Here is a 72089-nt window from a genome sequence, read left to right on the forward strand (position 1 = left end):
ATCCTGCAAATGATGAAGGATGATATATGGTTCTAATATCTATTTATTTCCTTATTTTGCTTTTTATTTCATAACATTCTTGACATTTGAATTCTACAGTTACTGTTTATGTATATTTTTCACTTTGAAATTCAAAGCTTTTTTGATTTATATGTATGAATATCTAGTATTAATAATGTTGTAAGTCTCGTGTTCAGTGTTGGACACGAGTCTAAGATATAGTATAAACATATAAAATAGAATACTTATGAATTTAAAACATTACAAAATATTTATCTTTTGAAAATTTCATCCAACATGTTTAAATGTAATTTGAATATTAGACATTTAAGATATTTAAGTATTTCAAATAACAAGTTGATAGGTGGATCAACTTGGCCATGAGAACCGTCACTAAAGAATCTAGGATAGATTTATTTAATTAGCCCTGAATGTCATTTTCTTATACTAGAATACTAGTTAATGAAACTCGGTTTCAACCTGGGTTTTTAAAGTTAAATTAGTTTTAATCCGAACATTTTCCGTTAATGTCGGGAAAAAAAATTCGGATCAATATTAGAAAAAAATACTTAAAAATTCAAATTTTTAATTAAAAAAAAGGTTTAATGTTAATGTTGATGACTATTCATTTATTATTATTATTATTATTATTATTATTATTATTATATATATATTTTTTAAAAATTATTTGTATGGAGATAGAAAAAAAGGATGAAAGTTTGAAATATTTAAGGAAAGTAAATATTGAGTTTATGGTAAGAAATAAGAAAATAAAAATACAAAAAATTATGATGTCATATTTTTAAAAAATTGTGCTGGCAAAGGATGAGGGTTTGTCATTTCATTCTTTTTTTAAAAATAACTTTAAAAACAATTTTGTTTATTAATATACTGGCTAAATAACCCGAGTTTAACCCGGGATTTTAATACAAATTTTGCTAATCAATAATGTTTATTAAAACAATAATTGCAGGTTTGTTTCATTATTATATATAAGTTGATATGTTAAATACTGAATCAAATAATGCAATAGTAATTGAATATGATATAATAGAATATTTTAGCATTAACTATATGTCACATAAATGAGTACACGTGATAAAATAATACACGAAAATGAGAAAAAAAAAGTTATAAGCATAATAATGTATTAAAACCTTTAAATGGATATCGGACAATTAACTTTTCATTTGCTCTACACCTTCAAGTGAAAGAGAATGAAGTTTTTTATGAAAATTATTACTTACTCATACTGTTTAAGAAGAAAAATCATTATAAAAGCTAAAAATTTCATAAAATAAACAGAATTTTATAATTATATTCCTTCGGTTAAGTTACAATTTAAAAGAAACTAATAATTAAGCTACAAATTAAAATATACTATAACTCTATATTATTAATAATAACATTAGCATAATTATTTAATAATTGTGAATAACTACTCGTATAAAGGAAAATTTGACATAAAATTTGTGGGGTCTTGATTTGTTATTTGTAAGAGATATATTAATTTAAAAAGTAATTTGGTTTCCATATTAGATTAGATTAAATTATATAAAGATCAAAATAAAAAAATCAAAAAGATTTATGATATCATGAATTTTTAAAACACTCGTAGGAAAGAATAAGAAATTGTCACATAAGATTTTAGCCTAAAAAAGATTTTAGAAACAATTGTTTTTTATTATATAAGAAAAGAGAATGACGAGTAGTAATTATTTAGTTAATGATACACAAAGTCACAAACAATTAGATACAACATTTAATTATGTTTGTTTCATATATATATATATATTCTCAATTATTTCGCACCTCGGAATTGAAAGATATATGCTTCAATTCATACTTGATTTTTAATATCACCATAGCTTTATTACATTATTTGTTAAGCATGAAACTGCACTGAATCGTATCTAGAATTTCCTAAACATTAAACTTATTAAAATGATAGATGTTACTAGTTTGGTAGGCTTGATTATAAATCTGATAATGACAGTGGTTGTATTGTAGAGAGATAAAGTCAATTATTTTATATATTTGTTTCTCTAGATTTTAGTTATGTCTTAAATATCATGTTGCATTAGATTTTTAGACAATTAAACGTATTATTAAACCTTGTATTAGTTATATGTAGAAAAAAGTGAGTATGAGGCTGTTATATATTTAACTTGGGTGAAAAAAACCTTTCACATACCAATATTTTAATATTTTGAACAAATATTTGGCCCTTATGATTTTTATGATTTAAAAAAATGTATGTGGGGGTTTTTCACCTAACTTAAGTGTCTAACAATCTCATATTCCTTTCTCCTTTACTCGAACATTGGCTCGGGGCATTTTCTCTACCCTTCTTACCCTGAAAAAGCAGGTATGTATTATTACTTTTACTTTATAGTCATATGATGCATGTCATCATTGGTTAATGATATAAAAAAGAAGGTAAATGAAATTTTAAAAACTCACCCCGTAAACAACCGTTGGACTGCTTTGACAAAAAAGTATATGTGGGCTCGGCCCAATGATTGGGTCAGAATATCCAACAAAGGGAAGTGAAAAAAATATATTGCAAAACCTATAAAAGATTAAAAAAAAATGATGAGGATGTCAAACCAAACAAATATATCTATAGTAAAAACTCAAAGAAAAAAACCTTAAAAAATTAAAATTAAACATTTAATATAAGACATAGGTCTTTAATTTTAAAAATAAACATTTAAATATAATATATTATATTATAATATTATACATAATAGTTATTTTTATTTTAAATATATGACGATAATCTTTACCTAATATAGTTGAACTATAATATATTAATATTTAAAGATATTTAATCAAACTATGTTTATATATTATTAGTTAAATCATTTTATTACTTATATGGAAATTAAATATGTAAACAAAATAGGTGTGTATCTATATCATGAAAAGAAAAGAAAAAATTGTATAGTTTTTTTTTCCTTTATATGTAGAATATATTTTTTAAGGTGTATATTGGCATTGCATTCGGTGTTAAGGGTTTGATAATTAACTAAAGTTAACCCTTTGATTAATCATCTAAAGAATGGAGACAGTGTTGAATCCAGCAGACACACCAACTGATATTTGTTCTCGTTTGCCAGATGATATCTTACTCGAAATAATGCGCAAAGTAATAGATTTGAAAAGCCTATGCTTTTGCAAACTGGTGTCGAGACGTTTCAATAGGATTGTAAAAAATGTCAACACTGTTTGTTTCTTGTGTCGGAAACCATTATATAAGAAACCGTACGTTGTTGAGGTTATTGCGATTGATCGAAACCCTTAAAGTTCCTCTTGGGTGGAGATGATCTGTTCATTGATCCTTTTGAAATCAAGTCTTTTCGCTCTGCATATATGTCTATGTGTACTAGTTTTCGTGAACTCCGAAATCTACGCATCCAGCTTCCTACTTGTGTTAAGGCTATTGTTGATGATAGTTTTTTGTTCAAGTGGGAGGTCAAGTACAGAAAAAACAAAGTCGATTCATTTGTATTCCCGTCTCCAAGATCAATTTACGATAATAATGGACTTTTGTTATATAGAGGAAGAGGAGTGAATACTGGTCGGTCAGGAAGAAAGAAATAATGATCGGTTACTTTTGAAGATATCTGAACTTGCATGTCATTGTCTTATTGATGTGCTTGCTAGGATTTGGGTGTTGATAAATTGCGCGGTTGATTTTCCATTGTTGGAAAAGGTTTCTGTTACGCATTCTGATAAAAAGGGGACGGTTTGTCTTGGTGGTGAAAAACTGGCCGAGCTAAGGAGGAATGGGGCATGCTATCCCATAGAGTATCTGATTGAGATGCAGAGGACCAGCGAACCTCTTATGAGGACGAATTGGTGTTCTGTTCCTTTGTTAGAATTGCCCCTTTCAGGTTATGTGATGAAGGAGGCAATTTTCTTTTTAGTTACGATGGTGGATGATCACCATGATGTCGTAATTGATAGGTTTATTAACGACAATGATGATGAGAATGATTTTGAAGATAAACTGGAGGCTGCATAGCAGATTTTAAAGCAGCATAAGAATTTATTGCTAGACTGAGGTGTAATCTTTGGTTTCTTTTTCTTGTGTGATTTTGCTGGGTTGCCTCCACCTTGGCCAGAGGAGCACCTAAATGAAGACTTTTATACACAATGTCTATCTTATTTTCATTAATTGGTTCTCTTTTAAAGTACACATATGTATGTCTTTTGTCACAGGGACTTCCTTCACTGTGCAATGATGGTGACCTCAAATTAGATAAACAAAGCTTAGACACGTATTAACAAACGTTTTGTTTCCATCTTCTTTAGACTAGACCACGTATAATTCAAGAATCTCAAGTCAAAAACTCAAAATACATAACAAGTCTACGTATTCACAGATATTTCAGGAATAGTATTTTTCGATTTCTTTTATCACTTTCCCACACTTATGTGGCTTTCTTTACAATAATACTCACTCCTCAACTACAGAAAAATCAGGTTCAGCCGGCTTTTGCAATGATCCACCACCACCACCTGACTTCGAGCCACCGGGCCTTCTATTTGAGCCCATTCTTGTAGCATAGACACCGTAACCAGGGTCTGGAGAAGCCATGCTATTCCCACCATGACCATACAATGGTGAGCTAAACTCTGACTCATGATCAACACTGGTGAAGCTCTCACGAGCCTTGAGTTCCTGAGCACTCTTTCGCCTTTTGTACCTACGCCAAGCCGCCTGAACAAAACAAGCAGCCCATGTCCGCCACTGGTGGCTATAAAACCGAAACTTGTGTTGTAACTGCTTACTATGTAATCTTCTAAACTGTGATGCAACAAATTTTAAGTCTTCGGCAATAAGTGCAAAGGCTTCAACTTCTGAGATGGCCTTCACTGTACGCGTGGAGGATGGGAGGATGACACTTGGACGTGGGTCTAAAGCCCATGTCAGTAGCTCTTCACCACAAAAGTCACCTGGCCCAATTCGGCAAGAATTGAAAAAACCAGTTCGACCACCATTGGTAGTGTAAGAATCCAGGTTTCCTCTAATGATAAACAACATTTCGTTAACAGGGTCTCCCTCACGGACTAAACAAGTCCCTTGAGTACATAAAGCCGGTTTTAGTCTCTCGCAGATAGCATCTAACATCCGCTCGTCCATTTGATCAAATAGCGGGACCTATCAATGAAAATAAAATTTGTCATTTTATATTTTCTAGGACAAACGGGTCGAGACAAGTTGGGTAATGGGTCAAAGACTCATTTTTAGCGCGGGTTTATATAGGCTGGCCTATAATTATGATCATAAAGCGTGTAACTAAACTTACCCGTCGAACTAGATCATAACATAGGTGACGCTTTATATCTCGACGAAGATCTAATGGAAGTCCTTTGAGAAGGGATTCTTCGTCCACCCCTCGAGTGGCCACCCATTTATACTGATCATATCTCCGAACGGACTGGCGGAGTTCTGGTGGCAGTTGGCGGTGTCGCATCCACTGTTCTGTATCTGTTCTCCTGATTCTCCATTCTTCTAGTCGAACTGTAGTTGATTGAAGATATGTCTGTCAACAAACTTACAGCATGTCACCATATACTGATATCCGAAAACAAATTATCTCAAATAGACAAGAAATACTTATGAGTTACCTGCATATTTCCAATTAACAATGCAAAAAGAACTAGTCCCACAACAGCAACGACAATCGCAAACATGATTTCACCAACGTAAGTGCTCGTTGAAAGATTTTGCCCCAAAGAACTGCGTAGTCCAAGCAACAAACCACACCATTGCATTTAGGTTCAATGAATGATGATAAAAAAGAATATTTACCAGAATGTGTTGAGTGTTCTACCTGAGATTCTTCAAACCGAACCAAAGACAATAGAAGTACTTGTTAAAGAACAAGGCTGAAGTAACTTCCGATTCCAATGCTTCCCCATAGATACCGAATGGATAAAAGCCACTGGTTGGGACACATTGATGTGTCACATTGCTCGTGCGGTACCAGGATTGTCTAGCTGATTCATTCTTTCTTTCACAGTCGAAAAAATTGTCCTCACAAGTTGGATCCTCATGGAGACATATGCTTCTCCAGCAGGCTTCTTGTCTTTCTATCGATAAAAGATACCAACAAGCTCCTACAAACTGTAAAAGTAAGATTAGAAGACAATTAGTACTATTTTTGTTTCCTCCATCATTAGAAGACAAAGAGGTTTACTTAAATGGGCCGTTCAGGCTGTTTGGGTAATGGGTGAAAATGGGTCAGGTTGACATGCCAACTCTTTTATCTCTTTCATTTTTGGGCAAAATTTTAAACTTTGACCATTTGCCCATCAATGATAAAACCTTATCCAAAATCGACCTCATCTAAAAAAAATGGATTGCAACTAATTGCCACTTCCAATGGAAACTTTGTAGCTTACATGGCTTGCCAACATGTATAACATCAAGTTATATGCCGCTCCAGCCCATGCTGTTTCTGTGACGACCCCGGTAGCTCCGACTATTTGTGAAGTGAGGGGGAAGATAAGATAAAGTCTGGGGACATATTGAAGAATGATGATGAAACGCAGAACGTCTTTTGTATTTGTCATGGCTGAACCATTCAAACTTGGTATAATTATCCAAATTAGCATCTAAAATCATCAAGAAAACAATAAAATGAAAAGGTAGTGTTCCATTGAACAAAAGCTTAATTATGACAATCTTTATCAAATATAAACCTGAGGAAGAGGCAAGGCAGCAATGAAATCGATCCAAAGATCGCCTGTTATATATCTTTTTGCTATCTTTGAGGTATCTATAACAAGCTCACCTCTCCCAAAAACACGGGAAGAAGGCGCCACGTAAGCAGTCATGAACTTTACATATATCTGAATGATGTAGAACAGGTCTGCTACTGATCTCACAATGGTGAGACTAACCTTAAGGCTGAACCCTATGTCGATACAAGCATTTTCCTTGATTGATGGCAAGTAAAAGAACAAAGGGTCTACAAATAAAGAAACCAAACATGCTACCAAGAAAACCTTGTTCCATTTCCGTATGGTTAAACCTCGTGGATCCAAGATTTTCTTCTTCACTCTTTCGTAATCCTCGGAGAAAACTCTTGATAACACTTTGGATTTTAAGGATGATCTTGTTGGGTGTTTTTCGGGCTTTCTTGTCTCTGGTCTTTGTTTTCCATCAATGTTGTATTTCACTTTAAACAAATTATCTCCATTCACTATTTGGAACTTTGGTGGCTCAGTATCATCTTGAAATCTGTATACATTCACTTTAGAATACATCAGAAAAATTCAAACACCCATATCCCCTGCTTTCATGATTTTAGTAGGCCACGGTTATGGTATATACTAACAAATTTGAAAACTAAAAAGTCAAAGTTTATTTGAGAGGGAAATTTTAGTTACCTTACAGATCTTGTATTGGCAAATGACATAATGGGTCGATAAAAAGATTGAATCTTGAAATGAATTCTTGAAACTAAAACCCTTTATATTATTCTAATATATAAAAAAGTAAAGATTAAGGTTTAGTGTCACCGGAAACCTGACCGGCGGCAAGTTATTAACCGGGAAAAGAGAACCCCTTCAAAGGTTTGCTTCAAAGGGCGTTCAGAAATCATGTGAAGTGAATGTATAAAAATTATATCTGTATACAGTACTTATCTACTTTCAAAACCAAAAATTAAGGTCAAAACATGTGACAAATTCTTTGAAAAATAAAACTAAGTGTTGGTTGGTTGATTTAAAATAGATAAGTAATTGAAGTTTTGATCTGTCAGTCAGGTATTCAAAAAGAAATCATATTTAAATGAAACAAGTTGAGATCTGACAGAGATAGTGAGATACCCTGAAAACAATAAAAAGGCAGAAAATGGAGCTTTGTTAAAAGACAAATTTGTTTTATTGACAGGAACATGCAACTTACAAAACGTGGTTGTGTGTGTGTGTATGTAATTTTGGACACTTTATAGATGCCATATGTTTAATGGAGGTTTGAACTTTGAAGAGCAATCTTTGCGTCACTTTATTATATGCGGAAAGATTCTTCTTCCTTCCTTCATCATGTCTCTTTACGTTTTATGGAAGTGTATTTTATTTGTACTTTGAATACACTTCTATATGACTTTTTTTCTTATGATAATACTTTACAATGAACTACAATTGCAAGAACGTTTATGATTTCAAAAGTTAGGAATACAACCCCTCTCTCATATCTCTAAAAAACGTAAATGAAAATTTAATCTCACGTTACGTACTTCCAGAAATTAAACATATATAACATTAACTGATATGAAAATTGGTATTTTTATTATGTTTTTAATTACTCATTGACTCATTCATTGATATTTTGATGATTAACCTAAGTAGTCAGATCTTCGGACCCAAACAAATCCAAAGAACACAGGCACCTAACAAGTTATGATACTCTTACAATTTATGTAGTGTAATAAGATATTCGTATAGTTAGGAGAGTTGTTACCGCACGCCCCACCATGAAATAAGATATTGGTATAGTTAATGAATGAAAGTGATACCATTAGGTTAGATCTCATTTTTTATTCTTTTAGTAACATTAAAATTTGATGCTTTAATTATTCAGGGCCTCAAGCATCTGTCCATGGACGGAACTACTTTAGGGGCAGTGGGGTCAGCTGCTCCCACTCTAATTTTAGTACAATGTAATTTTTCAAAATTTAAATGAGATGTTTATAATTTTTTTTCTAAAAATAAAAAATTAAATAGTAGAATATACATACAAATGTTACATCCGTTGTTATAAACTTATTTTTTGAAAGTCATAGGTCATCGAAGCATTAATGTTAATATAAAACTCTCCATAGACAGAATAAAAAACTTGAATTGTTTTGATTTTTAATTGAAAGAATGGAGAAAGGTTAAAGAAAAAGTTTTCTTTGTTTGATTACGTAAATGTGTAGTACGTCGTTTGTGCAAAAAAATATTTTCTTTCCAATTATTATATATATATTTATTACGAACAACTAATTATAACAATGATAATATATAGTCATGTAGGAAAGATGTATACACAAGCCAATTATTAAATATTAGATATATTTTCGACTTTTTGCATTATGATAGAATATGTTTAATTTCATTCAACAAGACCTCGTGCAACGCGTGCGGCCTTTTTTTTCAAAATAAACTTGCATTTTAAAATATGAGTGTTACACCCGGTGCAAGAACGAAATTCTTTTGAGGGTTAAGGTTTTTTACATTCTCAAATACGACTTTTGTAAGTATGACAAAAAACTTTTAACATTGTCTGCTCACGAAAAATTTTCTGGCTCCGTCTCTGCATCTGTCTAGCCTCACTTAAAACCTACATCGATAAATTATACTCTTTTTGTCTCATAATCATTAGAACTTAGAAGTTTTTTATTTTGATATTTTAAAATCTTTGTTTTTCAAACTTTGACCTTGAATAAAAAAAAAATTATTTTGAGAACCCTTTTTTTTGCGAGAACCTTTGAGAACTTTTCAAATCAAGCCCAACCGATGATTGTTCTTTACATGAAAATTATTTTTTTTTTATTGTTTTCTGAATAACTTATGTGTAATTTTAAAGTTTATAATTGTGTGGAGCATGAATTATCATCCTTTATACAATTATGTAGAGATTTGAATTCTTGATCACATGTGCACGAATATTATTATGATCACATGTATGCAGGTCAATCACATGTAATCATAGCAATTTCGAAACCTCAATATATTGATGTGAAATTAATTTTAAAAATTTCAAAAGGTTAACTATAAACACAAAAAGTAAACTTTCAAAATGAATTATCATCCTTTAAAAATTTTATGTTTTTTTTTTCTATATAAAGACATACATTAACAACAAAATACTAATTAATTTACAACTTTGGAACCATGATACTAATTAATCTATTTTCAACATCTTTTATATATGGTTGTCAATGTATGATATTGTGAAACGATAATTTGTCACTAATTAAATATGTTATCTCGCATATTACGCGGGACAATAATCTAGTTTTATTAAAAAACAACCTTAAAAAACAAAAAAAAAAAGTGATTTATGAAAATGACGCATCTATTGGTTGCAAATCAACCGATTCGGCAGATATCGAAGTCAACTAATATCATAGTACCCTTAAAAAAAAATTTAGATATTTTAAAGTTATACCTTTAAATTAAAATCAAAAATCAAAATTCAAATATAATATTTGAATCTTGACTTTTGATGACTAAACTGATACTTTGGAATAGAAGACATCATAATTTATTCATGGAGAAAGGGACTAAACTGATTTTAAATGAAAAACGTGTTTATTAATCAGATAACATTACTAAATATCGATTGTTATGTTGTTTGTTGAAAAGAAAAAACAAAAAAGGTGTTTAATCATAAAAAAATTGAAGTAATATTCTAAAGAACTAATATTTTTAAATGTGATTTTTTTGAAACATTTTTTGATGAAAAGAATAAATTATTTTCTTATTTTTAAAAGATAATGTAGCTTTTAAAAGGTGTGCTTCAAAAAACTTATTCTTATCGTTTTTCAAACATTTTTCACTTTAGAAATGAAAAACTCTGTGGTTTTTTAAAAATAATTAAACTATTGATTTAATTACGGCTAATACTTAGAAGCTTCAACTTATGAGTACCCCATCAAAATGGGCATTTTTTACATGAACATATTAACAGGATTTTAGTTAGTTTTGTGTTTGACCTTAACCTATCACATCTACTTTTAACAGATTTATATTTTAATAAGTTTCGTATAACCTGTTACGCAAGTCACAAGGAACAACTAATACTAGTGGAAGTGAAACAAGCTAAATACAACCTTAAAGGTTGTACTTAAGATGCATAAAATAGTTATACACTTATCATAAAACTTAAAAGTGAATTTTTATTTTTTATATAGAATAAACATATTAATTATAACTCTTCGACTTATATTTAATATATAGATAGATATAGATATAGATAGATATAGAATATGATTAATCTTTCTAAAAACCTTTAATATATTCTAGGGATTAGTGCGCCAGAATGCAACAAACTATGCCCAAAAAGTTATAGTGTGCACAAACTAATGTTTTTTTTTATTGTATGCATAAACTTAGTAAAAATGTTCAAATCATGCAATGTGTATACGTAGCAGCCCGTATGAGCTGCCACGTGTAAAAAAATTTTTTTTGAACCGGTCACGTGTAAGGTTTTTATTAGCCGGTCACAAAAAGTTGCATAATATAAACTTTTTTATTAAGTTTATGCATACAATTAAAAAAAACGTTAGTTTATGCACACTATAACTTTTTGGGCATAGTTTGTTGCATTCCAGCACACTAAACCCTATATTCTATACTGTTGTATAAAAGGAAACTGTCAATAAAATAATTAAAGGTAACTACTCCGTAATTATGATGGAAAGGGAAATAGATAAAAGGGGACTCCCATGCAGGATGCAGGTAGGTAGATGTTAGGGTTTCGGGGCCCAACCCAGCCCATGGATAACGGGTTTGGACATGGAAGCCAACAAAGCCAGACTAGCATTCTAATTTTTCAATTCGTTTCAAAAAAAAAAAAAAGTGTCGGTCATCTTACTTTTTAAGGAATGATTAATACTCCTAACCAATCCTTTTAAAATTCCTCCTAACTATATCATCATGACATTTGGTGAAACCAAAGAATGAGATTAGAAGAGAGAATGAATAGATTACACCTGTGATTTAAAGTTTTTATTAGGAGGATTTATCATTTACCTCAAAATATTTTCCTGACTTCTGAGTATGCTTCTCATTTCATTACATTTATTACGGAGTACTTCATATCTTTATCTTTTTAATAAGAACAAACCAAACTTCGTACCAAAATCATTAGTTTAATAAATGGAAGACGATGAATTTAGTAATATAATAGTTAGTGTAATGCATAGTTAAACTGAAAAATCACATTTGAATTATTAGTACCTTCTCTGGAGAGATTGTCATTGGGATAAGTATCTTGAAATGAAACAAACTTTGAACGAATGTCTATAATAGAGAAATAACTAAAGTTGTGTGTATTGTATGTTTAACAACTCGAAAATAATATTTATTGTATGTAAGAAAATGTATTCAATCAACTAAAATCAGACAAGTGGCACCTCTATATGGTTGCCACATATGTTTTCTTACATACAATAAACATTTTTTAAAGTTGTTTACATACAAGACACAAAACTTTAGTTATTTCCTACTTTAGACATTCGTCCAAAGTTTGTTACAATCCAGGATACTTATCCCATTGTCATTCCCACCACATTGCAAGCTCGACTCTGAAAAGAAAAAAAAAAAGAAACCTTCTCAGCAAGTAATCTTGATATGTACTAGATGATGAAAAGCTAATGAACATTTCATAAATCACCCATTTTCAAGAATAATTTGATCCCTAATTAAACCATCGGAAATGACGAACACAGATAGCAGAAGGAAAAGAACTTGCTTGACAAATAAAAAGGATAAGAAAGAAAACCTGCTATGTGGTGTTGTAAAGTTCATTGACCAGTTATCAGACTTGATCAAAATCTTCAACTTAGATACAATACAACCCACACAAGGATGGTATAAAAAGTAACGCCCCCAATGCAGTCTTCCACAGGTTTTGGGTCCCAATACCTCGACGGTATATGGGGGAGGTTAAGATGTAGACAGCCTTACCCCTACAACAACAGTGTAGAGAGGCTGCTTCCAAGTTCTATCTAAAGATAGAAAAGGACCTCCAACCTTGCAAGGGATGAGGATAGAACCCATGACCTCTGTTTCCAGAGGCAAGGGTGTTAACCACTTGATCCAACCTTGCTGCTTCCACACAAGGATGGTATGTTTTTCCATAAAGGTATGATATAAGCTATCTGACTAGACTCAGTACTTTGAACCATCATCTCCAAAGCACCAAATGTTTACATACGCTACCCAAAAATCAAGCCTTTAAATCAGCTATCAGTCATGCATCAGGCCTTCAAAACATGTATTCGGGACTAATAATGAGGTACCATTTGGGTCCATTGTTTTTAAACAAGCAATCACCAAGCTTTTTCAAGAAACCTTAAAGGATTAACAAAACTGTATGATTGTAATCAATGTGTAAAGAAGCATCACCAAATACTAGAGGTGGCATGCCACTTTAAGATTTCATGGGCCTAAATTCGGTACTCAGTGAGCCTTATTAGGCAACCTGTTTCTCACACACTTTACCTCGAGTTGACATTATCACTGTAAGATAAGTATGAGCAAACATTGAGGTCCATATCACTTTAATTTGGGTGTCATTGAGCATAAATACTATTCTGGTGACTAGCTTAAAATTTTCATCAAGCACTTGGAGAGTTTTAGCTAACCATCTCCACGGTAACCTAGTGGTAAGGGATCATAAAGATCTCAAATTCATAAGCATAAGATAGTTTACGTTAGTGTGCACTTACAAACAAGAATCCAGTTCCTCCAGTTAAGCATATTTCAACATTCTGGCTGGTAGAGAAGGGCTTTAAAGGCAACCATGACGAAGGTCATAATGTAGGACTATAAGAGCCACAAAGGTTGCCATGCATATGTAAAAGCCCTGGAGTCCTGGATCCATTGTTAGCTTCAAGCAGAAAATTAAAATCGAATTTATAATCATCTTATAGACAAATAACAATCAGCAGCTAAACAAATGGGTAAAAAGTGGTAAAAATACCTTTGATGCTTCCAATAATGGCACCCACCACAATCAATATTATAAGCCACACCCAGATGCTCCACTTCTGCCAGGTTCCCACTTCCAACCGCTAAATCCTTTGATCCAGCCATTCGTTCTTTATGGTCCGGTCTTCATGATGATTCTATCGGCAGCACTGCTAACTACAGTCACAATTGCAGTGCACCGCCCGAAATGGTTTCCTGAGTCACAACAGATTCTCCAATCATAGTCTATTAAGTTATTCATCAAGTTATCTATTGATTCAACACTATTTCCCAGCTTGTCCTCATGGCCACCTAACTTTATAGTAGGGCTGCACCCAAGTCGGCTTTTATCAAGTAACTCGAGCCCAAACCTTAAATTCAAGCTCGAAATACTTAACGGGCTAAGTTTGAGCCTTTAATGGCTTAGCTCGAATGGTTATCGAGCTTATGTATACTATCAAGCTTTTTGAGGTTTTGAAGCTCATGATGTATAGTAGAATGCATTTTGCTAAAGTATTTGCAATATATGAACCTTAGTTACTGTTTACTAATGTCTAATACTCTACTCTTTATGATTATTGTTATTCTTAGACTTGGGTTTAAAAGAATTGTGTTTTATATTTAAAAAGAGTTTACTTTTTAAATTATAAGATTGTCTTTTAACTTATTGAATGTTTCTTATTTTACTTAAGCATTGCGATCTTTAAAGCCGTATTCCAAAAATAATCGAGCCGAGCTCGAGCCTACATACATAAAGTTCACACAAAAGAAGCTTTGGCTGTAATGCACAAAAAGATTATCAGACAATCGATTTTAATAAAACAAAAAAGGAAAGAAGATTACCCATAAATTTGTAAGTGATAATGAAAGCATGCAAAATGTCTTCCAAATTTTTTTTACCTTGGACACGCCCTTCCCATTGAAGAAACATATCTAGAATTACTTTACTATAATAAGCACATCCATCATATTCAGTTCACTAGAAATAGTCACACACAAAGATAGGTTTCTATCAATAAGCATGTGATGAAACTATTATACATACTTAGAGAAAACATGATCACTGAAGATGGCAAAGTGGCCAGAATAAAAGAGGTTCGGATAAAAACTAGTCCTTTTTAGCGTTGGCCAAATTTCAAAACATGCTTGTGGACACTTTAAATCTGTTAAATTTACAAATAATCAGAGATATACTTTGACTTGAAAAGGAATATTTGATTCGGACAACAAAAATATGGACAATTTTAAACCCATCCGATATGTTCCCCTCTACCTAATTAATTTGATTTGATCAATCTGAGGTAAGCCAGACTAAAAGCCAAATCGACCCATGCAAAAGTAAATGGGTCAATATGGCGATGGCCACGTCAAATTATAAGATATGTAGATGCAAAAAAAACTAGCAGCTTACACCGGAGCCAAGTGACTTGAAGATATCGGTATATGTAGATTTACTTCCGTTCCCCAATTCAACTCCAATAGCATGCTCAGACGAATCCATCATTTGCACTACTACCTGCATATGTAATAAAATGTCCAGTAATTAAGTTCTGTTTCAAGTCAGTGACTCCTTCATGTTCTAACACAAGTATTCAATATAGCTACTCACTCATTAGCCATCATATACGAATAAGAATGCCTATTAATGTGGCTACAAGAAACAGCATTGGAAACCTATATAAGGCTCATAAAATCAAAGTAACCAATGTTATCACTTTATCTCTAAAATCAATACACATATATAGTACACACCAAAACATACAAATGGTGAAAGGTGATATACGTTACAATGTTAACCAAACTTGCAGTCAAAATTATGACTCGTGATGACAGCAAAGATCATGTTGTACAGCCAATCACCAAGACAAACTTTATCTATTCGTGTCTCTACCATTAAGCATAGCTAACTGTAATATAACCTAAAGTGAATAACCCTATTACTATTTTATAATAGAACCACTATACATAATTAAGACCTACAAAAACTGAAAAATAAGAAACCTAACGAAACCAGCTATACGTTGATGTAAAATTAATCCTCCAAATAGTGCATCCAATTGTTCTGTTTAGAAAAAGTGAAAGATATACCACCAGATATGTGCATGCCACAAAAGAGAAAGTAGTCATAAAATTATATTCTTACTGCCCAAATTTTACCTAGAACTGACAGAAGGTCATGGTTTACATACTAACCATACTAGGGGAGCCTGCAATCAATAAAACTGATGTATGCAAACGACGTTGTTCAGCTTCTTAAACTCATAAGCCATTTAGAATCTATTCAAAGCACAAAAACCATAACCCTGTATAAAAGAACCACAGAATTGTATATTTGGAACATGAAAAAGCGATTAGAAAAGCATACCGTAATAATGTGACAGAGCAGAGGATCGCACTAAAAATCTCCTATTTTGAAAAGCACTCCATAATAATGTGACACACAGCAAGCTGTGCAAAAACTAGAGTGACGTTTCTGCTTTAATCTACCAGGCTCCCATAAGCAAGTCCTTCTGGTCATAAAGAATTCAAAAAGACAAAATTAAGAAAGATCAGTAGCACACAACAATTTCATGATAAGAAGACATCAAGCCAATACAACCAAAAACAACGGACATGAACTTGAAAGACACAATAACAAATAATCATCATTTTAACTGGCCCAAACAATTATTGGCACCCAACATACCTACAAACGAAGAAAACATCTTAACACATAGGAAAAATGTATAAATCAGGAGATAAGCAGAGCCCCGGAGAAGAAATATAACTATTGCAGATGGGCCAGCCATTAAGAACACGGAGCCACCCATTTTCAAGTTCTGCTGCTTCTGCATGATATAGGTTGACAAAATGTATCCTCCGGGCCTTAAGTATGCAGAGAAAAAAAAGAAGCACAGAGCAATGTAAATCATCAAAATAGAATAACAAAGATGGGGGTAAAATAAAATCATACGAGGGAAATTGAGATGGCAGTATGGCACAAACACAAAGAATAAGACACATTGTTCTCCTAACACACATGTAATTCATAAGCAATCATGTTTTCAGAAACCCCTTAACCACGAAGAATACGAGCTAAAAGGTGGAAAAGAAATAGCGACGATCAATCCGCCAGTCACCTAGAGCAAACTTAGACCCGCAAACATACAAGTAACTTCATAAAAATCACTTAATCACAAGGAAAACTGGACCAAACTATATAAAAGTAATTGTACAACTGGGATACCAAAAGAACCTCCTGACCAACAGAACCAAACGAACGCACAAGATAATCAGTAGACTCGTAACCCAACCTGGCACCCTATGAAAAGAAGAACACCAACAACAATCTTACCCCAACTTGGCAGTCAATGAAACAAAGAACATAGACCAACCTGCCATTATAAAAGCCTTTATAAGATCATCCCATCATACAACCTTTCAAAAACATTCTGAATTATGATGACAAGGCACAGATTCACCGGTAAAGGATAGCTTTCCAGCTAGACAACACAATTATCCAAATCTAAAATTAACAACATTTAAAAGAGAACTGACCAGAGGTGAGGGATTAGATCCTTATCATTCTAATGCAGGGAATTCTATGATGAGAGAAAATGGAGGGCCTACTCAAGGTGATGCTCTAACCAAAAAATACTATGTTCAAGCTCAAGCTTGTAAGCCACTTGGAATCAATCAGCAAAAAAAAAAAACACGCCACTGCAACAGCAAAAAGTGAACAGACAGAATATATCATTTAAATCGACATACAAATTACAAGACCTTAAACAACAAAACGTGCAAGAAATCAACGTAAATAGAAATGACACACCAGAAGATCAAGAAACATAGAAAAATAGAGAGTGAAGCAACGTATCAACCATCCCCTACTTTAATAGTTCTGAACAGGCATTACCTACGCCTCCTGGTTTGAAGAGGCATTCAGTGAAAATGTGATTCACGTAAATTACAAAAAAAAAAAAAAGAAGAAAAAAAAAAGATGCCAAATATATAAAATCAATAGGAAATGCAAACCAGAATTTAACTTCTACAAGTCAACAAAAAACTATAAAAGCAAGAAATACAAGATATGGAACCTGACATCATACATTCCCTTGGTTGATGATAAGAGGTTATCATATATAATCTTGTTGCTATTTTATCTATGACCCATCCATCGGTCTCATAACAATCAAGGGAACCTAAATGCACATATGAAATTATGCAGCCAATATGTATGATAATCCAAGAAAATTAATGGAATGAGAAAAATAAATAACTGAGAAGACGGTAATATAGAATAAGAACCTGAGAAACGACATTTACAACCTGAAGAATCCAGAGTAGTGTAGCTTAATATTGGAATGACTGGAACAAAACTCATACATGGAAAACAAGCACTTTCTCATTACATATTTATATAGCAAACAAGCACTTACATAATATCAAATAGTCCATTTCAAGTATATTTACTAAAACCAATTTCATGTTCATATTTATATAGCAAAACAAGCAATTCCTCTATTTAAGTTTTTGATTTGATCTAGTTTTAAAGATAAATTCATATATCAAACAGTCCATTTCTAGTCTATGTCATTGAAATTGAACACATGTTCAAGTGTGTACCCAAAAAAAAAAAGCCTCATCACATAATTAATCAGTCTTGTTTAAAAGATAGTTCTATATGATATCGAGTTGTACATCTCTAGCCAATTTGTTGCAAGAGAATTAACTGAATACATGGATACTTTAAGCAGGGGATTTGAAAAGCAAATAATAAAAGTTTTCAAACTGACTCAAAATAAGAGAAGTCAAATGCAAATACTATCCCACTACAAGAACACCCTACATACAAACGATCAACCCCCGAGTACAAGCCTCAGTACAAGAAAAGTTGACACAAATGTTTAGGTGCTCTAGTATATAAGCATACAGAAGCATAGGTACAACTGAAAAACATATGTAGCATATGCAACCCCAATAATAAAAATTTCAAAATCACAACAAAATAGAAGAAGTCAAATGCAAATGCAATCTCACAACAAGAACAACCTACATACAAACGATCAACCATCGAGTACAAGCCTCAAAGTACAAGAAAAGTTGAAACAGATGTTTAGGTGCTCTAGTATATGAGAATACAAAAGCATATGTACAACTCAAAAACATATGTAGCATATGCAACCCCAATAATAAATTTTTCAAATCACACAAAATCGGAGAAGTCAAATGCAAATGCAATCCCACAACAAGAACAACCTACATATAAACGATCAACCCTCGAGTACAAGCCTCAAAGTACAAGAAAAGTTGAAACGGGTGTTTAGGTGCTCTAGTATATAAGAATACAAAAGCATAAGTACAACTTAAAAAAACATACGGAGCATATGCAACCCCAATAATAAAAATTTCAAAATCACACAAAATAGGAGAAGTCATAGCAAATGCAATCCCACTACAAGAACAACCTACACACAAACGATCAACCCTCAAATACAAGCCTCAAAGTACAAGAAAGGTTGAAACAGATGTTTAGGTTCTCTAGTATATAAGAATACAGAAGCATGTGTACAACTCAAAAACATATGTAAACCCATTACTAACAATGCCAAAACCACATAAAGTAGGACGAGTTGAAAGCTATAGAGAACTCCACTACAAGAACCTTCGAACACACGATCAACATCAAGCACAAGCCTCAATGTACAAGAGAAGTTTAAACGAGTGTTTAAGGTGTTCTAGTAGTTGAGAATTGCAAAAACGATTAAAAACATTGAAACTAAATGTAATCCCAGATGTCAAAAGAGACGAAATATGGCAAGCGGAAAACAAAATATCATTGGTGAATATCAAAACCGAATCAACAAAAAATAAAAAGAAAAACCCCTTAAATAAAACGCATTCCGCGCTACAACCTAGATACACAATCAACCTCTAATAAAGCGCTTAAGAGGAGGTGAGACGGGTATTTAAGCGTTCTCAAGTCAAGGATTATGAGTTCTTGAATGTGAGGTAACGTGTTTTTAACAAAATAGGACTTGCCAGTGATTATAAATTCCTAAATGAATAGCTTTGAAATATATAATCTTTGATAATAACATATAGCTTTTTTCAGACAAAAATGATCAGAATTGTTTCTTTTTGGTATGGCCATTGGCCATTGTTATTAATATTAAAAAAGTAACAAACTAAATTATTCACTAAATTAAAAACAGATAATGAAAAGAAGGAAAAAAAAAAAAGGAGAAAAGATACAACCCTGATTACTACTTGGAATCGACGAAAGAAGATACAAGACTCCGAATCCTTTGATCGCCTTTTAAAACCCTAACTGCACGGAGGAGTATATATGCTGCAGGATAACATTGAAATTAAAGACGAATTAATTATTAATCATTGAATAGACAAGGATATTGAATACATACATGCGTACAGTGTTTGTATCTAATTATTAGGGTTTATATGAGCGAATTTAGGGCTTCTAAATGCAATGCGTGTGAGAGTTTGGTTTATGATTTAGATTTTTATAACATACAGTTGTCGGGTGGAAATACGGTGTCGGTTTCTGGATTTGGCGTTGTTCCAACGCGGGAATCTGTCACGATTTTTATATTTTATTTTCAAACTAAATTTCAAGATGGACGCTTTAGAATTGTATGTAAAAAGTGTGTTTGAAAAAAGATGTACATAAGTAAAGTTGACTCTTGGTATAAATGTTGGGTGAAGAAATGTAGTATTAGATGGGAAGATTGGAATATCTTCAATATAAATTAACTCTTTGTATTGTTTACACTACTCTGTAATTGCGGAGTAGGATGATAGTGTGAATGAAATATACTTTTCAAAAAAAAAAATTGTATATAAGTAGTTGACGTTTCAAGTGACACAAAGAGTGGTTACCCGTTTGTTGTGACAGTGAGATGGTGAGGATGATAGGTCATTGTGATATCCAAATGCCTTAACCATATCATAATTAATTAAATAATTTATATATTTTACTTAGAAATTTCATAGTCCAAAAATCTAATTCTAACAAAAATGTAATTGTGAGGAACTAGATTGTTAATAGTCATTGTATTTAACATTTATTTTAGTAAAGGTTAGGGTTTACATATCAAACAACTGGGATGTTGTTGTCTGAAATCTCATCATGCTTGACTCTTTAACAGAAGAAGCGAAGTGGGTGACCAGAGATGTTTTTATTACCAACTTTCAAACTCCTCTTCAATACATGCTCCCTGGATCTAATGATAAAGTATGGGTATTCTAAAGTCAGATTCAACAATTACAACAATGAGTACTTCAAATTAATGATTCAGGTGATCCATCATATCATATCACTCCCATCTTATGTTTATATTCTATTAGGAGTAGCCTTTTTAATGCTAGCTTAACATAAAGTAATGGCTTTTGTGCAACGTTGAAAGTAATTGGAAAGTGTAAAGAGTTTATTTTCATACCTGTCACCAAAAACAAATGGCATAGAAGATCTACCTGCCTGTTGAGTATCCCTCGGCTACGTTAAGAGTAGGGAATAGTAGCTACATGCGTCTAACATACTATATCACAACTTCAACAATACATACACGATAACGACTATATAACATATAAACAACATAAAGTGTAAACATAATAAATATAACCTCCTACAAGAAACCAAAACATCTAATTATGAAAAGATCCATGCATACATACATATAGATACCAATTAACTAAGAATTTGTGGGCCAGATGGGCTCACAGATGCTAAACGACCTATGAGACCCAGTAACTAAGACCGCATAATTAGACTAATCTTAGCCCTATTTCATAACTCTCAAAATCACTAGACTAATCCTAGTCCTCAAAGTATTCTCTCAATGGTCATGTCCTCCGACAGACAGAGCATTTTGTTATAATTAGATTATTTAATAATAATAAAAAAATAAGTTATTTTTAAAGATACTAAAGGTTATGTAATATTTTCACTTAATACCTTAATCTATCTTATCTAATTAAAAAAAAGCTAGTTATTTCTAAAATGATTGAAATGTTGCTTAATATTTTCACCTAAGACTCTTTAAAATATTTTCACAATATTTTCACCTAAGACTCTTTAAAATATTTTCACCTACACCATCCTTTTACTGTAACATTAATGATTAAATTACACTATGAATCCTTTATCTTTTAAAATATCTGCATTAACACTTTACTTCAATTATTATACATTAACTATCTACACCACTCGACGTCGCCTCGCTCACCAACAATCACCCTACCACTACACCCTCGCGACTACAACTATCACCACATTATGTGGGTACCATACTAGTATATAATAAAAAAAATAATTGCATTTTTTTAACATGTAGTTTTTGTTTTGCATTTTTCTAAGGAAAATTATAACAACTGCCGTTACTAACAATTTATTAAAAATTTGTAAATTATATATTAAAAACTAAGTAGTGTAAGTAATTTGTCTTTTTTATAGTACTGTTTTTGAGTTTTTCTTTTTTAATTTTTTTCTCTTTATCTATATATTTTTATTCATTAATTTAATATTAATGATGTGCCACAATATCATTGATCATCTTCATTCTTAAAAAAGAAATAAGCTCATAATGAATATATTTGATAAAAGTAGTTGTAGCTGTTTGATGAAGCTGTAAGATAAGATTGTAGTTAAAATAGTTTAATAGGGTTACCAAAGACAAAACCTATGAATAATTACGTGAGGTTTAATTAGAGGGGTATGTAAGTAATTTCGGACTCTAAAAGCTACAACCCAAATAAGAACGCTTATTCATCTGGCGGTTAGTTTTGGAGCTTTTAGTTTCAAATTAAAAGCTAAAGCTAATTATTCCAAACAAAACTTTTAAATTTTTATGAGCTTTTGGTTTAGAACAAAAAGCTAAAGATTTTTAAAAGCTTTTGAAAAGCTCATGTCAAAATAACTAATGAGTGAGAGTGAAAGAAACCCTTTAACTAAATATAAAATCTAAAATTTTGTTATATTACTATATTTAGGAAAGAATTGAACTCATGATATGAAGTGGTTGATTATTTCAATTCTAACCGCTTGAAATAAAATACTTAATTTTAAATAAAATCAATTAATTCCTTTTTTGTGAATGAGAAATAATATTCGTATCATTATTTTTGATAGATATACCACAAAATATAAGTTTTATAACTGATACAAATATAAGTAATACACCATCATGGTAAACTTGTCAAATAAAGTGATACTGATGCATTTCCCTTTGTAAATAGGACCTCAAACGTTTTGTTAATGTTGCTAAGAATCGAATATAAAAAGCCAAAAAAGATACCGAGAAAAAAAAGATGGGAATCGAACAAAAGCAAAAAGAGAAAGCAGTGCGAGATGATGCTGCCACCTGGCCACTTATTTTTCCGAACCTCTTTTTACACACCTTTGCCCACATCCCGACTTGCTAGTTGCCACATCACGCAATAAAACTTGTACATTTATCTGAAGAAAACAAACCAATGAATCAAGATCATCATCATCATCAATAATATAATTATGGAAATATAAGCTCTAAAGTATACATACAGTATTCTTATTACAACTCGAGATTTTTTCCATCTCTTTCTGAGGACGACTTCTACATACATACATTACACACAAACCTCTGTAAGCATTATCAAAACCCTAATTTCCTTCTTTATTATTTCATTTCCTTTTAATTCATACATGCATAACATATACCTATATATTATTATGATATTATATATACATGCTTTATAGTATATTTTTGTTCCATTTAGGAGGTTTTTCACTAAGCTTATTATTAGTTGTTTCCAAACACAATACACAAACAACTTATTAGGCTTAATATATTTTAATAATAAGCTAATTATAAAAAAAAGCTTGTGAAAGGGGAGCTTTTTAAGAAATGCTTATTAAGGATTTTTAGGCTTTTTTGTTTGTTTGTTAATAAGCTAATACAGACGCCCCCTGACATTCACATGATGAAATGGTGTTATTCTCGCCCCGTTTATCGATTTCTTATCGACCGGGAATATTGCTATTTATTTCTTGCGTTTTGTGTGTTTGTTTTAAGTAAATAAATCTTTTTTAACTGTCCAACGTAGCGGTCAGGCGTCCTCGAGGAAGGGTTTGGGAACCACAACAGGGAAAACCATCTCTGGTTATTATGTCTCTTACTGTTCTATAGCTGTAATGTTTCTCTAAGTTTGGTTTTGTCATCAAATTATATGATTGATAGGCGAAGTTCTGAAATGATCATCAACATCAACATGTGGTCTGGCATTTACCGTTCTTTTTTAATACAACGATTTGCATTATAGGAAGACTACAATAAGTCCGTTTTAGGATGTTTAACATTTATTCAGAAGTACAATGATTCCCTTAAAACTTCAGTAGTACAGTGAGAGTATATTGGGTGTGACTCACGGAGCATATTGAATGATAAAAGGATACTCTTAGTATCTAAGTTTTGTGAAAGATGCTGATGCTCATACTTGGCTTTAGGTTAGAGTAAAAAAAAAAGGGTAATGGAGGGAACCCTAGCCCCGGTACCACAATTGGATACCCATCGACTCACCCCGTATGAGCCATATGATGCCAATACAATACCTCCATCCTAATCCCCACATGATCTGGGCACCCCGAAGGATCGAACCCGCGTATTTAAACTTCACTTGTGGGTCTAGGCTTCATTGGTAACGGGTACCTTAAAGGAATTATTTTTTGTGCCAAGTGGGGATCGAACCCGAGACCTTAAGGTCATTAAGTGATTTCCTTACCACCAGGCTAACTCCTTGTTGGTGGTTAGAGTATAACAATGAAAGGAAACTGTTTCCCTTTAAATGGTAAATCCATCTTTGACTTTTGATATCAAATGGTTAAATATGAACTTCAAAATGTAATCAGTAATGACGGAGTGAATATGATTGCGGATTTTGCTAAAAGTTACATATTGATTTGGCAAGCATGATTGGTTGTTCATAAAACTTGAGCATCGAACCCCTCTTTTTTATTTCGAGTTCCTCATTCTTTTATCATGTTTGGCTAGCACGATCAATGTGTTTTTTTAAAAATGACATATGTTATTCTACATGCTATATCTGGTGCTACCATCTTGGCCTCCATATCGTCGGTAATGACTTCATGTCTAAGTGTTATGTGTTGGGTTTTTCTTATTATCCACTTTCTTACTTGAGTAGAAAAATGAAGTTTATTATCGAATCTGTAGGATTCTATTTTTTTTAACATTAACCTTTTTAGGTACTTTCTACTGTAGTAATACGCTTTTGATACATGCCAAATGCTCTGTAGAATTGCACATATAATTTGGTTCGACCTAGTGCTTGACGTTTGAAGGTGGGCACTTTTTGGATCAATGAAGAGTATATATCACAGGTTAGTGATATACTCTTGCTTAAACCTGAGTCAGATGTTATTGGCTTGTCTACCTGATTGAATCAATTTTGTTTCCAGCGCCTTTTTCAAGAAGTCAAATGATAAAGGGAGAATTATTTTAACTGCAGTCATGGGAATGATCTTAGGATATTTCATTGGTGTTTCTTTTCCATATATGTCTTTTACTAAGGTACTTTGATCTCAAATATTTTGCTATACTTTACAAGTATCACCAGGTCCATTATGTTAATGTTCTATCTTTCAGATTAATTTGCACCCAAACATTCGTTCACCATTTGATTCAACAATGCACGAGGATCATCAGTCTAAACCTCTTGAACGAAGTTTCCCTGAAAATCTCGGTTCATCCAATACACCTGAACCTCCTAAGGTATATTTTTCTTTGTCTCCCAATGTTCTTTGTTAATTGTTGCAGACAAGGTGTTTTATTTATTTATAAATAATTGTTTTTGGTTGTGTTTATATTTATACATAATTTATTGCCTATTTTTGGCTTCAGGTTTATGTTTCAACGAATCCGCGTGGAGCTGAGTCATTACCTCCAGCAATTGTAGTTTCAGAGACTGATTTTTATCTGAGAAGATTATGGGGTGACCCCTCTGAGGTATGGAATTAAGATGATATAGTAATGCGGAAAAGTAGATTGTTGTTAGATAAACTAAAAATTGGTGTTTGAATTTTAGGATCTGAAGCATAAGCCAAGGTATTTGGTAACTTTCACCGTCGGTTGGGATCAGAGAAATAATATTGACGCAGCAGTTAAAAAGGTTCAGCAAGATGTTATGTTTTGGTATTATTCAAATTCAAATTGTTGCTGATTTGATATTACTGAGATTTGGATACGATTTTTTCAATAGTTTTCCGATGATTTCCAAGTGGTGCTTTTTCATTATGATGGCCGAACCACAGAATGGGATCAATATGATTGGTCAAAACAGGCGATTCATGTCAGTGTAAGGAAGCAAACCAAATGGTATGCATAAGATTCCACTGTCAATGCTAACTTATGGTTCTTTTCTTGCATTTCGCTACGTTCACTTTTCTTTTCTGACTTCTTTCTAGGTGGTATGCAAAGAGATTTTTGCATCCAGACATTGTATCGGCTTATGATTATATTTTCGTTTGGGATGAAGATCTTGGTGTGGAGCACTTTAATGGAGACAACTACATACAATTAATCAAGAAACATAGATTGGAGATTTCTCAGCCTGGCCTTGAACCCAACGAGGGATTAACATGGGAAATGACAAAGATGAGAGGTGATAAAGAAGTTCACAAGTACGTTACTGTATTTTATTTCATTTGTTTCCTCAAAATTGGTAGAAATAGTGTTACCATTTGCTTTGAACGACACTTGAGTTGTACATTGATGGGTTGCTCAACAGGGTTACAGATGAGAAACCAGGATGGTGCAGTGATCAGCATCTTCCTCCGTGTGCGGCGTATTGTTTCTCTCTATTCTCACTTGTATACATGTTGAGGGAGATTTATTTTATGTTATGAATCTTGGGTTCACTACTCATTGATGCTGCTTCTATCCAGATTTGTGGAAATTATGGCTCCCGTGTTTTCTCGAGATGCTTGGCGGTGTGTGTGGTATATGATTCAGGTAAATATATCTTGTAAGAATCAAGACTACATTATACCATGATGCATGTGTTTGTTTACAGATGGTTATTTCATGTACATGTAGAATGATTTGGTGCATGGATGGGGCTTGGATTTTGCACTTAGAAGATGTGTGGAGGTGAGTGTTTTTATCATTCATTTTTGGTATCTTTATTTCCCCTGGTGTGGTATCTAATAGATATTGTTTCTTTTCACAGCCTGCACATGAAAGAATTGGTGTGATTGATTCACAATGGATTGTGCATCAACATATTCCAACACTCGGGGGCAAGGTAAGCATCATAAAATCATCTAGAAATGGTATTATGTATTCTTACATGTGAAATAAGCAAGAGTAGTATAGGCTTGCATAATAATAGTTTGCTTATTTGTTCAGGGTGAGCATGATAAGGGCAAAGATCCTCGAGACAGCGTAAGCATATTTTGTACATGGTTATTATTTGATTTACTCTCCTCGTTCCATATAAATGCAACATATTGCAAGATATTACCTAATGAATGATACTTAATCAGTTAACTATAAAATCTTTGAGGCTTTAACTAACGTTGGTCACTTTTCTATGCAATTTCCGACGGCAAAGTTATGAGTTTTTTGTACTGATCGCCAAAGATTTAATCTTAGATTAGAACATTTCAAATATAATAATTATTGTATTTTCTAGAAAACAGACCCAAACTTGAATTGTTGCATTTCTGTTGACAAGATTATCTATCGCTTATCTTTGCTTTTGAACATTAGGTAAAAGCTAGGTGCAAAAGCGAGTGGGCTATATTCCAAGACCGACTTGCTAATGCAGATAAAGCTTATTTGAGGCAGAATGAGACTAAACTTTGACTGACATTTCTTTAGTCACTTAATGCTCATTTGGTTTCTCATCACTCCCTACAGAATTGCGTACTGTTGACTTCTTGTCCATGGGTCATAGGCAGACAGTTTTTGTACGATAGGCATTGATATATGTAGCTCCTGTGCATAGTTGTATAATTACCAAGGCCTATATTAAACAGGTGGTAGTGCCCTATCTTGTGGGTTTTGCCTGTCTTTTGTTTGGTCGTTTAGTGATAGTATACATGTTTGTTCAGATGTAACAGTGGTGCATGTTGTCACCAGTTACATGTACTTGAACCATCTTAACCATTGCTAACCTGCAGTTTAGAAATGCTTTTTTCTTTTCATTTTAGGTCCCTTTAATATACGTATGAGTCCTTCATTCTTTGTAAACCCAAGTCTAAAGTCTAATCTTGCTATCGTTATATATCTTACCAAGTATCAGTATGTGGAGTATGTCTATATTCTATGAACTTGTTATCAATGTTCCACTAAAATCACCAAGAAAGAAAGTTTCTAATGCAAGGATGACTCGATGAGTCGAAGTACACTATGGTTAGGATTTAAATCGTAACAATAGTTAGAAAATGTTCACAATTGAAAATGTTTTTTTGAAAGTATATTATGCCTATGCATTTCCTCGTTAGTTATTAAATTATTATCACTTGTATTGTGTAATTCTAATATTTCCCATCTTTATATACAGACTGGATAAACATTTATAAATATTAATTAAGAATAATGATATGTATACCTAATTCATATGCTAATCTAAAGCCGTATATAATTAATTTATATACAGAGTACTTTGAAGATGCCTTTACTTATATTTTTGTAACCATTTACATCACGACCTAGCGGTGAAGATAATGTAAATGTCACAAAAAGAGACTTGACAGGGTTTAGATATTGTTAGATACCGTAAATATTTTGGAATGATTAGATAATACTAGCATTCATTAGACCGCTCAGTTCAAAGCCAAGAACTCAATATTCTCCTGATAGTCTGAATATGTGTTCCTCCTCGATTTACATTGTTTTTTAGTTTAATTTTTAGAGTTTTGTTAATGACAACCCTAAGCTGTCAGTATTAACTAATTTGATGCATTAAAATTTGTACTTTCTCTAGTAAAAATTCAAGGTGGCGGTTATTGATATATAAAGTACTACTTTTTATGCATATAATGTTATCATTTTCCTAATTTTTATAACTGATGTAATTTTTTTTTAGCTTCTTTTTAGTAAGGAGCCAAATATATATATAATCTATCTATCTATTTATATACATATAAAGTTGTGACTCTGAAAGTGGTTTAGCCCCTGTTATTATGATGTTAATTAAAGATTTCATTAATGAAGTTAATGTTAATTCCGATTTATCTTAATTCTAAATAAGCTATTATAATGTATGTATATGCATGGTTTTTAAATGAGGGTAAATGTAATTCTAATGATGCCATTATTATTATGGCTCCTTCACATTCCCTTATACTACATTTGTTATGATCTGTTCCAAAAAAACATTTGTTCTGATCTATTGGGTTTCTTTTCTTCTTCTTCTCTGTTTTGTTTTCCTTTTTCACTAATCTTGATTTTCTTTTAGATTTTCGGGTTTCTTCTTTTTTCACTAATCTTGAGCTTTTTGTGTAACTGTAGGAGTTTTTATTTCAATATTTAGATCTGTGGAAGCAAAGAAAGAGGTCAGTTCATATCCGATTAAAGTGGATCTCGATGAATATCAAGATTTGACTATATTGGCATGATTATGGTTAACCTGTTTTTGTACTTTGTGTAAGTTTATTCTCTACATCTTAATCTCCATATAGTTTCAATTGGATCATCTGTTTGTTCACTTAATCAAGGTCAGATTAGCTTATACTATTTAATATTTTAATATTATTTATCTATTTGTTTTTATGAGGTTTTTTTGGTTGTTGGCGGACTGTTTGAAAGGGTGATTAATTGTTTGGTTCAGGTTGAGAATGAGTCAGATAACTCTCTTCTTCTCCTTCTTTAGTGTTTGAGTTTGGCTCCTGATTTAACTATAATCATATGCGAGTAATAAATAATAACATATTTTGGGAAAGATTTGGTTGTTTGTTATCTGTTGTAATTCTCATGTTTCCCGCCTTTTGTTATTAAATTTAGTGACTTTGCATCAGTTGTGAAGTTCAGCTAGCATCAACTGAGTAATGTAAAAAGGGGGAGAGGGAAATTATGTTGACGGGTGAATTGAGGAATAAGGTAATTGTGACTTGAAAAGCAAACAAATTTTTCTATATACATATCGGTTAAAAGTACTTCGAAAACACTGTTATTTGTAACATATTGTTGATATGTTTGATATATTTAGGCCTCTTCATCAAAATAGGTTTGGACATCCATATTGTGCCCTCAATCGCTTCCTTTGTTCCTTGATCCTATTCTTTTCATGTCCATGGTAGCCAATATCAAGGTATATTAATGCATTTTATTGATTTTTTTAAATATTTTATTGAGGCAACGTGGCTCCGGTCACTGTACTATTATGACAACCTAGAGTCAGGGGTGCACTAAAATAATAAATAATTCATGCTTTGTTTGCATTATTTTAGGTTCTATGCCAATTTGAAATTGGAGATTAGATGAATGACTTAGCTCCAATAATGATAGTCACTTATAGTTCCAGTTTAGGTCTTTAAGTTAATGACCAAGAGCTTATTCTTTTTTATTTTTGGATCAATCTAACAAACTTTCTGCCCCAGTCAGTATGTCCAATATGACTACGTCACAAAAACAGAATTATCTGAATCATAATCTTTAATCTGCAACTATGATTTATCAATGCTTTGTTTGTACAGGATATGGGAATTCCAGTTGGGAAACTCGCTATATATACAACTCTGGGAGGATTTAAGCCATCCACTTTCATTTGAATGAAAGTTTTCTTTAAATATTCGACTTTGACGTATGCATGTCAGGTAACAAGTTAAAGATGGGAACGTATTAAATCATATACTTTGTAAATTAGTTTAAAATTGGGCAATTTTTAAGACAAAGTAAATTGAAAGTTTGACGGTTTTTATCCAGCGGCGCAGGGACGGGTCAAACTGGTCGAAAAACTCCCTAAGTTTACTTAGAGCACATAAAACCTCTTATACATGTAACATACACTATATACAATACTATTAGTTTCATTTGTAATCTATATATACTCTCATTACTTTTTGCTACTCAATACAATTGCAGATCTAAATGGCCATCCTCCTAAAAGAATCGTTGTACAGTCCAAACTTAAGTCAGCACCTTTACAACAATTGTTGTTAGTCATTAATGTATGTGAGGTCAATAGATAATACATGGCCTCAAAGATACATATAGATAAGTGTTCATCACCTTAAGTATATGTACGCTGATTCCTACAAGATGGATATTATAATACAAATCCTACTTTATCCCATCTAATTATAATTACGTTACGCTTTAAAATTTTAATATTGTAACATCCCTTCATTATCTGGATATTATTTTCACCGAACGATGCTTGGACAAATGAATGTGGGACATTCACCGTACTTCCCATGTTTTTCTCCGGGTGCACAAACATAGCTTGAAACAGAAGACATCAAACATATGCCATTGCATAAAATCGTAACAGGTAACTTGCAAGTTGCAACCATACTCCATGCTCAGATGGGTTGGGTCAAATTGAATTTTGGTTGGAAACAAGTTATTTACTATTACGGGTCACAGTGAGACAACACTGGCTGGTATTGTGTACCTGCTCAACATCTCCCATATCATAATCAAAAGGGAGGTGATATTCGTATCATTTGTTTTGATTGATGTACCACACTTGTGCAATACTGGCTTGTACAGTCAGCTGTAAAACCTGTACATTGTGGTACATCAATCAGAAACAGTGGTACGAATATCACTTCCCTAATCAAAAATAACATCTTCTGTATTATCAAACCTCCTTTGCAGAAATGTTATTAACCTTCCAGATTCCACACAGGGATTACCAATAGGTACACCCATCCTTAATACTGCCTTCAAGAGTTGTTCATCCAGCTGGAAAACACCCTCAATTGTTCTCGCCATTTCACTCCTGCCATCACTCATATTGAAAAATAAATACTTCTTTCTCCCATTATACCCCCATAGTCCAATTCAGCCATTCAAAATTTCGTTATTAATTGGGACACACGCTCACAATGATGCACAATCAAAGGTACATGCATATACATATATATATATACACACACACACACAAATATCTTTCCATAACTTATAATGAAGTTTCATTCTCTTCCCATTCTCCATCTTACTTAAGTCATTAATTTCAATAATTAACTAACTACCACTGATCACTAGATATTCCCTAACTATATTTACTATTTTCGTTTATTAGTAAAATTAAGAGAACTATACTTAACAAAAAATCAAGTTAAATGCTTATCTTCAGAACTTTTATGCTTTCCATTAATACTAATGCTGCTTACACATTGCAGGTGTTATATCCGTGGACCTCAAACCTGATATTGTTTGACAACATATAATACTACTATGCATTCATTCCATTAATACTAACACTGCTTACAAATTGCAGACTTACATCTTTATAGCTGAAACTTGAAATTGTCCCACAACTTAGAACACTCTTCTGTAGTTATCTTAAAACTACCCATTTTGAACTAAACCCCTTCCACCCACATGAACACAACGCTGGCTTAAGTTATCTTCATATAAGCTACTTTAATAGTACAACACATAGTGATTTTCGATCTTTTACTACATTTTTGAGTTACTGCAATATACTCCACTTGCCAATTATATTTAATAAGTAAAAGGTAAAGTTCTTGCTCACTAAATAAATTTACTGATATTACTTTTTAAATGTGATTCTAATGACGATCACCTGTGCTTATCTTATTTGCTCATGCTTTGCAGAAGTGTAGAAAATGGTAGGATATTGGCAAAAAAGATACATCAGTCGATGGATTGATTAAGTATGCTAAGGTTTTGATTTGGAATCTGCTATGAAATCAAGCGTAACTTACAATGAAATCAGATATATTCACAAGAAATGCAAGCAACCAAGAAGCAAGTCGAGAATTGTAAACAAACTGCAGATCGAATAGGGTGTGTAGATTTACCTCTTGTTTTATTATCCAGTTGATGCGATTAATTGTAACCCTTCGGTTGAAATTTTTGTCGAAAAATGTAGAGTTTATACCTACCACTACAAACAATATTGCATTTGTTCACACTTTTAGGTGAGTGTGAACAAATTAAAAATTTTGTCACGTTTTTTAGTGTGTAGAAATATATTGAATTAAAAGTGTATGCAAATTTTTACACACTAAAAAGTATGTAGAATAAAAATTCACACTTTTTAGTGTGACCTTTTATAATTATTTTGTTACACCTCATTTGTTCACAGTAATTTTTTTAGTTACCGTGGATAAATGGGGTATGACAAAATAATTATGAAAGTTCACACTAAAAAGCGTGAACTTTTATTTCAAACACTTTTTAGTGTGGAGAAATTTCAACACACTTTTAATTCAATATATTTTTACACACTAAAAAGCGTGACAAAATTTTTAATTTGTTCACACTCACCTAAAAGTGTAAACAAATGCAATATGATTTGTTGTGTACTTTAATTAGTCATGAGTATCCGTTGTAATTTCAACGTTCGACTTTTATTCTTTTCTTGGGATTAATAAGCAGGGGTTCATTTTCTTGAATCAAGTCTAACAATTTTGTTGGCAAAATGGAACTTTACATTTATTAATGAATTGCTTTTCTTGGAATTTTTGAGATTAGCAACTAATTAAATTCCAAGATTAGCAACATGAATAAATCACATATTAAACCAAATATATAGATATAGGGTACATGCAAGGTTTGAGGTTTAAAAAAAAAAAAGCCAAATATATAGATATAGGTGTTCATATAGATGTAACATTTTAAATTCATCAAAATATACCTAAAAAATCAAAAAAAAGGAATGTAATCCTCAAGCACCATTTTCTTCATCTTTAGCATCCGCTCTCTATCACCAACAGCAACTTCTTCATTCACATAATCATTAACACGATCCATCATTCTGTTAATGATTTCGTGAGTGTAAACCTCCAATATCTTGATTGTGGCGGGCTTAAAAAAAACCCTCCTGAGTGTAAACCTCCAATATCTCGATTGTGGCGGGCTCAAAAAAAGACCCCTCCGACAGCATTGAAAGCTTCTTCTTCGACCTGGCGAGCGATGTCCGCAGCTTCACACATCTGGATCAAGCCAAGCAGGGGCGGTACTAGAGGGGGGCAAAGGGGGCAAATGCCCCTTCTCAAAATTGAATTTTGTCATGTATTTTTAAATTTTTAATGAATTTTTAAAATTTTTTTATAGGTTTTTAACATTTTGCCCCTCTTTACATTTACTTTTCACGGAATTTTTAATTTTGCCCCCCTTGGAATTTTTTCCTGGTACCGCCTCTGCAGCCAAGGGGCTTTTCCAAATAGAGAAACTTGGTAAGACGGTTCTTGATGGTGATGCGTATTCGTAGTGTTAGTGTCCAAATCCCGCATGACTTCGTTTTAGTCGTTTTTTGGATTGATGATGGCTCTTCTTTTCTGGCAGTAGTGGTTTCCGTCATCTTTTCTTTTTCTGGCGAGGTGTTTCAAATAATAACAGATCATTAAACAAACAGGATTGTTTATTTATTTAATTTTTCTTTCTTATGAATTTCATTACATATATAAAACTTGCCAAATTACAATATCCAATTGCATTACAACAATCACATATATACTCGATATAAATAAATAATACTAATATACATAAACAATCATCAATAAGGTAATAACTAGTACAATACCCGTGCGTAACTCGGGTAATGATTATTAAAGTAAATCTATTGGCACACTAAAAAAAAAACCAAATAAAAAAAAAAAACACGAATTCATAATAGTCAAGGAACAAAAGTGACAAAGTCATAAAAAAATAGATCCAAACGTAAGTCGAAACCTCAATTGAGATGTGTTCAAACCAATAATACGAACCCTTATGAAAATCCATATTTATGCGGCGAATTGTAAAGTATCTTCATTCTTTTTAAGCAACATCTTTCACGCCTTCCATATCATATCCGTCCTTCATATCTTCATCTTTCACTTCCTCATCCTTCACATTTTCACAAGTAATTGTTGATGCAGTTGCACAAGTAGTTGATAGACACCCTCCTCCCCATTGAATTTCGTCCATCATGATTTCCTCATCTTCAGTTACACTTTTTAGCACAATACCCGTACGTTGCTTGGGTTGCACTTAATAAAATATTTATATAACTGACTTAACATATGCTATACTTTTGAATAACAAAATAGAAACATATTAGACCCTTTTAACATAAAACTAAACATAAAAATCAACTCCATCAATATTTGTATTAGAAGAATTGGAAGTTTGGCAAAATACATCATTAGCTAACGCGTACTGAATTTTGGGTAAAGGCATATTGATAATTAGTATCTAGTAACAATGTTGTTAGCATATTGAAAAAAATATATTTGACAAGCTATAAGAGCTCCCGATTATGTTTTCGTTGGGGGATACGAGTATAAAATAAGAAAACTATATATATATATATATATATATATAATACATTAAGATAAAGATAAAAAGATATGATTTTAAATAAATTAACTATCTTGGTTAGAAAAACAATTTTATTGCTAGGAGGTGAAATGGTTGGTGCTTAAAGTAAATTCATTCATATAATCATATCTGACCACGTACAATCAAAATTCAATTCATTCAGAATAACCGCATTACTTATTAACACATTAATACAAGACATGAATAGACCTCTTCGACACGACCACCCGTGATCTCCGCCATCATATCCACCACGTCGATCACCACCACCACCATTACCATCCTTCACCTCATCACCACCATCATTCACCACCACCACCTCCCGATAATAACCGCTATCCATCACCACCTCCCCTTGACCCCTCCCTGTAATATACACCACACCCTGACCCCTATTCACGATCACTATCTACCCGATCCTCCAATATGTCATCACCATCACTATCGAACAACTTCTGGCTAAGCTAGCATGCACTTTTATGTATACATGCAGTGCATACGTAGCCTTGTGTTTCAATGTATACACACATGTATCATCATGCCCATGGAGTGTCATCTTTTATTTCTTAGAAATCATTTCTACATATATGTGAATTCGCCATAATTTGGATATATGCATATATATATATATATATATATATATATTATATGGTGAAAAGTTATTTTGAGAACCCTTTTTTTGCAAGAACCTTTGAAAATTTTTCAAATCAAGCCCAACCAATGATTATTCTTTACATGAAAATTATTTTTTGATTGTTTTCTGAATAACTTATGTGTAATTTTGAAGTTTATAATTGTGTGGAGGCATGGATTATCATCCGTTATATAATTACGTAGAGATTTGGATTCTTAATCACATGTGCACGAATATTGCTGTGATTACATATGATCGACTTGCATACATGTGATCATAGCAATATTCGTGCACATGTGATCATGAATCCAAATCTCCACATAATTGTATAATGGATGATAATTCATGCCTCCACACAATTATAAACTTCAAAATTACACATAAGTTATTCAGAAAACAATAAAAAAAAAAAATTTCATGTAAAGAACAATCATCCGTTGGGCTTAATTTTTCAAAGGTTCTCGCAAAAAAAATTCTCAAAATAACTTTGCCCTATATATATATATATATATATATATAATTGTGGTTAACTTGTAAGGTTAGTATTACTTACGAATAGAAAAGAGATTTGAGGGTAGCTAATAATAATAATTAATATAAGAGAAAACTCAAATGAAAAATCAGAAGATTTGAGATTGCCACCAAAAAGTAGCAGGGGTCATTATATATACTAAGCACATCACGTAATCCTGAATGAGTCTATAAAGATGTTGAAAGATAGGGCTCTTAGTTGGCTGAAAGGTAGGGATCTCGGTTGTTATATATCTCTAATAAATTAATCGGATGGTCTTGTTTTATTTTTAAGTTTACTAACCGGTGACAATATATATATATATATATATATATATATAATACCAATACGATGGCTGCGAATAAAAAGCGTGATGTAATATGGTTTTGGGGGTAGGTTTGTTGAAATATAGACACACGTTTAACCGACTTTCTACGCGTTATTGGGTTTTTTTCTTTTTTCTCTCTATGTTGTTATTTATGGTCTGGGTTGGGCTGGGCTGGGCTGGGCTGGGTTGGGCTGGCATTTTTGGTATAACAGTTATTACGAGTAATAGAGGTCGATCAGCTCTCCTAATTGAGTTGTATCTATATATATCTAAAAGTTGGCTCAAGGAGTTGAAGCTTTTTAGCTTATAAGAGATCTGGTCACATGAGTTGAATCATACATCTGGTCTAATATTTCAATAGAGTAACGTTTACTTATACCTAAATCCTCCCAGAGTTGTATATATAGCGAGTTTCCCAACTGGAATTCCCATATCCTGTACAAACAAAGCATTGATAAATCATAGTTGCAGATTAAAGATTATGATTCAGATAATTCTGTTTTTGTGACGTAGTCATATTGGACATACTGACTGGGGCAGAAAGTTTGTTAGATTGATCCAAAAATAAAAAAGAATAAGCTCTTGGTCATTAACTTAAAGACCTAAACTGGAACTATAAGTGACTATCATTATTGGAGCTAAAAGAGGCGAGGATGTCTTTTTTCTGTCAGTCACTCCAAGTGGTTTAATAATGCTTATTATCACCTCTACTAATAACTTTGAGCCTCAAGGTTGCATTGCTTGCTTACACATCAGATAGATACGGCCTACTATAAAACTAAGTTTCAATTACGATAAGATAAGAATGACTAAATGCATGCAAAACAACTGATTGTTAAACCAAAAAAACCTCCACAATGCCAATTGCAATAGTCCTATCAAAACTTGAAGAAACTTTTGAACTATTCAATCCGTAAATCCTAATTTAAGGCAACCTATATAAAAGAAAAAATCATGATCTAATAAACTTATGCTTAGAATCACTAATCATGTACTTAAACACTAACAACTGATCACAAACTAATAAATAGAAATCCTTACATCATATCATGAGCTTAAATCCATCTAATCCTTCAGATTATTCCAAATACCAAATGTAGAATATCTCACTAATCAAACACCTAAGCATACAGTTTAATACCTTTTCAACACAAATACGACACAATTTCTAGCATTTAACATCTACTACTTTATGAGGCAAACTATCAACTCATTTAAAATGCAACAAATGGGCTTAGGGTCCACCCGGTTGTCTTTATTTATCCTCTTATAACACATTAACACCTTAATCTATTATATTTATCTTTAAATGTAGAATATCCCACTAACCAAGTAAATGCTACACACAAAAAAGTCAAAATTCACATTACTGGTATGATATACTTGAACACCCAGTGCCTACATCAAATGGAAAAAAAGAAATACCAAGTGCGAAAATGTTGTGTTCTGCTAATGTTATATTGTAGTTGTAGAACTTGGAGTCCACTTTATGAAGGTAGTAAAAGTTTGTGAGCAAACTACTGGGGAGAGTTCATTTCTGATTTCTTCCATGGACTTTTGAGTCTTTTGGTGTGATACCTGCAAAAAAAAGTCTGTTAGATTTATCTTTTATCATTTACTTAAATAGCGTGCTAAATTTGATGTTGTAGAATATCATACCTGTAATGCAACAACTTGCCTTAAGTGTTATAACTCATTCCATGATGATCCGACATAGTGTATCATTAAAAAAATAAAAGATGTTGTGGACTTTTTATACTAATTCTTAGACATATTCTTAGGTAATAAGTTTAAAGCATATGTAGAGATTCTACTCCCATTTAGTTATAATTTATAAATGGGTCAGTTTTTCACCTCTGCTCTTGTGCGGTTAACCCGTACTTTTCTCTAATGTTCCATATTTTGATTAGTTCAACAGGTGTCACCCCTTTATTTAGTACAGCTTTTGCATCGTAAACTGCTTTGGTAATGTGTACCTACATAATTTAACAATTGAAAGAATTAAAAAGCGAGTAACCTATGAATCAGTAAACTGTAAGGTGTTACATAATTCATTAACGACTGCCAGAATACAAAATATATTAATAAAAAATTGGCCAAACAGAAATTTGGACCATCACATATAATACTATTGACAAATATATGATGGGTGAGAATTCAAAAACAATTTTTTAAAGAAATTTATATAATCTATAACCTCAAAATCTTTACCTGTTGTGGTGAAATATAACCCGAGGATTGCAAAACGTTCATTATCTAGAGGAAGGTCAACTGGTGGCCAGTCAGAACGGATGAAACTGCTTGTGAAACCACCATAAGCATTGCCCCGAAAGCTAAAGAATACACAGCTTGAAGGAGAAACCAAGATATCATTGATCCAATTTTGTTACCCTTCAAAATGGTCATTGCTTAATTGGTTACAATCCCCAAACAATATAAACTGCAATTCTACAACTAACCCGATTTCATAAACTTTAAGACATCAACGTCATAGAATTCAATAGTGCAATATATATTAGAAAATGGTTGTAGTACAAACTTAAAGAGCATAACGTATCTTTGCCGGTTGCTAATGCCAATAAGTAACTTTTGCTTGGGTTAGTAATAGGGATGTGCACGTCCCCGTTTCATATTCTTATTTTACTCAAGAAATGACATAGAAACATCTCTAGTTTTATAATGGATGGTTCAATTTAATTCAATGTTATAAACACACCATGTTCCATGTTCATTACTCATTTAATCATATTTATCTACAAGTAAGCATTTGAAATAATGTATAGCAAATATAGGTCAACATGTTTCGTATTATATAAATTTCCTGTCGACATCCCATGTATAAGACTATCTGTCATTCGCACGCTCTTATATACATACATTGTAATATACTACAAATTTTCTTCTTTGGGCGTTTCAGTTTTTGGCCTATTTCAAATGTGTCATCCACATTTTGATTAGCACATTGCAAGCAAAGAGTTTTAGGTTGACAATCCACAATCACATTATAGTACACGCAAGTTAATAAGCTTTAGGAATATTAACTTCTAAACAGAGAAACTAAGTCATTCATCTAATCTCCAATTTCAAATTGGCATAGAACCTAAAATAATGTAAAGAAAGCATGAATTATTTATTATCATAGAGTGAAGGCACGTGCGATGCACGGTCGGATAAGTTGATTCATATGATGTGTTTTGTGCGTTTTTTTAGTCATGTATTGAGGTTTATGATATAATTTTAGAGATACATGTTCATATCAACCATGGGGTTGGAGGATTGGAGTCGGAACAATGGACAATACACAAAACATGTATGGTGCAGTAGTTATAATGTAATGGGCATGTTTTTAGTTTACATGCGCCAATACTGAGTAATCTCTTCTGCATTTTTGTTTCCTAATCATCATGGCAGAGCATAATTAGTTTCTTAGTATATAAAACTTTGAGACTACAAATCATTGTTCAATCACAAAAAAGTTAAAAGTTACAATATTTTGATTTTAACTAAATAAAACAAATTAGGCGTTGATATTGAAAGTCTTTGGTAAAAGGAAATCTAGTAGTATCTAATAAATAGGGAAATAGACAGAAGTCGTAACAAATAACGTCACTCTCGTTAGGAGGGTGGGCATGAGACATTTGAGTTGTTAATCTCAAACGTGTAGAGTGTTTAGCCTTAAAAGGTTTAAAAAAAGAATGAAAAAATTAACAAATTACAGAGCTATGAACAAAATTGAACAAACGTCTCACATTAATAAGTCTACAAACATTCCACCTTAAGACATGTCACCCAAGACTTCTATGGCTGTTCACTTTTTGTAGCTATCCATGCTGCAGCATATATATGCAACAAATCCATTCACAGTCAAGAATCCAAAGCGATTGAGAACGATGTGTGTACATAACTTTTTGAGAAAGCGAAAACTTAATGATTTTCGAGATCTTAAGCAGAGTAAGCACGAACATGCTTCCTTTTCTCTCATATCTAGAAGTACACCAATATAAGCCTGGGAAAATCAACAACTAAAAATAAAAACTTAATCACAAATTATAAAATAGCATCACATAACTTTTTGGTAAAATCACGTGCTCTAGCAACTTATGTGATACTGCTACTGAATCACTGGAGCTAATTGCTTTGCTGGAAAGATAATCAAGAATACAGGATTTTGGACCAAAACGAAATGAATCATTATCAGCAAACAATTAAGATTAAGAGCTTCTAAACATATAGTATGTTCAAAATATACCTGACAGTACATGTGGTCCACTGGAATATCAAACTAATACATTGACAGCCAGACTAAAGATCACAAGCAAGAACATGATCAGCACCTTCTTCTGTAATGTAGTAGGTAGTTACTATCAAAATTACACTTTGCGTTCTTTGACATGTTTCCCTCATAGTGAACTTGACTTAATTCAGCATTTAGACCCACAAAAAGAACAAAACCTATATGACTCGTACATAAATAATGGGTTCAAATCGCTGCTGCTACTTGCTCCAGATTCCCAACCCAGCCACCAATCTTTCCACCTGTACCCAAGTTCTTCAAAAAGTGCCAAAGAACTATCAGGCGGGTTTAACCACAACCACGACACATGGTAACTGAAAGATCACAAAGTTAGTGAATGATCTCATGAATTTGTTCGTGTTATGTGTTTAAGTGCGACTTTGAGATTATTATACCTCATTGTGTTGGTCAACTACATCCGAGTTGACATCTAAAAGGGTGATAAGAACCATACTTGACCTTTACCAATACCGGTCACACTGGTGCATTAAAGGAAGCCTGGCAACAATTTCAAGAGGTTAGTAAGAGATCAATAAATAATCATTGCTAAAATAGATGGGAGTCTCTAAAATGCCACTGGTGATAGTTTATGATGTTGCAAATACCTTGTGCCAATTTGAAGAGGTTAGCAAGAGCTCAATCTAACTGTGCCATCCATCTCCAAGGTTTCATAATGTACCCAATTATTCTTCATAACAGATAAAAACATCATGGGTTACGTTAGATCTGATTATAAAGAAGAATTAGAATAAGGCACAAAAAGCATACTAATTGGAAATCCCATGGTAGCGTTATTTAGTTATTTCTAGGACCGAGATTGACTTTTTCTTTATAAGTAATTTCTCCATTTGAAGTATTGCAAAGAAATATCTCATGAAATTCAGCCTCATATCAGAAGATAAATATATTCAGGGTGCTCACTAAATTATGATATGTTATCAGCAATAATCTATCACTTATAAGACTTTACTTACTAAGATCATAATGATAAACCTTAACCATAAGGAAGACATTAGGATGCAACATCCTTCAAGACGAAAAGTGCAGAACTTGTGCCATTACACTTCTATATCCCGGCCAACATAATGATAGAATCGGTCTAAAAGTGTTAATTATTACTACTTAAAGAAAGAAAACACCATATTAGACATTCAGAAAAAGAATTTACTCCTTTACTTGTAGAACCCGTCTGGCACACTTCAAGTAACTTTCCCTATCGTTCCCAAACCTACAGCTAGAATGTATAAGAAGTAAAAAGAGTTTCAAACAACCAAAATCATAGATTTCAACTCATTCATCGTATGATGAAGCACCTCTATGCTCATATGGTTTAACTGTTCGATTATACTCTACTCATCATATAATGAAGTACCTCTATGCTAAGGTGGTTTATAATCAATAATTTTGGTTATTCGGAAGAATGAAAATAAAATATATATATATATATATATATATATATAATATGTGAGATTTTATATATGCTACTGTGAAACTCAAAACCAAGTCATATACAGACTAAAACTACTTAATCATGTAAGATTGCAGCAAATCCATACATGAATCTATTACCTTGTTCGTTGACAACTAAAACCACAACTTAACAACCAATTTCCATGAATGTGAACCCTACTCATTTATGCCAAATTGCCAACAGATCACTAAAGCATAATAAAAAAATCCTTAAAGCATAAGTATAATGTATAAATTGAACATAATATATGAGATTTTAGATATACTACTACGAATTTGAAACTAAAACAGATACATACTTGGCTTTATAGCCATTGTATATGAGCGAATGTGCCCATACTTGTTTATCATTAGATGACACTATTTGTCAGATTTTTACCATTTTTTTTTACTCTCTATATCTCTTATATATGAAGTAAAATATGATTAGGATACATAGTACCGATAAACTATGTGTGATGACCCAATTCTATATACGATCACTTCAACTCCTTGATTACCAAAAACACTGACAATCTAAGAAAGAAAATAAACAAATACTTTTGACCGAGTAGCAAGGAAGTAACGTCCTGATTAACACGCATAACTTCAAGGTAGCCCGATCAGTTGCCGATCATAATCCTAAATCAACAACTGACCAGCAGCATGAACAGGTCTAAGAGTTACCTAACAGTAGCCATAACAGCTTGATTAACGACCCGAATAGCAGTCTCGAAAGAGAAAGGGAACATTAGAAAATAGCAGCGTTGATAGCAAAGACTAAGTCAACAAAATTAAACCTCCTCGCATGTTTTCCACGAATACGCAAACCACTAATCTCCTGCTACGTTATCTTCTTTCTTAGAGCTAATATTAAGGTATATTAAATTGTTTTAAGTTCACATGCCTACTGCAAGTCAGAAAAGACATAATAAAACGAAAAAATAATTACGTTTCGATAAGTTAAGAAGAAGAGGATTGTAACTCAAGAGGGCATATATGAAAAGAAACTTGTACTCGAGCTAGCAAACCCATCAGTTTCCACCGGGTTACTTTCTTTTCTGAATCATCATCAAATTTTGGATCGACAGTGCCATTATCTTCTACTGCTTCTTCATCTTCATTCAGCAAATGATGCCATAAAAAACTTCCCAACACCAACAATGGGCACAATTTCTTTTGCATTGCTCTTTTCGTGAACCAAATTGTTCCCTAAGAACAAACTATTAAGTAGTTGGTTACCACTTTTCCAACAAAATCACGAAAAGAAATCCTCCAGGTGCATTAATGGCTGCGAAATCAATGATTCCAGAAATTCAATCATGTATATAAGTAAGCTCGTTTATTTCAGAAAACATTGGAACCAAGAACACGTATGCATCCACGAAATTTCGACAGTCACATTATATTTCTTATCATCTTAAAAGAAAAAGAACGCAACTAAGTGCCACGTGATTGCAAAAAACTCGTTGGTAAGTGAACATATCTACACTTCATAACTCTACATGGCATCTTATAAACCCGGTCAGGCATTCTACTGCAGCAAAAGCATCCCAATAAATCCTAACTCCATTTCTCTCCTAAATCTTAGCTTCAAAATCGATAACTACTCCTGTTTGCTTGTGATGGGAAGTCTAAACATATAAAATGACTCAAAGTATAAAATCAGGGGATAATATTCCTAAATATCTAAAAATCAACGAAAAAGAAGAAGAATTTAAAAAGCAGAAATTTTAGTTAAAGAAATATACCCTAGAATCATCATTATCATCATCCTTTTAAGTCAAATATTAAACCTAATTCCTTGTATTTCTCATCAAAATTCCACTACTAAATCCAACTTTGGGAAACAAATCAGAAAGATATATATAAAAAGTAATGATAATAAGGAGAAGAGATCATCAATAATAATTAACCAATTATAATTAAATTACCTTTACTTTTGAAGTATTGTTGGAAACTGTTGCTTCCATGGATGCTCAATATCTCCTTGTAAGTTGTAGAGTACCTGCAATTAGAAAAAGAAAGGATAACATTAGACAGGAAAAATGGAGAGGAGGATCAAGATCAAAAATTAAAACCTGTTGTTAAACTAAGTTATAACCGAGTCATGACATTCAATCAAATTAATATTAATGGTGTGAATGAGTATCCCATTTAATCGATTGAATAATATCTCCATGAAGCTCAAAAGACCATAATCAAAGCAAACTGATATAGTTATGGATGGATGAATAAATGGTCACACATTGATATCTGGAAAACGAAACAATTGCATTAAAAGCCCAAATCAATTGATACATTCATATACATCAAAACCAATATATATTCACGAATTGAAATCCTTACAACTATATAAGATTACATTACATAATGGTCTTTTTAAAATAATAGTGATGATCGTTTTAAAATTTATAGTTAGCAATACCTCAGTTGCTAAGTCTTTTCTTAAGAGATCTCTTAGTGCTTCATTCCCACCCAACTTAAGTCACACTGAGCAACAAGCTAATGGCCCAACATACTGAGGTAATTTATTTTCTTATTCATTTTACGAGTAAGCAAGTTTTTGACCAATTTGCTCATGAATTCATGTTATTAATATATCAACGGGTAAGTAGCTTTAATGGAACTGAGTCGAAAGTTGCCTTAACTATATATTTTATGCATAAAGCCTTCTATGAATCCTTGGTGTGCTTAGCTTGACTAAGGTTGCCACCAGATGTTATTAAACTTTTGATGTTTTGCTGTCGTGGCTTCCACATCATCAAAACCACCATGTTAGAGTTTACAAGTGTAAAAAGGTCAGTTAGATGCAATAGACCACTTGAAAGTTGAATACAATTTGATGCTTTTGGCCCTATGTTTAAAATAAAATTTTGATTGTGTGATGATATATGTATGATAATGATGGAATTTATAGTAGAGATGGCAAAAAAAACCCGTCCCAACGGGAAAGCCCGATACCCGAATGGGGCAGGGACTGGGGCATGTATACTTTGACCCGACCCGAAATATATATATATATAAACATTGTATTAATATGCACTCCTATATCTATTTGATTATACATATATATATATATTTATATTTATTGTATAGATCTCATTAATTTATTTGACACACAAGCACATAATTCGGGTCGGATTTCGGGTTAATAACGGGTTTCGGGTTTCAGGTCGGTTTTGGGTGAACTTTTATCCCCAATAGGGTGCCCCGATAAGACCCCCGATGGGTATCAGGTCGGGTTTGGGTTTTATTTCTCTTATCGGGTTCGGGTTTGACATTACCCGTCCCGAACCCGCCCCATTGCCATTCCTAATTTATAGGAGTTGGTTGAATGGGAACACAAGACTAAAAAACATGGCGTGATGCATGGATGTGGGCAAGGTGCTCATACCGTTAATACGTTAATATGTTATGCTTGATGCTGCTAAGCTGCTTAACCAAAACACAAACTTATGGTATATTTTTATTTTTTATTTTATTTTATTATTATTTTTTTCGACAACATTCTATGTAAAGGTTTTTTTTGTTGAGATATTGAAATATCTATATCCCACATGTTTAATGACTAATGAGAAGTTAAGAAATTAAAGTAATTTTTTTTTTAATCTATTTTCCTACTATATATTTTGCTTACATATTTAAACAGTTCGTCTACCGTTCAAGGACAACTGAGTCCGTCTATCATTGAGGGGAAGCTCCGTTAGTCTATCGTTGAGGGACAGTTGGGTAATGAAGCTTTTTATCGGAAAGCATAGACTAACATACGATACAAATAAGAAAGGGATTGATGTAAGAACGCGCCTGAAAAGGTGGTTTACGAAGGTTGGTGATGCTTATGATAATAATAACCAATTAAGTCACAACGCCAGTTGATAGCCATGAATCCATGAGATCATCTACTTTATCAAAATAAATAAATAAATAAATAAATAAACAATTAAGATTTATCCTTTTCTCAACTCTTTTTTGTTTTTGTCATTAACACGTGTAGGTGGTTTTGGGTTAATGGTTAAAGTTACTGTTTGTTTAAACGTATTTCGTCGTCTAATTACTAAGGGGTTGAACTTGCTAAAGGAGGGTCAGAAGAAGGTCGATTATGTTTATTGGCGGTTCCCTGTTGGTGATGGATGCTACTCCATGCCATTAAAATATAATCAGAGCATAGTGTGTAAGTGTGTGAAAACATGATCCTCAAATGAATGATTGAGAGGAGTATTTATAGAGGTTGAGGAGACAAGATTTGAGTACTTGTCTCCTATGACGTTTTAGTACGATCTGGAGCCCGTTGGGAGTGTACCTTCCTCAACGGTGATTGGCTTAGTTATTACGTCATCTTGTCCTGTTGGTCGGTCACGTGCAACTCACACGACAATCTATTCGTTCTATTATGTTGGATCCGGAGCCTGGTCCGGATCATGTGATTACTACTATTCGGGAGCTACGCTGCTTTGTATGTAATTGTTTCTATTCGAGAGCTACGCTGCTTTATATGTTGTTTTGATCAAGTCATAGTGCTAACTATGATGGTGCACTATCACTGTTCATGAAATAGAGTTTTTAACTACCTTTGATATTCAGTACATGACTTGGTGGATATTAATACTTATACACAAATATTACATCTTTGAAGCTCAAACTTGATATTGTTTCACAACATATAAGACTGCTTTGTAGTTTATACAACAACTTTGAATCAAAGTATACAACAAACAGGAAAAAATGAATGTACTATAGTTTTAAACCATTTTAGAAATAGCGGCAATCCGAACAGCTTCCTACTGACAAAAAGTAGAAAATTACTACAACAAAAGGGTACGGAAGTCAACCTTCAAGCCAGGAGATTATGTGCTCAGACTAAATAGTCATAGCGGAGAAGAAGAAAAAGGAAAACTTGGCCAAACATGGGAAGGACCATACAAAGTAACCCATGCCTACGGAAATGGAGCATACGACCTGGTCGACATGGAAGGCAACTCAGTCGGAAGGCCATGGAATGCAGTAAACCTCCGTTGTTTCTATCACTAAGGACGAAGCTCCAAAAAACACGAATCATCCGATTTGGAGCAAGTCTTTTAATAAAATAAAAATTTCTCTTAAGCGAACAGGGTCGCAACCTTTCGCAAATAATAATTATGAGTACGTACAAGTAATTAAAAAATACTTGAATGTTGGAGTAAGAGGACGCTCGTAAAATCCAACATAACCACAACACAAATCTTTATATATATAAGTATAGATAAAAGCTTGGTTAAAACTCAAGCACGCAGATATAAGTCTTTAAACAAAGATATAAATCAAAATGTGCAGAGAGTATAACAAACAGAAATATTAATGTTTAAAGACATTAATTACGATGAGCAATGGGGTTTCTTCTGGAGCAATTCTTCAACAGAGGCAGATTCATCAACAGAGATATCTTTCACGAAAGGAAAATCCACGCGGGCAAGAGCATCTTCGGCTGCTAGCACTCTTTCCGCATTCTGGTCAGAAAAATCGGGCGCCAGGGAAACCAACCCATCCCTGGCTAATTGAGTCAGGATCGATACCCTCTCCTGAGCACGATTGGCATTTACCACCTCCGCCAACAACATGCCAGCCTCTTCACTTCTGATCAGCTCGATACAAACATAAGGGATAACCTCATATATAACCCTTTTCGACTTCAACTCTGCAGCAGCAGCCCTTTGATTAGCCCCCGCCAGCTGGCCCTCAAGCTCAACAACACGGGCATCCCTCTCATCTACGGCCTTCTTACTGGATTCACAGTAGGCACCCATATGATTTATCTTCGCTTGAGCACCCTGCAACTGTTTTACAAGAGCAATAGATTGCTCCCGCTGCTCAGCTAGCTGCCTCTTCAACAAAAGTTGATCATTTTGCAAATGGTTGATAAAAAATTGCTCCCCATGACAAGAATCACAAACAGAAGATCCCTCCTCACGATTGCGCCCCTCAAGTTAGCCAACTGCCTCTCCATATCCTCTTGCTGCTGAGCCAATAAACGAAGACAAGCACCTATAACCGTCCCGACCACGGTATTCATATAAACAAGCTGGTTGTGAGAAGCCTGAAGATTCCCTGCATCTAAAGTCATAAGCTCTCGAATCCAATCCTCTGGAACAAAGTGCAGTAAAGCATTCTCCGATACATCAGGCTCATGAACATCTGTCATGCAACACAATTATGAGCACAACCTGAGGATATAAAAATAACAACAAAAAGATACTTACTAAGTTTTATCTCCTAAGGTCAAAGTTCACCTAATAGCAAAGTATCAAAAATGGATTGCGGTTTCGCTTTTCCCTTTGAAGATTTGGAAGATGACCTCAATGAGACTTTTCTCTTCTTGGAGGGAGTAGCAGCAGGTAGAACTTCCCTTTCAACATCAATAATCTCATGCTCGATGGTCTCCGCAGATGACAGATTCGCAGCAATCACAGACAATTTAGGCTGACACTCTAACAACGGACCCTTCACAAACTCAGCCAATGTAAACTCTAAAGAAGAAGAAAGAGCCATATCAAGAGATATTCAACTTAAATAAAACCAGTACGATGGGAAGGAATAAAGGCACTTACCAGTTCCTTCAACATAAATTCTAACATCGACTCCTTCGGGCCAATGCTTCAGTATGCCGGCTTGATGCAACACAACGTCAAGATAGCGGTCCAATTTGACCGAATTCTGTAGAAGTTGATGATACAGGGGCGATTCAAGGGCATGAGGAGGAGCTGCCTCCTTAAACTTCGATGGCTTCTCACCAGCTATCAACGGTTCATAAGCTTCAGGAATCACGGAACACTCAATAAAAACAAATTCATTCTTCCACCCCCGTACATCAGTACTACCAGGAAGAAATATCTCTACTTTGGGTTTCTTCTGAATAGTCACCCAATCACCAGCATCACATAAATCAAAACAGGTAGAAAAGAGATCTACGGTTGGCTCGCCATCATAAGTGCGACAGAGGATCTCAAAACCAATAATACGGGCAACACCGTTTGGATGCATATAAGAAAAGAGACAATTATAATGGCTAAGAACATCAAGGAAAAAGGGGGAGAGAGGGAACCTCATATTTCCTCGGATTACATGGGCGACATACAGACCCACATAACCCTAAGGCGGGTCTGTGACAGTTTGGCCAGAGACAACCGCCTTATCACAATCTGCCAAATACGTGGTACAAAACCACCGCAACCCCTCAGGGGTAATGAAGGAAGACAAATCATTCCTCCCTACCTTTGCCATTACATCGATAAGTTAAGAAGAAATAAGAAAGATCGTGTGCGTTACCTGGAAACGAAGGAAAATTAGGGCAGAGCGATCAAGAGCGATTGGAGAAATGATCGGATCAGCACATACAGGTAAAATACAAAGGTATTCCCCTTCACTATTTTAATTTTTCATTTTTAACCCTCGAGATATTTTGGAGTCTAACAAAACAGCCAGGTGCTGCCTCTTTCCTTAGACTGGGGGGCTTGATGATATACCCATACGGAGCTCTAGCTCCGTATCCGAAGCAGAAGCAGAATACGAAGTCACCTTCGTACAAGTAAAGTTACTTATACACATAACGGAGCTTGACCACCGTTCAGTATAATCATTCCGGAGCTCTAAAGGAAATAATTACCTAGCTCCGAAGATATATACAACAAAGGATGGATACAATCTATTCCGTAATTAATATCGAAGCTCCGATATACTCGGACACGGCTTGGTAACAAGATTACCACAAATCTCCTTAAGAAGGAAACAAGATATTCACAAAGGAGGAAGAGATTTACCCTAATTCTCTTACCCTCCTCTCCAAGTTATCTACCCTCTATATAAATAGAGGAGGAGCCTCACGGCATATTCATATTCATACACGCAATTCGTATACATCGTACCAATTATACACCAAAACCCTCTCACGAGTTTATTCGACCTTCGAATAAACCCTAAACAAACCCTAATCAAAACCCTAAGTCGAACGAATCGACTTAGTCATCAAACCATCCGGCGGAAAGCGGTCTCTCTGACCCTCTGACCGTAAGGGAATCGCCAATAAACACCCACAACCCAACTCATACCTCCGTTTGAGCCATAGTGTGATTATTTGATCAAACAGCGGAGAAATGCAATATACTTCTTGTTTGCAGTGTGTTTCCCGTTTACTTGAAGACGAAGGTGATCAAAAGCAACAACAGCAAAATCAAGATGCATGTTGTAAGCAATGCCAAATAGATATGTCAGAGTAGCTTTGGTGAAGTCATCTTGACCTTTCCTTGAAGGTGAAAGGCATTTGTTGATGATTGAACATAATGTATGCCATAAGGGATGAAAGTTCTTCTTTTTTTATGTCTCTAAGAGCAGTGACTTCACCATTATAACCCAGTTGATGTACTCTGTGAACCATTTCTAGTGTGGGAGGAGTTGGAACAAAGTTTGTTTCTCCCGGTCTTGAATCAACAGATGGAAAGCGGAGAATTGTCCGGAAATCTTCAAGATTAAAAGTAAATTGTTGCCTGGATCCATCTGTTGTTAGAAGAGATAAACAGAAGAATGGACTTGCTCTTCCTCTTGCTGGAATGAATTCGATGGTTCGCCACATTTCAAAGAGAAGTTCTTCTTCGATGCCTTCGGCGGTGATTGTGAAAACATTAATCATAGGATGATAGGTGAGCATGACCGGAATGATACCAAATGGACGGGAAAATGGTATCATTAGTTGTAGATTATTCTGCATGCGATCAGAGGCACCATCTTGAAGAAAACTTCACGATCCATAGTGAACTAATAGAAAATCAAAAAAAAAAAAGTCAAAAATTAATAAAATCAAATTATGCAGATAGGTAGATGTATTGTGGATGCATGGGTGTTAATATGCATCATTAAGCAAGCTATTAAATGTTGTTATATTTATTTGTGTTGTGATGATCGGTGTTGCACTTGAAGAGGAGTAATGAATGGTGAGAAGTAATTAATCTATGAGAAAAGTGATAGTCTTTGGGCAATTGAAGAAGCGTCTGTTCAATGTCTCTCTTTTCTAATTGTCTTGGAGGCAACTTTACTTATATGGGGACATAGTTAATGAAATAAAATGAAAGAGAAAAACTAGCGCCATTTGCGCGTGTATAGTTTTAAAGAGAAAAGATGGGCCATAATTCAAAACTTTGTATATCAATCAAATAATAAGCTTTAAAAAGGATCACCCTCTAGCTAACATATTTTCTGAAAACTCTCTCCGGTGACGTTTTTGTGCCGGACGAGAGACAACCACGCCGGAGGCAGGTATCATCCTCCATCAATCCATATATTTATATCATATGTACGGTAAAATGAATGGCAGCATTGATTTCTTACAATTGTACAAGCATTGTTTGTTTAATGATGATCATGATATCTGGTTGCTTCATCAAGATATAGACCTTTATCTCATTTGTTACAAATCATTAATAGATTTTCGTGCTTTTATTGTCAGATGTATTGCGTAATTCTTTGAAAACATGTATGAATTAAACCGTGCAATTTGATGATATGTCACAACAAATATATCGATTTTTAGCAAACAAAACTCATACGTCCACGGGTTGTCTAGGTTCATGTGTCATTCATATACCGCGCGCTAGGCCAGAAGCTTGATTGCTGCAATTGTTAGGACATTCTAAAACCATATAGATATACATACATACAAATTAAAACTAAAATAAACTCATGTTGATGGACTTGTTTACATGAATACATACATACTTTGGTTATGGTTTTCTTAATCAATTACTGCAATCTAGATTAATTTGTTGATTCTGAGATAGTACATTCTTTTGATTGTGTAGTGAGCGTTATATATATATATATCATGAGTGTTGAAGCTTGAAAATTAAAAGTGGAGGATAATATGAGCGGATTAGAAAAAGTTCCTTCAAACATTTCAATCCGTGGAGATAAAGAGGAAGAAGATGATTACTATAGTTACTCGGATTCCATGGAAGAAACACATTCAGAAAATAGCTGGTCTGATTCATCCCCTCAGGTGCTTCCTACTTACTCTATCTATCTACCTGTTTACATATAAAAAAGAGGCATGAAGCTAATTAAGCTCCATGATATATGTTGGATGTGTTTTCACAGTTTCACGATGCTCCTACGCCTAAGTTCTCACTTGCTGTTGATTTTTTGAGAAAATTGCATACTTACGTAGGTTAGTTCACATCAACTTGATCTTTACAGAATTGTTATGTACTGATTTCATAAATTAGTTATATGGCCTGATTACAATCGGTGCCTACTTCAGTGCAGAAAAAGGATAGTGCATCCTTGGAGGATATTGAGTGGCAAGATAGTTTCTTAACTAACAATGACCCGACTTTTCCAAATGATCCAACTGGTGAGCTGCTTAACAGTTGGGGAGCTGCAGAGGCCTCCTCGTTTCAAATCCGTGGAGAAACTTATTTGAAAGATCGTAAGAAGGTAAACTTTTTATTTGATTAACGCTTACTCATATTCAGTAGTTCCAACAACTCTTGTGTAAATCATTATTTGTTTTGTCTCAGGTTAAAGGAAAAGGCACATTGATGCACCTTGTTGCAGCAAACATGTTGCGGTCAACCAACAAACAAGACGATTTTGCTGGTCGATCTGGTAGCATTTGTCAGGTTTAGTATCTTTTGTTATTTTCTTTATCCCTAAACTTATCATGATACATTGTGATATAATGTTATGTTATTAAACTATAAATATCCGTTTTGCAGAAATTTTCAGTTGTGGACCTCCCAGATTTTTTCTTCATAGTAAATATGCAGGTAAACTGGTTGGTTAAAAAGTTAGTTATAGTTTGACAGACTTCTATTAACAAAGATCTTAGATAGCTAATATTTCTTACTAATTAACCAGATCCCGGGTCCAACGACAACTTTTCATATTGCTTTTTACTATGCAACCACTACTCCCATCAAAGATGTGCCCTTGCTACAAAACTTTGTAGAAGGAGATGATGCATATAGGAACGCAAGATTTAAGCTCATACCTCGTGTGTCTAAGGTTAGCAGAGTCAATCTTGCATATATGGTGTGTTAATTACTACTACATTTATAATTGAAGTTATAGTTTATGGAAATAAGTTTTCAGTCATAAAATATTGTTTTAGGGACCATGGATTATAAAGCAAAGTGTTGGAAATAGACCCTGCCTGCTTGGGCAAATTCTCAAGATTCAATATGTTCGGGGAAAAAACTACCTAGAGGTAGAAACTGTAACACAATACTCACTTTCTACCTTTATATGCAACATACCATAACATTTGATATATCATACATACCGTTTATAATCAAATTATATAAAAAATAGATAAGTTTATCCATTGTTGCGTTAGATGGTTAAAAGCTGTAAAATATGGCCGGTAACAAAGTAAATCGCATATATACTGGAAAGCCTATCATCCTTTTGAGAGCTAGAGCTACAACATCATTGGTGTACGTATACTTATGAAATTATGTTGTGATTATAGTTGGATATAGATGTTGGCTCGTCTATGATCGCAAAGAAGGTAGCAAACAGAGTTCTGGGCGCCTTCAACAATTTAATAGTTGAAGCTGCATTTGTTATACAGGTAAAAATTGACTTAACCTGTCTGTGAAACAAATAAATTAATAACTGGGAATGTGAACTTTCCTTTTGGGGGTGCAGGGTAATACACCGGAGGAATTACCAGAACATCTTCTTGGGACGTGTCGTATGAGCCATATTGATACCTCAAAAGTGCCGTGTACGTAATTGTTGTGTAAAGAATGTTAGTATCTCTTAGACGTGTCATATGGTGGCAAATACATGATTCGAAGAGGGTTTACGCACCAAGGGTGATTTGAACACAGCTTAGATTACAAGAGTAGCGATTAACTTTGTTGATTTTTGATGCTTAGAGGCTAAACTGATGCAACAAATTTAGCCACTAGACCCATGTATAGTGTTCGTGAATTGTTGTCATTTTTGGGGCCAGAAATGGTCTTTACATATATAGCCAACTATGATAAATAAATCTTGTTCATTATTTTGTTGATCATGCTTTCAGTCATTTTAAATTTTACTTTTTTCTTCTTCCTTTTTTTTTTTCTTTCTTTTCTTGCTTTACTAAAAACCCATAAGCCATTGTTAACCAAAAGTCCTTATCGAAGCGGTTTCTTATTCAAATTTCAAAGTTAGGGTAATGCTATTTACGTACATCAAACATCCTCGTATAAGTCTAAAAGGCTCGTTAATGATCCAATACAATAAATGTTTGTACCGAGATGATAATAATTCGTGATATAAAGATTAAAAAGTCTATTAATTAAATGTAGGGATTAATCACGAGAAGACTAAGGTACTTTCTCATTTGTACACGGTTGCCCATTATACTTTTTTATTGATTCGGTTTGCCCACAAACTTTTTTTCTTTTTGTACACGGTTGACCCATATTACCGGATAATCCTTTTTTAATGACGTGACAACCACGTGGATGTTTAATGAAGCTGACATGGATTCACAACGACAGGTTTTATCACTGGATGACTAATGTACTTTTTCTTTTATACATTATTGCCCATTGAACTTTTTTTTAATGATGTGTATTACCAACAAACTCTTAAAATCTGTACATGGTTGACTCAAATATTCAAATTTGGTTCTTTCTCAAACTCAAATATTCAAAATTGGTTCTTTCTCAAACTCAAATATTCAAAGTTGTTTCTTTCTCTAAAAACAAAACCCATAAATTTTAATTAAAAAAAAAGATTTTTCTAAAAAAAGTTCGAACTCCTAATCCCTCAGTCACCAGAAAATTATAATTTGTATTTCTGTTGCTTAGGGTTTGTGCGGATTTTAATTTCGAATGTTTTGGTACAAATTTCGAGTTTTAATTCGAAGAAACAAGAGAGAAAATGTTGATTTTGAGTTTTCCGACGAAATATTTGAATTCTTGCAGGCTAACAAAGTTGAGTGTATAAGATATTTTTTTAATTTGACAGAAATGTGAGTTTAAAATTGATAATGTAAATGTCAAATTAGTCAACTATTCATTTGACAAATTTCTGATTATCTATTAGATTGTCAACCAAATGAAACAAATTTATGAATCAAACAAAGTTATTTGCTTCATCATTTATACATGGACATATACATCAAAGTTGTTAGTAGTCACGTTTCAGCAAATTAAGTTGTCCAACCCCCGTTTAATTGATAGTAAGTCCAAATGTCAACAAACATTATTGCATGTCTCGTTGTCTCAAATGAATGTAATATACTTGATCAAATAACAGAAATAAAAAACATGTCGTAATGTGCTTTAAACACCTATTTTATAAATATCTATATAGTCATAAGTAACACAAATTAACAATTTGGGTTTTGATTACAACGAAATTTTTATGTGAATCTAGATAAATAAAAATCATAAACAACGGTATATTTTAGGCCTCGTTTGGTTTTAGAAAACACCCATTATTTTCTATTTTTCTTTTCTAAAAAAACATGAAAAACAAAATTCGCGTTCCAATTATAATTTTTTAAGAATGTTTTTCAAGAAAACAAAAAACAATGTTTTCTACTTTTCCATATAAAACTTGAAAACATATTTTTCTTGTTTTTCATTTTCCATTTCCTCCTTCCTCATCTCCTCATATCTCTAACATGTTTTTTAGTTTTCTAATTATAAAATGTTTTTAAATTTTTTAATTATTTTTTAGAAAATAAAAACCCCTTTTATTTTCTAGAAAATTAAAATGAAAACTATAAAATATTTTATACAACCAAACGGATCCTAAATTTTATATTTTCTAAAAGTTTATATAATAAATAATAAAGTTAAAATGTAAATTTTAAATAGATAATTAATATTATAAATGGTTCAATGACAACAAATAAAATGGGAACAACTTTTTTTGGCAATAGAGATGACCTAGTCGTCTTTTTTTCAATGTTTTAAAAACCGGTATTTTAGTTATACCGGCGTGAAAAAAAATTTCCGGTATTATCGGTATTACCGGAAATACCGGCCGGTACGACTATTTTTAATTTATTATATTTTTTTGTGTAAAAATCTTACAAAACTTGTTACAATTTAACAAAAATAGTCAAAATGCAATTATAATTTACTCAAAAATAATACCAAATATGTATTTCATAACAAAATATAGGTTTTAAAGTTCACAAATAACAAAAAAATAACATTAAAGTATCATAAAAATAATATTTTAAAAAAATCAAAATTTATTTTTTGAAAATACCGGGAATACCGGAAATACCGGCTAATATTGAATAGTGAAAATACCGGAAAAATACCGGACTTAAAATACCGACGTGGTCTCCGGTACCGGTAATACCGGTAATATCGCCGATATTTACCGGTATTTAAAACATTGGCTTTTTTTGGGGTCAAATGTCACGTGTCAATAAATGGCATGCATGTTGAATTAGACAAATCATAAGAATTAAGAAAGGTTATTGTTTACATCTCGTATTTCTTTTTAAAAGATGAATTTCGCTTGAAACTTCATGTCACGATTTGACAGTGAGAGGTCTAGCATACGTTGTCTTAATTGGGTCCATGCTAAAGAGCTCTCTCGAAGTAGAAATGTCTATTTCAAATACCCAATGGGGGAAAAACCCCCTACTAATCCGCCAGAAAGCACGACGATTAATAAGGGTAAACCCTGCCACCTCAGACTTAAACCTGAGTATACCCAAGTCAAGCTCTCATAGAAGAACTACCTTATATCTTAAAGTTGGCTGAGTAGAGATTCGAACCTGAGACCTAAAGATCACTAAAGGAACTCCATGCCACAACACCAACTCATCATTGATATATCTCGTATTTCTAATATGTATATATTGACGAAAAGTGTATCGTGTCCAGTAACATATTAAGAGATGATACTCATATCATTATTTTTTATAAATGTATGTATTGTACTTTACTGATAATACAAATGATTTTGTAAGGCATTAATATAGAACCATGAGTGATTCTAAAGGGTACTAAATAAGGTTAATTACTATTACTATTAAGGTTAATTACTATTACTAATATTAACTATAATTACATGAGTGATTGTGAGTGGTTTTAAAGAAGGACAGATTTACACTTGAATGTACTTCATTTGTCTTATTTGGAATTGGAATTGTGTTTTTAATTAGTTTAATCTAAATAAAGACAGAGGTATGAGTTTAGACAAAAAATATGTCAAAAGATCTTTTATAAAAAATGATAGAAAAGGTAAGAAAAAAAGGAGGATTGAAAAGGACGGGACATAGAAGGACAGACGGTGATGTGTCAGTGTTGCGTGGATTGCCTAACGGAATATCCCCCATCGCACCCTCCCCCTTTTTATACGCACACATCAATTTGTCAATTTATATATATATATATTTTTTTTAAATAGTAAATTTTATTAATCACATCTCCTGCCAACTAGCAAGGAGCAATATACAACTATACAATATAAAGTTAATACATCAGCTATATAGCGAATTTACACCAATCGTCCCACACCAAAGAATGGTATTTTCTCCTATTCTTGAGCCATAAAAATCCGAAAACCATTATATCGTGCATTATCTTTTTCAGGCAAACCTTACACTTTTCGAATCTCGCATAATTTGTCAATTTATATAATTTTCCATAGACATGAACTTCAAATAATTTGAATCAAACTATTGAGACATAGATTTTTTATTATTATTATTATTTTTTTTTCATCTCCCTCTTCAATTTTATTGTTTATCTTAATTTTTTTCCTTATAAATTATAGTCACAGGAGATACTTTTTGTTATCCAAATATCCAATTCTTTTTTCTAGTAGGTAGGGTACAAGTATTAAATGGGAGTACCAAACATATTTATTTCGTCTGTTGTTCACTTTTTTCCCCTTTAACCGAATCAAGTAAAAGTTCAAAAATTAATAAATTAGAAAACAATGAAGTAAGGTTGTGTGAAGCATTTACCATGGTACCTCACCCTCTCTGTCTACTCACAAGATTTTTGTTCTTCATTATTATTAGGAAAATGATTAATCAAAATTTGTGTGCTTAAAGATATGTCTAAAACTTTAGAAATTTGACATGTGGAATGCACCAATCTTGCCCTCTGATTTTTCCACATATCATCATCTTACAATTAGACACAACTTTATGCATACCAATTAGGTTGATTTATCATTATCCTTATTATTAATATTCTTTTTTAAACATGTTCCTCGTTATTAATTCCAGTAATTGATTGATAATTTGATATAATAAAAAGCTTTTCAAAAATTGTAAAAAAATTGCAAATCTTACAAATTAGTGTAACTTGAGGAGTGAAGTTCAAAAGTTATTAAACGTCCGATTAAAATCAATAGTCAAAATTCAATTATCTATACTATATTAATAAACAAACTACCCCCATTCAACTCTTTACCTTTAAAATATCTAAAATATCCTTAATTTTCAACACATTCCTAACTCACACACTAAATCTACCTAATATGTCCCCAAAATATTTTATACACATATATATCCAAACTATCTATCTCTTTTATTAATTAATTACCCTCTATAATCTATTATTATAATATAAAGTTGAAGGCCTGATCGTTTTTTGGCACTTCATTCATTAGGGTACTAAATAAGGTTAATTACTATTACTATTATTAACTATAATGTATGTATATTTGTGGTTTTGTGTATTACATTATGTATTTTGCATTTATATTGGGTTGATATTAGTTAATAAATAAATGACGTAGTTGGCTTTGTTTACCCGATAATTTAAATATTTGTGTGTTAATGCAGTATTATGTATAATGGGCTTTATTTATAGAACCCAACCATTCATATTCCCACCAGACATGCGGTTAGTATTCAATCAAAAGAAGTTTATTTGGGATTTTGGACTTTCTAAATCTTAATTCAGTTCATCTTCTTCAAGCCGGTTCATGTCTCATGTATGATGAAACACTCAACACCTCACCACACCCCCACAACCAATAGCCCACTGCCTCAGTCCCTTCGGCCGACCATTATAAAATGGTAAGGATTTTACATCTTACACAACTCAATTATCCAACCGCTTGAAGGGTTATTCTCGAAGCTTATTATACTACAAAAGCAGGTTTCTAATGATTCATATCTTTCACTAAATATACTCCTTTTTCGAGTTTAATTTCTGACTCATTACTAACTGATTAGAGTAGGAACGTATTCTTTTCCTTTACTTATTTTATTAATTTTGTTTTAAAGTTATCAATTGTCGGTCGTTGTGTGGTCTATTGTGAATGCTTATATATATATATATATATATATATATATTTACTATATTCACATATAAGTAGTCCTTGCACAATTTGTAGCAAAGGTGATGCCACTTTATGTCCAAATATGGTCATCAAAGTTGGGTAACATGGTCAGTTTTATCTGCCTTTTGTTTTCTTTAGTTTTTGAATTTTTAGTATTATATATTTGTCATATTCTTTGATGTAAAAGTTTTGAACAGGTACGGCTTTTTCTCCATCATTCTTTAAATAATTGACAACCTTTGTAATTGAAATTTGATGTGGTTTTCTGAATTATTTTATTAGTGTAGATTCAAGAATTTTTTATTTGTTGGCTTTAAATAGATATTTTGAATGGGTGTTCTATTTAATGTTTTTTCTATGATTAAATCTCAAGTTCAAGGTACTTCTGTTTTAGCTATTTTGTTTAATAGCCTATTAATGTGTGTAAGAATGTTTGTTTTTTGTTTTTTTTAGTCGCTGACACACCTGAGGCCTTCAATGAAACCAAGTACATATATTGGTTGATAGAGTAGTCTTAATATTTTGTTTTTTAGATACCTGTTGTTTTTCAAAATACAGCTTAATCATCGGTTCAAAAAAAAGTTGTAAACACGAATATATGGTCATGCAGGGATTTTCGCTCTTAATGAGGAAAAAGCCGTTCAAATAGTTGCAGCTATGCTCGGGAAACACTTTGTATTCATGGTAAATCCTGTTTTTAAATGTTTTCATTGCTTAAATAGCATGATAATCTTTAAACTTCAAAAAGGAAGGAGGCCCTTCATAAGGAATGAAAAGTGTAGTTTAGCTTTTTTTTTCCATTTCTTTTTGGCTATAGTCTAATGTAGCCCCAAAGGAATTCCAACACTTATTTACACATTTCATTAGTAAAGCGAAGTAGTGTTGTCCCTTAATTGAATGGAACAAAAGCTTTTTCTCCCAAGTAAACAAATAACTTTCAGGATTAGAAAACATAGGTGCCGGTGGATGTACAATGGTAAGCATGTTTTCGAGTCTGTATATGTGGATGAGTTGGTTGGTTGGGATAAGATCAAAATGGACAATTTATTGGTTGTACGCAAAACGGGTCAGGTAGGGTCGTGTTGACACGAAAAACATTTTTGCCGAAGCTTATTATTATAACTTTTGTCGCTACAGATCACTTAATGACCACTAACCTAGCCATTCTAAAGGATACCAATAAAGATAGTAGTGTTACCTGTTGAGGTAAACTATGAAGCAAGGGCAGTACCCAGGGTGGCTTAAGGACTTGAGGAATATGAATAACATTTTATGCAATAAGGATTCTTAGTACTTGCATCAGGTGATCCAGATGAAGGCTTTAGCAAACTAAGAAGGCACTCATACAGCCCATCAGGCTCCACTGGTTTGCTGAATGAATTCAATGTAAGATAACAATGATATATATGATTACCTCATGTAGATATTTCTAGCTTAATAGAAAAATAACGATTAAAGGTGGAAAAATGGTTGGTCGATAAAGTTCGGGTAACAATTCAACACAAGTTCGGGGCATGAGGATAACTTTTGATGCACATCAACTTAGATTGGATTGGGGTGACCCGAACACTTTTAGTCTAAAACTTTAGAATATATAGACATAATTTTTGTGTCCATATATGAGTCGTAAGATAGATTTTTTAGTTAAACGTTTATAATTGTATGCATTTATTAAGATTTAGGGCGATTGTACCATTAGGCTAAAGTCTTGATCGTAACTTCACATTTTCTATGATGCAAACTTTGAAATTATATTACTGGGACCATAGGTAACAATTATCATCAGCCACCTCTTTTATAATCCTTTCTATAGGTGAAAACAACAGGAAGGGACCAGACTATTAACTGCAACCCAGTTAGTTGGAATTAAGAAAACTATTGCTTATTACCAAGGTCCATTTAAATGTATTTTTCTTTAGGGTTATTTGGATATGAGTTTTGAATGTGAGGTATCCATATCTCAAGTTCTCTTTCTTTTCTTTTTTTACTATCATGAAATAGTCAATATGGATATTACGGGATCTGATTATTTGAGTTTGACACAACTGCAGGATTGAATTACCATGCCAGTCAATTCTTTCATAATCCTTTTTATAGGTGAAATAGCAGGAAAGGAAGAAACTATTAACTACAAATCACGGTTAGTTCGAATAAAGAAAACTATCATTTTTTACTAGGGCCTTTTTTAATGCATTATTCTATAGGGCTATTTGACTATGAGTTTTATAAGTGAGGTATCTATATCTCAAATTATCTTTCCTTTCTTATTTTTACTATCATGAAATAGTCAATATGGATAAAGCAAATGGGATGTTTTTTTTGGATTCTACACAACCGCAGGTGTGAATTTATTTGAAATTGACCCAGACATCTATCGTTTTAGGTACATAGAATGAAAGGGATTAGAATTATTTTGTGATCGCCTTAAACGAGATATTAAACTTAGGCATCAAAATCTAGGTACAATGAGGAGTAACTCTTCTGATTCATTTATTATTTGGTCACTATATGTTTTAAACTTTTAATGGACTGCTTTTTGTTTGTTTGAAAATATATCTTGGGGAATTTGGTAATTGTTGTAATGCACTCTCTATTAGGTTGCTTATAAATAGGATTTGAGTTTTTCTTGGCAAACAGAAAACAGATATAAACTTATCAATGTAAAACATAATATATTGATGTAAAATGGGCAACTATAGTAAGTGACATAGTGGAACGGGTAGTTTATAAGGACTATTAGAAGAAATAACGAATCGAAGTAGATACCCCCTTTTGTGTTTCATTAGGTGTGTATTTGGAATGTACTTTACTTACTGTCATACTCATCATTAGTTGTAGTGATGGCTATCCAGATGACACAATCATGCATTCATGCCAGTTAAGCAACGACTGAAACAAAGCTGGATACAAGTGGCAAACTCTTGCACTGAGAACACAAGTGAACAAATATTGTACCTGCTACTTTAGCCTTTATCAAATTGTTAATTAAGTGCAACATGAAATAGACTTCACAAGCTAATGATATTCTAGAGCCAGTAGCATTCAGGTTAACGGATATTACAGATGTCCGGACTTCACATGCACCAGTGGAAAGCTCACATTAGGAGTGTCATGTCACGAATAGATGGGAACTTCTGGTGCGAATCCTGTGAAACAGGTGTTGCATTTCCATTACCAAGGTACGTGATACAACATATAATATGCAAAAGTAATTAAGGAATGACGGTGTTTGTGTGAAAGTAGACGCAAAATGTGCCATGAAATAAGAGAAAAATACGACTTACTTAGGTGTTGGTTAGAATATCATACAGGTTAGATCTCATTTGTTCCAAGGCTATAGTATATATATATATATCATGGGGTTCTACTCTCTGTGTTCTATGTTTCTCAATATATAAGTGTTCATTTTATTTGGCTCTAGGCACATAGTGCACGTTGTATAGACTATAGACTATAACTTTATCTGAATGTTGTTTGGAGTCTTATATATTTTCCGTAAACCCCTAGCTAACTAGGTTCAGAATTCAAGTTGACATCAACGATGAAGCTACCGCAGCTTTGATTTCCTAGCCGGTTATCGTGGTCATATTTCATTCACATAGTTTTGCAGGCAAGTTACTCTCATCATACATCAAAATGTTTTTTTTTAGTAGTTTCACATTGCCTTTTGTTATATCATTGAAGAGGTCAAAATAAGTCTTCTTGGAGAGGTTTGGCTCTGCAATGCTTCCAAATGTAAAGACTGTTCATGTGCTTCACTTGATAAGTTTGCAAAAAGAGCATTGCTTAAAAGTTTGATCCTTCGTACTTCTGAATTCATCAATCTTATCTAGAACCACTGCTAGAACAACTAAAGGGCATGAGGCCTGAGCCATCAATACCAGAGCCACCCTGATAACAACTCACAACTCAGTTTACTTTTATGCGTGTCTTTAAATTGAATAGTAATTTTTCAATTTGGATGTATAGAATCTTTTTAAGTATAAAGAGTATTCATGCTCATCATAAATTCATAATGTATAATTCAAACTCATATTTAGTAAATGATAGTAAACTAACCTAAATACTTTAAGTTTTATCATCGTAGATTGCAGCAACAAGCTTTTGTCACTGCTATTCCATCCATGTTTCCTCTGAATACTTCTCTCACCACAACTCCAACCTTTATCGGCCCCTACAATGCTAATTTTGCCTGTTGTCACACCAACTATTGTGACTACAACTTTTGCTGACGTTAGGATCCCTACAATTCATTCATTTCTTATTTTTATTGTATGCCTTATATTAGATTAATAGGAGTTATGGGTAGTCGGAACTGGAAAGTCATGACAAAGATTCTTGATAACCTTCTAACTTATTTATAGGTTTTTTTTAATTATTTATCCATTAAAGTGATTTTTGCGGAGTAGATACATTCAAATCATGGTTTTTACTTTTATTTGTAAAAGTATACTACTTTCTCTAAAGATGTTTATTTGTTCTTTCATAGCAAAAGATGTAACAATGTGTTGGTTGAAGCATTGTCGGATGATTGGATCAAAAGTTTCTTTCAAATTTTGATTTAATAGTATTGTTCATTTATGTTTTATATGTGTGTTTGTAAGTTGAAATCTAAAAGCGTTGTACACATTGGCTCATATAACGTTTGACAAAGAAACAATTCAAGCCTTGCATCGCACGGGTCTTCATTCTAGTATTCTTAATAAAGTTATTTACAAAAGATACATCCCTTAACCATAAAATAACTAACTACCATTTACGTCCATTACTTTTAGATTAATAACCACGTCGTTACCACCACCGCCATTAGCACCACCCGTTGCCGTCACTACCGTCGCATTACGCGGATACCCATCTCGTGATATTTAAATCAGACCATATGACTTAATATTTTTCCAGATAAAGAATATGGCTAGCGGTACAGGAACTTTGAAAGATAAAAACGGCAGACTTAGATGGTAAAGTATAGGTGTGAGATGTTTTATGCTGCTGATACGGGTATTTGCATTTGTCATGTTGCATTTCCTTTTCGTAACAGGACTTCGATTTATTGTATTGTAATTGCATAAACCTACACTTAATAGTGATGGAATTTGACGCTACGCCAAATAAACAATAATGGATGAGGATCCCTTAAAGTTGAATATAACTTTACTAGTGAAGTTGGTTGAATCATGACCATTGGATCAAAACTAAAGGTCAAGATTTAAAACTCATATTTGACCATCGATTTTAACTAATGGACAAGATTTTCAACTTCATTGGTAAAATTAGTTTGAACTTTAGGGATCTCAATCCAACAATAACATCTCAACAAACAAAAACAACATCTACAACCCTTTATATATCGTTCCCCATATATAATTTTTTTTTATTAAAAATACATTATTACACCTCATAAATAAAAATATTACATACACTACTACTACAGTGAAGTGATATAAAAATACAGGGGGGTGGGGTCAAGTGGGGGACTGTCTGTTTTAGAGAGAGAAAATGCTCCTCTAGCCAAATTCTCTCTCTCTCTCTCACGCATCACTCTTCTTCTCCACTTCTTCTCCTTTCTCCTGCCTGTAAATTAATCTCTTCTTCTCCTTTTCATATATACATACACTATATACATATATATATATATATATTCAATTTTCTCTACTTATTATACTGATTTCACAATTCGATCTATATATTCTGATAACTGATTTTCTGATATTTTTCAACAGTTTTTTCGCTAATGATTCGATGAACGCCGGAGCGGTTTCTCACGAGAGCTTATTCAGGTTCGTAATGCGTTGTTTTATCATCGATTTTGTTTACGTACTTATAATGCGTATGAAATACGGTTACGACGGATCGATTTTAGAGTTCAATTAAAACTGTTAATATTGTAGATTTGAGACTATAGTGTTCGTGTTATGGAATAGTATACTATTCTAACTTGTATTAGCTACAGTTAGGGTTTGATTGTTTGTTGAGATATTTTGGGAGTTCTTGTGATTTTTTTTTATTTTAATTGTTGAATTTAAGTCTATTTAGTGAATAAATTCCCTACGTGCACTAGGCTATTGTTATTGTGTAATAAAATGTGTATCTCATGTTATTTGTATATGTGTTTGTGTTTTATATAACAAAGTACTGTGTGATGTTTATGTGAGTACTGTTCTGAGTTGTGGTAGGTAGGATGGTTGCTAATGTTTTTATCACTGCTGTGTAACATTTAATATAAGGTGCTAGTCTGGAAATTCTTATTGATTAAACTTGGCACATGTTGTCATTTTGTGTATCCGGCTTTTAATCCGTCGGTTGTGTTTCTAATTTTCAGTTCATTGTCATCGTGTGTGTCATGACCTGTTATAACTTGTGACTTAGTGATTTGATGCCTGTTTGGATGATGTGGGAACTTATATGGCTGTCACATTATAGAAAATACGGCTTAGCTTATGAAGGTCACCAGATACATGCAATAATGATAAATTAAAAGTTTGATATACACAATAACGGAAAAGTAGTTGAGTTTGTTTTCATTTTTTGATATTCAATTGCTTCCTGCATTTAATAGGGAAATAGGCTGTGTAAAGTAAAACTGCAGCTATTGGTTTTGTAAGGAATAAGGGGGTGTTAAAAGAAGGTTGCCATCTGGAAAACAAGTGACAATTATGAAAGAGTTAGAGAAGAGTGTGGACCGTTGTTTATGGCATGCATGTGCTGGAGGGTTGACTCAAATGCCTTTGCCAAATTCAAAGGTGTTTTACTTTCCCCAGGGCCATGCTGAACATACGCTTACAAATGTAGATTTCAGTGGGATGCCTAGGGTTCCGGCGTTCATTCTTTGTAGGGTGAATGATGTGAAGTTTTTAGCAGATGTAGAAACCGATGAAGTTTATGCTAAGATTAGTTTAAGTCCACATGGAAACAGTTTCAGCGGTTATGATTTCGATGATGAAAGAAACCTGCTGGAGACGCGTACTGGTTCTGAGTCCTATGATAAACCCTCTTCTTTTGCAAAAACGTTGACACAATCTGATGCAAATAATGGTGGAGGTTTTTCTGTCCCCCGGTACTGTGCTGAGACGATTTTTCCTCGTTTGGATTATTCGGCTGATCCCCCTGTTCAAACTGTGGTGGCTAAGGATGTTCATGGTGAGGTATGGAGGTTTAGACATATCTACAGGGGGACACCAAGGAGACATCTCTTGACCACTGGATGGAGTACTTTTGTGAATCAAAAGAAGCTGGTTGCTGGAGACTCCATTGTGTTCATGCGAGCAGATAATGGGGATCTTTGTGTTGGGATTAGACGAGCTAAAAGAGGGGGAATCGGTGGTCCTGATTCCCCTTTAGGCTGGAGTTCTAGCTCTGGAAACTCTCCTACCTATGGTGGATATTCTTCCTACATACGGGAAAATGATTTGAAAAGAAATGGTAGAAATGTCAGTTATAATGTTATTAGGGGGAAAGTGAGGCCTGAATCTGTTATAGAAGCTGCATCCCTTGCTGCCAGTGGTCAATCATTTGAGGTTACTTATTATCCCCGCGCGAGCACTCCTGAGTTTTGTGTGAAGGCTTCTTCTTTGAGTCATGCATTGCGTGTTCAGTGGTGTGCTGGGATGAGGTTCAAGATGGCATTCGAAACAGAGGATTCGTCACGTATAAGCTGGTTCATGGGAACTGTATCTTCTGTTCAAGTTGTTGACCCGTTTCTATGGCCTAATTCTCCATGGCGTCTTTTACAGGTGATTAACCTCTTTAATCATTCGCTGTAAGGCATAGCATTGCTTCTATGTTCTCCCTCCAATTCCGTTTTATACTTACGAGGAATTGATTTTAATCTGATTTTCAGTGCATATGTCTGATATTTTTACCCATGGTCTGACTTCACCTGAAGTTGGTCTTTCACTCATTTATGGTTTGCTTATAGATGATTAATTAGGGTTGGGGATCAGGATGAAGTTCTTGTTGCGCTTACAATATAAATCCACTAGCCTTTTGGTTTTATGTGGTGTATAATCTGCTATCATTTGTTTTTAGTGATTAAAGTTCCATGTTCAGAATTAGATACCACTAACCTATATATTAAGGAAATTTGAAAGTTTGGCGGTTTTGGTTTGTCTAGGTTGTTCGAGTTTTTTCTCTACACTACTCTATTTGGTATAATACCCTAATGTAACTTCAATTTTACAACCATGTTTTCCTTTTTTGGGTATGAATCAAAAAGATTTGGCCAGCATTATGTGCAGGATTTGTTTTTTCTTCAGTGAAAACACAATGGACGATTTTAACAATGGTTGCCACGCGAAAAATTATCCCAATGACATGAACAAAAGAAGTTATGAAATGGATTATTTTCTTGTTTAAAAGCTCAAGTAGCATTATCATGTTGTCTGGATTTTATGTACACATGGGTAACTGTGCTTACTGTTCAACAAGCAAATTAATCCAAGCAGAAACCATATGTCGCATTTTTTGGTTATACTTATATTCTCCTAGTGGTAACTTTTTATAACATAATAAAGTTTTTATGTCTGATGAGACTTATATAGCGTATATTTAAGCTACACCATTTGTGTCCATGATGTAGGTAAATTGGGATGAACCTGATCTTTTGCAAAACGTGAAGCGTGTAAGCCCATGGCTGGTCGAATTGGTGTCACATATGCCACTAATTCATCTCTCACCCTTCTCTCCACACAGAAAGAAGCTAAGATTACCTCAACCCCCAGATCTACCTCATGGCGATTTTGCCGTTCCACCCTCTTCAGGCAACCCCCACACGCCCAGCAGTCTTTTTTCTGCAGGCATACAGGGAGCCAGGCATGCTCGATTTGAGATCCCATTATCGGATTTCAATCTTACCCACCAACTGCAGTTGGGACTTCTTCCTTCCACTTTTGATTCATCTAAGGGTCCTGATGGTGTTAGTAATACTGATGACTTATCCTGCTTGCTGACCATTGGAACCTCTAGCCATAACCTGGACATCCCCGATGACAAAGTAAAGGCACCTGTGTTTCTATTATTTGGTCAGCCGATACACATTGAGCAGCAGAGCTCCAGTGGCTGCTTTAGTGATGAATGTTCAAAAGCTAACCATTCATCGGATGGAAATGCAAATGAGATTCTGTGGGACCATGTCTATCAAAAAGATGACTATGGACTCATTTCCAGTATCTGTGAAGTGTTCGTAGATTCTGAGGATGTGGGTCGAAAACTTGATCTTTCTGTTGTTGGGTCTTATGAAGAACTTCTTGGGACTTTGGCAAGTTGGTTTGGAATTGAAAGGTTTGATGATTTAACTTGTGTGCTTTATAAAGATTCAGCAGGTGCTGTGAAACGAGTTGGTGATGAACCTTTCAGGTATGTTATTGTTACGTTGGCATATTCTAGACGTGGCAGAGTGGGTGGGTTAGGTAAGAGGTTGAAATGGGTAATATATGTTGTGGTTGAAAAGGGTTGTGTTCAGAAACTCTTTATCCTTGTAATAACCAAATGGTTTGTCATATATGATCAATTAAACTATACTATTTTGGGAATCTTTTAATCAGATAAATCTATGAGTTGCTATGCATTAAAACCACACTTTGGAGAATAAAACACTTGTTAGTAATTAAACTATATCTAATTTGCTCGTTAGTAATTAGATGGGTCAAATTTTCACTTGTGGTATATTTCCAACAATAAAACACTTAGCTTCATTAAACAGTTCAGAGCATGTTCTAATTAAACACGATCGTGCACTGTTTTTTTTTATACTAACTGAACACATGCACACAAGAGACTCGATTAGATTCTCATTATGATTTTTTTTATAATGGTTTAGTGAGTTTGTGATGAAAACAAAAAGGCTGAATATTCTGATGGGTGCATGCTGCCATGATGATGGAAGGTTAACTCCAGTCTCCTTTCTATATTTATTTAATCACTTTTCAAGATCTATATTTTATAACTCTTCTAATCTCATTCTTTGATTTTACCAAGTGTTATCATAGGAGGGTTATTAAGAGGATATATCATTTCCCATTCTAAATAGCTCTTTTGTTAAGGAAATTAAAACATATATATGTGATATTTGTCATTTCCCATTCTAATATTTGTTATCGGTCATATCCAGTCATGCATTGCATGCAACTAACCATTTGTATCATGGGAATTGCAGAAAACCAATTACTGGGATGGCTAGCACCAGACATGGGCTTGAGTCTTCTAACCAAACGGCGACTACTAGTATAGTCGCTTAGAAGCATCAAAGTTGTATGGATAACTTGTGTGGTTTGTGTAGTTGAATTTTGGAGACTTTGTACCATAAATGTTTCCTTTTCGTCATATGCATACAGCATACTTTTAAGAAGCAATCAATACTAGTTCTTTAATGCAATATAATTGCTTGCTGAATGATGTATTTAATTCAATTTTTGACTCAACGCAGAAGTTCTGGAGGAATACAAGAATGAAATGTAGGAACAAAAACTATATAGAGAAGGTTGCACTTGAACTAATGGACACAAATCCAAATCATACTGTGGAAGAAAAAACAAAATCTGTAAACAATAAATAACTAAAAGACAAATAATAACCAGTCTTCGACATACTACATTGACCTGAACAAAATTATACTGTACATTATCGATGTCTGTCTCCAGTTAATGCAATTGCATAATCTCGGATTGCTTCCCAAAACTTCGTTTCACTCCAAAACCTCAACTTCTTGGTCCACTTTCCAGTAATTTGTGTCATTAAACTCTTTCAGCCCGCCTCTACTTTCTACATTATCCTTGTCAGTTCCATTTGGTATGATCTTCCTTTTTAAAGGACCAGCTTCCCCTACGATGCCCTCTTTAAGAGCTTGATCCATCGCCTTCTCTGTCCCTTCAGCTTCTACTCCCACAAACTCAACATCTTCTTCAAACAAAGCCACCGATTTTTGGCTCGAATCAGATAACCCTGACCCATCATTAGAATTAGCCGAAGAAAATGTATCATTGGATAAAGACTCTGTTGGTGTAACAGGACTCGTAGGCGCCTCCACACTTGGCATATCTCCATTATCTTCAAGAGGATTCACCCCTGGCCTATCTGCTAGCACATCTTCATTGTTTCCTGACTCACATTTGAAAACACCACCACCGCCAGAGGCGGTAGCTTTCAAGTCTCCATCTGTTGCTTCAATGTCGTGGAAGACGGGATCAGAATTAGAAGTTGTACCATTAACCAATTCCTCATCTTCTCCAACTACCACTTCATCATCGCTACTGCTATTACCACCAAGGGATGATGCTCCATTCAAGTTTATCTCATCCAGCATGCCAGAAAATGAGGTAGGGTCATCATCGGCCATGTTGTCATTTTGAAAAGCAAACCAATTTGAATTTGTAAACAAGCTGCTGCACCAAACAAAGCATATATACAATTTCAGTCATTTTAAAAAGCAAACGAATTCGTTCCATCTCAATTCCCAAACCTGTTTCAACCCATACTGCCGACCTCATTGACAGCAACACTTTTCACTCAAAGATTCATGAAACATACCTGCCTTGGTCATCACCAAGCCTAAGGGATGATATAACAACTTCAGCAGATTCATCATCAAAGTATCCCTCCTGCATTTCACATGCCACAAAGTTATTAATTATATAATTGAAATAAACCACGCAAGGCAATAAAGATTGAAGATATGATCACAGTGATAACACAAAGAAAATGGGAAATGAAATTTGAACAGTATAGCATTAACGGATATAGATATTACCTCATCATCTTGATCAAGAGTCCTGTGACCCTACAGCGAGATTGAAAAGTAAAATGATTACAACATTAAGATTAAGTAAAAAGAATGTATATATACAAAAAGGATATTCAACATACCTCTTCACCCTCATCATTGTCATATATGTTGTACCTAAATGCTTGACTTAAATTATTTGCGAGAGCAGCAACATCATAGTCTCTGTCATGAATATCATCCTCATCACTATCCCTATTTCTGTCTTGTAATGCAGTCGGTCGACTAGAATATCAGTATGTAAACAAAGAAAACATCAGAAATTTGAGTAACGGCAAGACACTATATGGATTCCAGTCAAACATTGAAAGCATCAAAAAGTTACATTCTTTTTCATAAGATGTGTCTAATGGAGATGACATGGCAGCAAAGTACAAGGTACAAGAAACGTACCCGCAAGCCCACCGATAGACATTTTCAACCATGTTACGTTCCTGTAGAACTGTAGTCTGCCACTCGTTCCATTCACTACTTTCCTACGATTATGAGATAAAAATAAATATATAAAGAACAATATAACAAACCAAGATTAAATTGATGACATTTCTATTGAGAAAATGTAGAGAGCACTTGAAATTTTTATGGAGGGCATCTACAAATCTTTCTTAAA

At 33.5% G+C, this 72089-nt stretch overlaps 5 protein-coding genes and 3 long non-coding RNA genes across 19 annotated transcripts in view; 4 read left to right on the top strand and 4 right to left on the bottom strand.

Annotated features, from left to right (window-relative positions):
• Nucleotides 1-4299: 4299 nt before the first annotated feature.
• On the bottom strand, nucleotides 4300-8675 carry LOC122604467 (protein CNGC15b-like). Its single transcript, XM_043777364.1, has 7 exons — nucleotides 7408-8675; nucleotides 6718-7258; nucleotides 6418-6630; nucleotides 5847-6139; nucleotides 5641-5752; nucleotides 5319-5555; nucleotides 4300-5170 (listed from the first exon to the last, which is right to left on the bottom strand). The coding sequence occupies exons 1-7, from the start codon at nucleotides 7434-7436 to the stop codon at nucleotides 4466-4468; spliced, it is 2130 nt and encodes a 709-aa protein (XP_043633299.1). The 5' UTR covers nucleotides 7437-8675; the 3' UTR covers nucleotides 4300-4465.
• A 3538-nt stretch (nucleotides 8676-12213) lies between these two features.
• LOC122604478 lies at nucleotides 12214-16526 on the bottom strand. Of its 4 annotated transcripts, none has more exons than XR_006324535.1 (6): nucleotides 16388-16526; nucleotides 16067-16211; nucleotides 15113-15217; nucleotides 13715-13917; nucleotides 13461-13621; nucleotides 12214-12314 (listed from the first exon to the last, which is right to left on the bottom strand). It is a non-coding gene; the product is annotated as an uncharacterized LOC122604478 (long non-coding RNA). The 4 variants fall into 4 exon arrangements; XR_006324533.1 differs by having other exon boundaries at nucleotides 12512-13621; XR_006324532.1 differs by having other exon boundaries at nucleotides 12214-13621.
• A 6632-nt stretch (nucleotides 16527-23158) lies between these two features.
• LOC122602567 lies at nucleotides 23159-27898 on the top strand. 4 transcript variants are annotated; one of them, XM_043775173.1, is made up of 14 exons: nucleotides 23159-23320; nucleotides 24938-25072; nucleotides 25151-25262; nucleotides 25338-25463; nucleotides 25593-25697; nucleotides 25777-25860; nucleotides 25951-26066; nucleotides 26156-26371; nucleotides 26479-26535; nucleotides 26636-26702; nucleotides 26787-26840; nucleotides 26920-26994; nucleotides 27099-27134; nucleotides 27462-27898. In XM_043775173.1, the coding sequence occupies exons 2-14, from the start codon at nucleotides 25053-25055 to the stop codon at nucleotides 27555-27557; spliced, it is 1164 nt and encodes a 387-aa protein (XP_043631108.1). In that variant the 5' UTR covers nucleotides 23159-23320; nucleotides 24938-25052; the 3' UTR covers nucleotides 27558-27898. The 4 variants fall into 4 exon arrangements, with proteins under 4 accessions (XP_043631108.1, XP_043631118.1, XP_043631114.1 ...); XM_043775183.1 differs by having other exon boundaries at nucleotides 24954-25072; XM_043775179.1 differs by having other exon boundaries at nucleotides 23160-23320; nucleotides 24989-25072.
• A 1102-nt stretch (nucleotides 27899-29000) lies between these two features.
• On the top strand, nucleotides 29001-32849 carry LOC122585205. 5 transcript variants are annotated; one of them, XR_006321669.1, is made up of 6 exons: nucleotides 29001-29092; nucleotides 29208-29342; nucleotides 29700-29795; nucleotides 29905-30006; nucleotides 30392-30511; nucleotides 30780-31003. It is a non-coding gene; the product is annotated as an uncharacterized LOC122585205 (long non-coding RNA). The 5 variants fall into 5 exon arrangements; XR_006321668.1 differs by lacking the exons at nucleotides 29001-29092; nucleotides 29208-29342 and adding an exon at nucleotides 30621-30693 and having other exon boundaries at nucleotides 29371-29795; XR_006321671.1 differs by lacking the exons at nucleotides 29001-29092; nucleotides 29208-29342; nucleotides 30780-31003 and adding an exon at nucleotides 32045-32062 and having other exon boundaries at nucleotides 29374-29795.
• Nucleotides 32850-40726: 7877 nt separating this feature from the next.
• On the bottom strand, nucleotides 40727-41427 carry LOC122597406. Its single transcript, XR_006323421.1, has 3 exons — nucleotides 41358-41427; nucleotides 40918-41008; nucleotides 40727-40808 (listed from the first exon to the last, which is right to left on the bottom strand). It is a non-coding gene; the product is annotated as an uncharacterized LOC122597406 (long non-coding RNA).
• An 11329-nt stretch (nucleotides 41428-52756) lies between these two features.
• LOC122595915 (protein ENHANCED DISEASE RESISTANCE 2-like) lies at nucleotides 52757-53695 on the top strand. The gene is made up of 5 exons (XM_043768396.1): nucleotides 52757-52786; nucleotides 52953-53054; nucleotides 53151-53201; nucleotides 53293-53439; nucleotides 53546-53695. Exons 1-5 carry the CDS (start codon nucleotides 52757-52759, stop codon nucleotides 53693-53695), a joined length of 480 nt encoding a protein of 159 aa, XP_043624331.1.
• Nucleotides 53696-65237: 11542 nt separating this feature from the next.
• On the top strand, nucleotides 65238-70075 carry LOC122596928 (auxin response factor 18-like). The gene is made up of 6 exons (XM_043769575.1): nucleotides 65238-65279; nucleotides 65427-65483; nucleotides 66263-67436; nucleotides 68282-69057; nucleotides 69521-69586; nucleotides 69857-70075. The coding sequence occupies exons 3-6, from the start codon at nucleotides 66360-66362 to the stop codon at nucleotides 69936-69938; spliced, it is 2001 nt and encodes a 666-aa protein (XP_043625510.1). The 5' UTR covers nucleotides 65238-65279; nucleotides 65427-65483; nucleotides 66263-66359; the 3' UTR covers nucleotides 69939-70075.
• A 97-nt stretch (nucleotides 70076-70172) lies between these two features.
• LOC122596917 (serine/threonine-protein phosphatase 6 regulatory subunit 3-like) overlaps nucleotides 70173-72089 on the bottom strand; it is a 6974-nt gene continuing 5057 nt past the window's right edge. Inside the window, exons 15-19 of one of the 2 annotated variants that reach the window (XM_043769569.1) lie at nucleotides 71873-71955; nucleotides 71563-71704; nucleotides 71447-71476; nucleotides 71227-71297; nucleotides 70173-71078 (exon numbers count right to left, since the gene is read on the bottom strand). In XM_043769569.1, the coding sequence (XP_043625504.1) occupies nucleotides 70385-71078; nucleotides 71227-71297; nucleotides 71447-71476; nucleotides 71563-71704; nucleotides 71873-71955 (1020 nt within the window). In that variant the 3' untranslated portion in view covers nucleotides 70173-70384. Of the gene's footprint in view, nucleotides 71082-71226; nucleotides 71298-71446; nucleotides 71477-71562; nucleotides 71705-71872; nucleotides 71956-72089 lie in introns of both variants that reach the window. The other variant, XM_043769565.1, reaches the window with a different exon arrangement.

Source organism: Erigeron canadensis, chromosome 1, assembly GCF_010389155.1.
Source record: "Erigeron canadensis isolate Cc75 chromosome 1, C_canadensis_v1, whole genome shotgun sequence".
Lineage (NCBI taxonomy): Eukaryota > Viridiplantae > Streptophyta > Magnoliopsida > Asterales > Asteraceae > Erigeron > Erigeron canadensis.

What these genes read in the sequence shown, in the direction of transcription:
- LOC122595915 (XM_043768396.1), top strand. Translation starts at nt 52,757, where the DNA reads ATGACCCGACTTTTCCAAATGATCCAACTG. An exon ending in GATCTGGTAGCATTTGTCAG is followed by an intron (nt 53,055 to 53,150) that starts GTTTAGTATCTT and finishes TCCGTTTTGCAG; the next exon opens with AAATTTTCAGTTGTGGACCT. An exon ending in TCTTCATAGTAAATATGCAG is followed by an intron (nt 53,202 to 53,292) that starts GTAAACTGGTTG and finishes CTAATTAACCAG; the next exon opens with ATCCCGGGTCCAACGACAAC.
- LOC122596928 (XM_043769575.1), top strand. Translation starts at nt 66,360, where the DNA reads ATGAAAGAGTTAGAGAAGAGTGTGGACCGTTGTTTATGGCATGCATGT. An exon ending in CTCCATGGCGTCTTTTACAG is followed by an intron (nt 67,437 to 68,281) that starts GTGATTAACCTC and finishes TCCATGATGTAG; the next exon opens with GTAAATTGGGATGAACCTGA. An exon ending in GTTGGTGATGAACCTTTCAG is followed by an intron (nt 69,058 to 69,520) that starts GTATGTTATTGT and finishes ATAATGGTTTAG; the next exon opens with TGAGTTTGTGATGAAAACAA.
- LOC122604467 (XM_043777364.1), bottom strand. Translation starts at nt 7,436, where the DNA reads ATGTCATTTGCCAATACAAGATCTGTAAG. An exon ending in TATACATGTTGGCAAGCCAT is followed by an intron (nt 6,140 to 6,417) that starts GTAAGCTACAAA and finishes TTACTTTTACAG; the next exon opens with TTTGTAGGAGCTTGTTGGTA. An exon ending in GTTATGATCTAGTTCGACGG is followed by an intron (nt 5,171 to 5,318) that starts GTAAGTTTAGTT and finishes TTTCATTGATAG; the next exon opens with GTCCCGCTATTTGATCAAAT.
- LOC122602567 (XM_043775173.1), top strand. Translation starts at nt 25,053, where the DNA reads ATGAAGAGTATATATCACAG. An exon ending in CATATATGTCTTTTACTAAG is followed by an intron (nt 25,263 to 25,337) that starts GTACTTTGATCT and finishes TCTATCTTTCAG; the next exon opens with ATTAATTTGCACCCAAACAT. An exon ending in CATCTTCCTCCGTGTGCGGC is followed by an intron (nt 26,536 to 26,635) that starts GTATTGTTTCTC and finishes GCTTCTATCCAG; the next exon opens with ATTTGTGGAAATTATGGCTC.